Raw genomic sequence first — 72089 nt, forward strand, 5'->3', positions numbered from 1 at the left:
AGTTCAATCCCAAGCAGGTCAGGGCCAAACCTTGGGCAAGTTTCCTTACTCCACACAGAACCCTAATAATAATCCCTCCAAAACCCAAAACAATAATAAATTGGTCATTTTCAATCTACGACTGTTTGTGGGGCATTGCTGTGCGCAATTGGCTGCCGCGTTCGCCCAAAAATATACAGTCGATTCACTTTACAGTGTGTTCTGTGAAGCGCTTTGGGACGTCCTCCCGACGTGAAAAGCGCTATATCAAATGCAAGGATTATTATTATTATTATTACAAGGTTTGACAAAAACAAAACTATTTGTGTCCACAGGCCCTTGTTCCAAATTTAATGCATTTCTCTGTTCTTTGAATACTTTTCCTGCCACTCGGTGCAGACGCTTTGTTTCCACCCCCTGGCATGTTTACGTTCGATTCAGTACCATACAGCAAGTCATGTCAGATTGAAAACAGAAAGAATGGACATTGAATCCCTTCAGGATGACTCTGCTGGAGGGCATTTTCGTTTCAATTCAGATTGAATGCTGCAAGGAATTGTGGAGGATTGCAAACTGGCCTAAGGTACATCAGCTCTGCAGTGAAATACTCAGGCTTAGAAACCGGCGGAGACATGAAAGGTAATATTCTGCAGAGGCAAATATCCCACCTGGTATGCCCACTCACTGAACGTGTTGAGTAAATGCTAGCCTCAAGGTAAGCGAGTATGGTAACTGGTCAGGTCTTCTGTTTTTTTTATATATTAAAAAATAACGTGAACCCTTTTTCCCATCATTGTGTGTTGCTCTCAGAAAGGATAGTGTGCGTACTCACTGTTCCCATTTAGTTCCCCATCAAAATGGTTTAAGAAACCAATCTCTTTTGCAGTCTGATGTTACATTTTCCTTTAGGTGACTTTTGCTTATGCTGTTTTAAGTCACAGACAGTTGAAAGCATGGAATTCGATGCATTCTTTAATCAGCTTGTGCGTGAAAGCATGCATTTATGCCTGAGCGTCATGGTTTCTCTCATCCTGACAGATAATCCTATTGCTTCAACAAAGCTAATACCACAAGGTTCCGAAAGATTAATTATTGTTTGCCAGAGAAAATGTGGACCTTAGGCAGAATTTTAGATTAAGCTGGAAAAGTACTTTACTGGATTTGTTGCATACAGTAATTGTAAATATGGCCCTTATTGTTCCTTTATTTTCTTGCATTTCATGCTTTCAACTGCTTGTTTAAGAGACATCCTGAAAGAAGGCCCTTTGTATAGTTTGAACTCTCGTGCCACCACAAACAGGAGACAGAGCACTCTTTGGATGCAAGTACATACCGTCACAGAATATACCCCCACAAAATATACAGTCAATTCACTTTACAGTATATTCTGTGAAACTCTTTTGAGACGTCTCGAAGACGTGATGAGGCGCTATATCAAGAGCAAGGATTATTATTATTATAATAAGTAAATGTGATGCACTGTGTTGGTACTTAAAAGAATTCTTTATTCAAATCAAGAGTACAGACTGGAATGTAATTCCTGAATATGTTCATTATTATGCTTGAAACCCTTACGGCAGATGCTATCATTTAAAAAGAAATTGTAAGCATAGCACTTCCCTGATTTTCCCAACCAAATCGTGCGTTCATTCAACACGATTGCTCAGTGAGTTAGTTTTTGGTCAGTGTTGAGTAAGGCAAGGTGATGTTTAAGGAATTTGACGTCCTGATACTAATTAAGCTCAACATGACACACTTACTCATGTACGGTGAGCAAATCCGATGTTTTTTTCCTGTTTAGATCTTGAGAAGACAGTTGGGCACAGTCTGAGTGAACCGGGTAAATAATTCTGAAAATGCACTTCCAAATTAATTGTGCCGGTGACTGCGGAACGAAGTAAGCAGAATGGGTTCCTCCAGGGAGTGAACTTGCATGCCATTCAAACCATTTCTTGGGAATTTCCACCCTGTAGGTGGGCTGCGTGGAATTCTCAGTTTGGTTTGAATACTCTCAGACAATGGTGATGGGTTTCCGTGTGTGTTAGTCACCCGACTGACCTCCCGCCCCCCCCCAAAAAAAAATAAACGGATGGCACCTTAAAAGGCACTCAAGTCGTTCATTTTCTACAAAATGTTGTATTTGATCTGCAAGCAAAAAAAAATTGAATCCTCTGAATTGTCTCACAGTGAATTCAAAATACGATATTCAAGTACTTGGTGCTTGTCAAATGCTTTGTTTTTTTGCAAACTTGGCAGAGAAAACTAAAGATTATAAATAGCCATGGTGTGTGGGGAGAAAAGCTACTTTTAAAATGAAATACTGAGCAGTAGAAGATTTATTTCAACAAGGTTTTAAGGGTTTATGCATTTCGCTTAAACTTAACCAGTAATAAAATCGAGATTATATGTCAAAACACAAGATATGGGGCAGTATCTTATTTTCCTGCAAAATGCAGACCGATATTTATTGGAGCGCCTCCAATGAGGCATAATAAGATGCCGTGATCTGTGATTGGCACTTTATTGGCTTTGCGTTACACCATTTTAACAGAGCTGTGTGATTGTGGAGCCAGTTGGCTGTGAGCACACCTATTCTATTTCCATAATGATTCTGTCATAACACAGTTCCAGATACAGTTAAGTAGAAGGTGCGCATTCATCAAAAAAACTTTTATTTAAAAAAAATCGAACTCCTTATGACTGATTGCTGAGTACTAGAGAATTCAACAGAGGAGGATTCTCTGTGGGTTAAAGAACAAAATGCAGGCCCAATTATCATGGAGATTAAGCTGAAAATTTGCTTATCCCTCCGAATGTTTTACTTTGGTGCTCGTCAGACACAAAAGTAGTTTGCAGGATGCCAATCTATCACTTTCTGCCATGCCTTTCTTCTTCACTGCCTTCTGCAAGAGGTGTCTTTGCTTACTCGCTGACTGAAATTTATGTCACCTGTATCACCGATAAGAGAAGTCCAATGCTGCCTGACTAAGTGACTGCCAGCATATGCCATTATCCTCAACAATCGCCCGTGATGCCATGCTCTTGGGATTTCTTCGACAAATCTTGCTCGTAGGAAAGAGAAAATACAATTGTTCAACGGTGCATTGAAGGCCTGACATATGGGCCTGCTTGGGCTCAGGTTTGCGCCTGACATTTCTCTGCGCAGTGAGTTACTGAGCTATATACCCCCATGTTATTTTCTGTAGGAAAAGCACCAAGTGGAAGCTAAAAGCTTCTCCTCGGAGGGGGATTGGTAACTTGGACTCGTTTTCTCTTTGCCTGACAAATGAGTCGGCCACTGAAGGAATGAGTAAGCCTTTTAAGAAAATTGTCTGCCCTTTCCCTTTTGCGGCTCGTTCAGAATAAGTAGGGGAAGTGATTGATGCACATTTCCACCGCAGGCTAAATGATGCAGATGCGTACTGCGCAGGTGAATGTTCGTTTAACGTTGCCTTGATTTAAATGAGCACAAAAGGAGGGGATGTGAGTGGGGGAGGGGGATGACACCCCATTATCTTCATCTTTCAACGGCTTACACATTCGCAACAGGGCAATGAAACCGTTGTCTTGTAAACTGCTCATTGGCCATGTCTGTTGCTAAACTGGAGCTTCAGAATTTTTTTAAAAAAAAAGAATTAATAGATCAGAGCTCAATTTCAGCTGCTGGAGTTAATTATCTTGGTTTCGCAGTCACCTGGCGTGTAGGGCATTTTTTTTAAAAACACACGCTATTAATGATTTTATCAGGACATTGCAGATGAAAACCACATCACAGTGCACACGGCTTTCATGTTCTTTTCCCTTCAAACAATAAAATGCTCTTAAACGATTCTGACATGATCGACTCTCAGTTATCTTGGCTGAGTTTCCAGCCATTTTAATTCAGAATTTTCTCCCAGATATTACCAGTGCACAAAGCTCCTTCCTCTTTTGTGTCGATTGCAAGATATTACAAGTGAATTCCGCGTTCCTCACCAAATCAAAAACTATTATTTGCATTGTCTTGTTCGGTGACAAAACACTTAATATCTATCTCATTCTCTAATCTTCATTACTCTAATCTTTGGGTGTGTTTGTGTGTCACAAACTGTTATTCCTGCTGCTGTTATTCCTACAGCACAGATTTTAACTGGAAACGACTGATTTTGAAAGGTGAGAGACTGTAGGAAGTGCGCTTTCCCATGCTGAGTTCACACAGGACTTTGCCAACCACTGGAGCAAGCTTGAAACCGTGACCTGAAAAATTAGCACAGAAAAACATTAATAATGGATTATGGAGCTGCAATTCATTCTTAGTCTGTGTGTATTTCAAACCTAATGTGGTTGCTTATATGAGTTATCTTTGCTTTCACACGGTAGCTAATGAATCAAAGTAGCCACAGTGTACCTCCACTTATAATATATGTAAAACGCTGAAATATTGGCCCCGTTGGAACTGTAACTCATGTAAATTGGTAAACGTCTTTTTTCCAGAAAACTAAAATGCATGCCTGTGTAAGTACAAAATCCCAGATCATCTCACTTCAGCAAACGACAACCAAGGTGCACTTTGTTTTAATTGGCATAAAATTTGGTGTCATTTATTTGACGCAGGATTTGACCCATGGTTTGCTGACAATGAGTCATAAAGCCTCTCGTTGATACTTCGACCCGTTTCAGAGTTGTGCTAATGGCGAGCGGCTAACGACAGAGGATATTCCTGGAGCGCTCCACCTTTAATTAGTGTTAATTAACTACATCGGTAACTATGTCTTTAGAGCTCTGTGTACACACGAGTAATGAAGACCTCAATGAAGATAACTAAACAGAGATTAAGAGCAGAGACATCAAAGGTGTCTGCTGACTCGACTTGCAAAAGAGACCAAAAAAATGTACCATTGCACGAGTAGTGAAGACCTTCATTCCTCGGAAGCGCTGAAGTAATAATAATAATCCTTGCATTTGACATAGCACCTTATCACGTCTTCAAGACGTCTCAAAGTGCTTCACAGAATATACTATAAAGTGGATTGACCGGATATTTTCTGGGCGAAATGTAGACGGTAAGTGGGCTGTGGAGGTCCTTTGTTTCTCACAAGTGCTGGCTGTGTGCCTTGTGAATGGTTTCTGTGCAGGTGTGGAAAGCAATTGGAGCCAAGCGACATCCGACGATTTTTTTTTAATGCAATTTTTCACTGTGCATTTTTTTTACAATATTATTTATCTGTAGGCCAATGGTGATACGTGCACATTGTCAAGAAAAACAATTCTAGCCAAAATCAATAGACCTCCAAGGTAGCCTTTCAGCACAACTGTTTACAGTCTTAGAATTCTGATTGTTTTTAACTCTTAAGTTTAGGTTTACCCCCAAAGTATCAGACGTCAAGCTTGAAGGGGAGAATGGTGGTGATGTCAGAATTTATTGAATTTGTGGGCAAAACACAGCAGCCAATTGCGCACAAAGGTGTCCCACACACAGTTGTGAATTGAGTGATCGCATTTTTTTTTTGGAGGACTTTTTATCCCCGGAACGTAATCTGCCAATCGACTAACAACCAGGTTCCTACTTACTGCCAGGTAAACAGAGTCATGTGCAGTAAGGAAACCTGCCTAAGGTTTCGCTCTGCCCGGGAACCGAACCCAGGTCCTCTCGCTTGCGAGGCGAGCACGCTAACCACTACGCTTTGGGGTTCCACCATGTATTCTGGTAACCTACAAAACTCTTAGCTTAATGTTTTTAATTTCAAAAGGTGAAATAAATTCGAAAATAAACAAAGAAAAAAATATTAAAGGTTAGGGCGAAAGAGCGAGGAAATGGAAATGGCGAATGAGTGAGGAATGAGATTATTATAGATTTAGCAAGTCATCAAAACATCGGCTCCACAGAATTTACTGTACAATACAGTGACTGTGTATTTGTAAGGCAAATTCGAGTGGGGTAAATGAACACCAGTATAGACACCTCGGGCTGAATGGCATTTTTTGTTTCGCTCTTTTAAACATTCTCTAATTCTATGTCCTAATTCCGCAAGTAAAGCTCTCACTGTGTCCTGAATACATCTGCTGCCCTCGCTCCCAAAACAATACAGTACAGTAAAAGCCGACGACAATAAAACAAAGCAATGTCGAGTTTTAAATAATCCCCGCTGCCTTCTGCAGCCATAAATCAGTAGAAAGAGTGAAGATCGAACAGCCACATACAGGTCATATTGTTCCAAATTATATTGGTAATGTCTTACTGCGATGCAATTTACAACCTCTGCTATAAATGCCTATAAACATTGACAACGAGATGGTCACAATCTCTCCAGAAGTTATTTGTTATTTCCCAATGCAATTTACAAATCCATTAGCCACTTGGATGGTCAGCACCGGACAAAGCTACATTGTTATGTACGATGGCTGGGCAAGACTGGACCGGTGAAACCTTGACTGGCATAAAAGAAATAGCCTGGAAGGGGAAATCTTGAATCTAAAGTGGATTTTACATTCACAACGCTTTTACCTTTATTTAAATTATAAATTAGTTGCAGATTGGATTTGTAGCTCGGGGCTTATTCAGTGTTTCGACTGTCACCACAATATGGATGCTAGTAAATTAGAACTGAAATACAGAAACAACCAGTAAATTACAACACTGCGTTCACTTACTTAAATCTACCTTTGCTGATAAAAGGAGCATTTTGTACAACATTAAGGAGAAGTTATATAACGGGCCAAATCCTGTTCACTCCTTTATTAAGTTAATAACAAGCTGCTTTGATGACAAATGGCACTACGTTTAAATGCAGCATCCACCTGAGCAGAATACCGTGTGTTTACATTTCACCTGATGCTTTTTGAGATGTTTTATTTGTCCTCGTCTCGGGAGACTTTTGTTACTTCCTCGGCCCGGCCGAGAGACTAGAGGGATGAATTCTATTACAGTGCCACAAGGATGATAATAATAATAATCCTTACACTAGACAGAGCGCCTTATCACGTTGTCGAGACGTCTCAAGCAGCTTCACAGAATACACTGTAAAGTGAATTGACTGTATATTTTGTGGCCAATTGCACACAGCAACGTCCCACAAACAGTCGTGAGTGACCAAATTATTAGTACTTTTTTTGAAGGATTACTAACCCCCAGAAAGGGATCCACCAATCAACGAACACCCGGGTTCGTACTTACTGCTGGGTAAACGGAGGCATGTGGAGTAAGGAAACCTGCCTAAGATTTCGCCCCGCCCTAGAATCGAACCCGAGTCCTCTCGTTTGCGAGGCGAGCACTCTAACCACTAACCTACAGGACTCCTTGATTGCACCTCCTGTTAGTTAATCAGTGGGTGGTGGTGGGGGTGAGATCAATGAGCCAAACATTCCAGCTCTCCCAGTTGAGGTGTATAATCAGTCTGCTCCCCTGCGCTCTCTATTGATTTAACCAAAGTGCCTTTTAAGTGTATTCAACCTTGGAACCACAGGTGTTCCTGCTCTGCCAGGCAAATTGCCACACAGTGTGTTAGGTTAGTCGACATGCAGAAACCCATCACCAGGCCTGAAGAGTATTCAAACCAGCTTGAGTTCCACATATGTATGCCACCTAACACGTGGAAATTTCCCCGTGTCTGCAATGGAGTGCACCCTCTCTCTCCCCCGAGGGATGTCCCCCGTTTACCTAATTCCAGGCTTTGGGGGGACCCCGGATTGTGCGTGTGGGTAACTGCTGGAGTTTAAGCAGCTAAAACCGCACAGCTTGCCATTGAGAACACTGTCTGGCAAGCGTCCTACTGGATGTCCATTCCCTGTTAGGGCTTTGGCTTGCACGGTTAACGGGAGGTTAACCCTGTTAGCTCCTGTTAACCCCGTGAGTGGCAGGGGGCCTGACCTTTAGCGTTGTGCTGGATTTCCCACGTTAAGTTGTGCATATTCTTTTTGGTGCAAAGTGTACAGTCGTTTTGTCTTTCTTCAACACTAAGCCTGCAGCGCTTGAGCTGAGCAAGTGATAACTGTAAGTATTTTCCTCCTATTTATTTCTGCTCCCTTTTCACATCTCTGGTAGAGTTTCACTGTTCTCCAAAATATCTACAGCTCTAAGACACCGCAAGGCAAGAAATAGGGTTGTTCTGAGTGAATTGTATCTCCAGTTTTTGGTCTCTGTCCATTCACCCGCTATTGCTATCAACCCAGATTGACTTTAACAAACTGGCTGTTGGACGGGGCAGGACTTCAAGCTTTCCCTTCAGGCCTCATTTGTGATACCTTTGGAAATCATGAGTGCGTCCACCGGCCCCCACCCCCCCCACCCATGAGCTGACCTTTAATCAGTCACAGAGAATTAATCGTGCCATATGACGTTTATGGTATCCTAGTCACCAGGTGCGTCACAGCATCCAATACAGCATCAATACAATACAACACACAGGGCCTTTTCGCGTCAGGAGGACATCCCAAGAGGCTTAACAGTCCTGGCTTGGCACCTGAGTGGTGAGCAGGGAGCTGAGGGGGGGGGGTGAGGAAGGGAAAGACGACTGAAAGTGCGGTCAAGAAGTAGATCTTGAGACGGACTTTGAAAAAGGGGAAGCAGGGAGGAAAGGAGGGAGCAAGCGAGACGGAGGGATTCCTGGATGGGAAACAAAGCATCCAAAAAAAAACACCAACGCTGTGAATTGCAGCACCGTGAAGTAGCTCACACCGCCGAGCTTCATTATAAAGTACAATAGCAAGAACCTCTGTATGCCTCGCAATAGTTAATGGTAACTGTCTCCCTCACTTTGATTAAATGATTTGCCCTACGGCCTGTGTATTTAATTAGCATGAGCCACATTTGTTGCCATCTCCCCTCTTGGAGGATGAAAGTTATTATTTAAAGGACACACTGCCTTGCACATGATTCCTATTCAACACAAGAGACATTACCACATGACATAATCACTGCTATTAATTTGAAACCTTTCATTTTATCTTCAGACTGAGAACGTACTTCAAAAGGTAGAGTTTCGCTCTCTGGGTTACTGTGACTAACTATAAATAGAATTGCACACAATATAGATATTCTATTACAATCATACATTGAGGCTGGATGTACGCAGTCATGAGGCGTAAAGACGTCACAGAACATATTCATAAGGAGCAATTATACTCGTGATGGATAATTTCAAAACCTAGTGACAAGTTGCTCCTCGGCAGTGAATCACTTCGGTCAAATTCAGAATGTGTTGACAATGTGCTAAGCTGTATTTCATGCCCTTGGCCAATAGACAAAGCCTCAAGGGCTTGTCATTGAGAACCGTCTTTGGGATGGAGGAAGGGGTTCAATTAGGGGGTGTCTGTCTGACACATCCAAGAGATAAGTTCACGAACGTATGGTTAAATTGGCCCAAGTGATAATAATAATAATAATCCTTGCATTTGATACGGCGCCTTATCACGTCTTCGAGACGTCTCAAAGCGCTTCGCAGGATTTACTGTAAAGCGCAGTGGCTGTGTTTTTTGTGGGCGAGACGTTGCAGGCAATTTGCGCACAGCGACGTCCCCGTAAATCAACCGTGGAGCGAATGGCCAGGCTGTGTTGAGGAGAAAGGTTGGAGGACGTAGTTGAGAAAAAGATCATGAGAATCTTTATTTATATTCTGTCCAGGAGTGCGAGAGAAGTGAATAGTGGAGCCTTCCAGACACAGGCGCAACAAACAGGTTATGGATAGACGCGGGTCATTTCAGAAAGCAATGAGTTGCTGAGAGGGAACTAGACATATTTGGTTGGAAAAGGCAAATTGAACATTGTTAGTGGACTTAGATGAAAGGAGAGGGTGGAGAATAACAATGTTGATAGCTAAACAAAGATTAAGAGCAGAGGCATCAAAGGTGTCTGCTGATTCAACTTGCAAAAGAGACCAAGAAAATGTACCTTGGAAGAAGCCAAAGGCTCCATCAAAGGGCAGAGAAGAGATCAAGGTTTTTAGTGATTCAGTCACTGGTCTGATCTGAAGGAAGTAGCAGCGCAGGGAGTGTGATCATCAGCAAAAGAGCGGACAGAGACGGATCATGACTGGAGGAGGTCATTGATGTGGAGAAGGAACAAAGTGAGCGGAGCCCAGGAGAGCTGCTGAATGAAGCACTGTCCGCAAGCTCCAGCTCAGCCAAAATTGGGCTGTTCTCCCAGATTCACACACAGGAAAAGCTTCACATGTCCATCACCCAACCCCCCAGCCCCCACCCCAATCCTCGCCAGCACTGTCAAAGGCATAAGTGTTAACGTGGGAATTAAAATAATTAAAGACAGAAACCAAGTGTTGTTTCGAACACGAGGCTCAAGTATCACAAGCTGACTGACCTGAGAAGCCAGCTCCAATGATGATGTTACTATGCACTGGATGGCGATCGAGAATGAAATCTTCGTCTGGGGTTAACTGTGTGGAACAAACATGGGGAAAGTGAGTCTTTCAGCAGCTTGGCGTTTGCAGTAATTTTAAATAATAATAATAATCCTTGCATTTGATATAGAGCCATTTCACATCCTTGAGATGTCTCAAGCGCTTTGCAGTGAGTAATGTGAAATGGATTGACTGTTTATTTTGTGGGCGAAACGAGGCAGTCAACTGCGCACAGCAATGGCCCACAAACAGCTGCAGAGCAAGTGCTCAGCGCTTTGGGACATCCTCCCGACGTGAAAGACGCTCTATAAATGTAACGTTGTTGTTGTTGTTGATGACCACATTTTTTATTTGGGGGTAATTGTCGGCCAGGACACTGGGAGAGAGAAAGTCCCTTCTGTTTTCGAATAGCGCCACGGGACCTTTAATGTCCACTTGAACAGGCAGTTACGACCTCATGTCTCATCCGAAGGATGGCACCCCTGACAATGCAACAGCCCCCAAACCCCCCACCCCCCCAGCACTGCTCTCTGCGTTGATCTCAATGGGGAAAGGTCTCCAAACAAGCGACTTGATAAATATCAAGTTGTTTCCTGACACAAAAAGACAGCGATCTGTTAAGCCTTTTTCTCAAATCGTGGGGGGAAAGAAATTAGGCTTGAAAATGGCATAAAAACGCAGCCTTGCAAAACGATAAGTTAATCCTCTCAAGTGCTGTAAGTGCTTCTCTGAGTGGCTGTACGCTTTTTTTTTCCACAATCCCCGATTCAAATTAGCTTTCTTTGCTGGGAGAGGTCTGTGGAGTCGAGCGTTTTTATCGGAGACCAGACCTAAAAAAAGGAGACGTGATTCAGGTTTTTCAAAGGCTGAGGAGGCAAAGACGGTCGAAGTGGTTGTAAGAAACCGGTGCGTTACAGTGCATGGCCAGATTTCATAAGAGAGGACCTGGGTTCGATCCCCGGGCAGGGCGAAACGTTGGGCAAAGTTTCCTTACTCCGCACGCCTGTGTTTGCCTAGCAGCAAGTTAGTCGAAGATGTGATAAAGCCCTATATCAAATGCAAGTATTGTTATTATAATATGTTTTCAGGTAACTAGCCTCAAGCAGGTTTAGAGATTAATCAATTGTTGTTGCGGAGGGAAGGTGTGGGGGGTGGGGTTGGTGGGGGAGAAATTTGTTTTTGATAACAATTAATGGTGCTTTTCCCATTCATTGCTTTTTGATGTTCTTTTGATATCTGATACACTGCTGTGGTGACTGTGGGTGGGTGTTGGGGGGGTGGGGGGGAGAATGAATGGCTACCATTCTAAATAAGATCCACAAACGATCACTTGCTCAATCAAGCAATCAATCAATCCCACCAACGGTACCTGACGACCATAGATGTGTAGAAATATTAATAGATGGTTGGGAGTAAGTGGTAATGCTGTCATTTCATCAAGGGGGAATTTGAGCAGTAAAAAAAAATAACCCCATGAGAATATAGTGTGAATTGGTCTCACAATATCCTCCAAAGGTTGATACGATATCACAGAATTTTAAAATCTGCAGCGCAGAAGGAGGCCATTCAGCCCATCGAATCCCAACTCACAGTCCAGCCGGTCCTCAATCCATTACAACACGGAAAGGAGTGGGACTGAGCAGACAGCTCGTTCAGAGTGCAGGCGCAGACACATTGGGGCGAACGCCTATCCCTTGCTCTTTTAAAAAAAATTCCACGGTCGATGTAATACAGTCTCAATAAAATCACGACGATTTTAAGGGCAATTAATACTGATCCTGTTGACATTGACGAAGGTTTGCAGGAAGCAAATGGAAAGCCAGCACTTCACAGCTCCTACGAACGCAGGCGATTGATAAGTGAAACAAGAAAATGATCAAAGTGAATTAAGAGGCTGGTAAATGTATTACATAGCTTTTTTTAAAAAAAACACACACACACACTCACACACAATTGCAGGCAGCCTATGTCGCTGAATGATGAGCTCAAATTAATTCTCACTTATTTCCGCTGCATTAAAGAAAATGGATAAACGCTTCATCGGGTAACGGATTGTGTTAACTCTCTTTTTGAAACATTGGGATGTTAAACGCGAAGGGGGTTAAGGTACATTTTTGCAGAGGCAATAAGGCGAGAGACGAGTGCAATTTGTCTGAGCGACTCTCCATTGGAAATTCAATCACTTGGAGAGGTCAGATGACAATAATATTCCTCGCATTTGATATAGCGCCTTGTCACGTCGTTGGGATGTTTCAAAGCGCTTCACAGAATATCCCGTGAAGTGAATCCACTGTATATTTTGTGGGCAAAACACAGCAAAAAATTGCACACAAACGCTCGTGGATTGAGTCCCCAAATTATTATTTTTTTTTTTTGGAGGGATTATTACCCCCGGAAAGTGAACCCCACCAATTGACTAACAACCAGGTTGCTACTTACTCCTAGGTAAACGGAGGTGTGTGGAGTAAGGAAACGGCCCTAATATTTCGCCTTGCCGGGAATCAAACCCAGTTTCCTCTGGCTTGCGAGGCGAACGCTCTAAGCAATACGCTACGGGACTCCACAAACAATCCATGTGCTAATTTACATCCAAAGCCAAATTCAAATTTGGCTGAGGAACGCTTCAACGCAGATTTAAGACACTGGAAAGGCTCATTTCTGAAGAGAGATTAATATTTATAAAGGGATCATTCGTTATTCTAAAAAAATTCCAGTCAAAGAGATCATCAGAAGCCAAGACAAACAGATTTCTAATTTTTTTCTCTTTCCAAGGGCTTTTGTTTTTAAGCTGTTTTGGCAGTGAGAAAGAAGGATGATACTTTACTGTGTACATGCAGGATTCAACGATAGCAGGCGTGGGATCCAAACCAGGCAAATACTCAGACACAAAGTCAGCCAGGACTTTTATATCATGGAAATGTGTTTGAGATGTCACATCACGTTCATCTGGCTCGGCTTCTATGCCGTGGTGGTAACAGATCTAAAGTTTTTTAAAAAAAAATAGGCAATAAGTAAAGTCTTTTTTTCCATACTTGTAACAATAAATAATAATAATAATCCTTAAATCTTATATAGTGCCTTATCATGTCTTCGAGACGTCTCAAACTGCTTCACAGAACACACTGTAAAGTGGACTGACTGTATATTTTGTGGTCGGTACGTCCCAACTCGGTGACTGACTCTTTATTTTCGCGATTAAAGCAGGACTTTAAATTTTTACGATACAATATGTGTCGACGGGCACAAAGTCCTTCGCAGTAACTATCGTCGAGAGTAGTGATGGTTTGCCAGCCCTTTCGAGGCACTGACAAATTTAGTGCCCTATTAGAGACAGCCTCCTATCTGTCAAGTTGTCTGAATCCATTGGGAGAACATTGAGTGTTTTGTAGGATTTACTGTGAAGTGTAATGATTGTGTGTTTCTTGCAAACTTACAAACTTTACTCCAAGAAAACTATTTTCTATTCCTGTCAAAAACATCTTTACATAAAAAAAACAGTAAGAAAAGACATTGTTTTGCCAGCCACCGACACGCCTTGAAACATCTGAACAAAATAAACACCCAGACACAAAATGACACCGAAATCCTCCTGGAATCAGGAAACTCATCACAAAAACACAGTGCAGACCACAGACACGACTGAAGAGGTCAGTTTAAACTATTTGCTCCAAGTGTCTGCTTTGTGCAATGCCCATTTTGTGCACATTGTACATGAAACGCAGTGAGATGATATATTATACGGACGCATTCAAGTCTGCATTCAGCCACTCTGCCTATGCACTTACCTCTCTCCAGTCGCTGCACAAACTTTTCATTAACGTATGTTTGCAGAGGATATGTCAGCTCACTCAAACTCTGAGCTCTGCTGTAAAGTACTGTTGGTTCTATATCAAGTCATTATTCATGGCAGAATGAAGAACATGATCCTTGTGTACATACCTTCATAAGCCCTGGATATTCATTGGAAGGAAGTCCATATATATGGTGTCTGGCTTGGTTCAACACCAGAAAGCAAGGAAAGCTCTTGGAAATTCCATAGGTCCCAGGAACCTTTTCCTTCCAGTAGGGGACAGCGATCCTCAGTGTCTGACAGGTTTATTAAATCAAGAGGAAAAGGTGATTCAGATGATTCTTGTGTGAACTCGCTGCTATTGTGACTATAGCAATGTGTTATTGGCCCCTGTTTCATTACTGGTGAAAGATCCAGTAACTCGCAGCTCACCAAGAAAACAGTGCATTTGGAAAAGAAAAAAATTGGCCAACAATCCCAGATAAAATTGATTGTTTGCTGCTCCCCAGCTATCTGTGGGGAATGCAAAAATACACGGTCACTCCACCTTACAGTCTATCCCGTGAAGCGCTTTGGCATCCACCTGAACCGACACAGACGCACAGGAACGCAGTTTAATCATCTCGCCCGAAGCACGGCATCTCGAACAACGCAGCATTTCCTCCCCCCCCCCAACGTGAGGGCTTGAACTTTTTGACCTGGAGGCGAGAGCGTGACCGATCAAGTCAAGGCTGCCACCAAGTCGGGACTCATTTCCGCTGCTGACACCGTCATGTTTATATTGTTAATTACCGAACACTGCATATCTCATCCGTTCCATGTCTTGAAGCCCCTTTCGTGCGTGTGTTTTTTTAAGATCTGCGCTTTGATGATTTTTATTGCCTTCGGGTTCCTCTGCTGATGGTAGTAAAGTGCGCGAAGCATCAAGGGGGCCGAGGATTGCGAATGTGCTCACTCATTGCCGATTTGCCGAGTGATAATTCACAGTCCATTACCGGCATTATAACGCCGTCAGCAACTGTTACACACAAATAGCAAATATTTCCCCAGATCCGACCACTTTGCCGTAACGCACCTTTGATTACATTGACCCATTTGTGCGGCCTCCATCACTGGATGCTACCGACGCAGTTTGCATGTGAATGAGTTCCATTATAAGCCATGTACCTTCAGAGGAAGCTGTAGCCTCATAGGGTTCAGCAGTTTATTTGCCCAAGGTCCAGCGGTAATCACAAGGTTTTTTGCTCTGTACATTCCTGCAGTGGTTGTCACGGAAACCAGAGACCCGGGCTGTATATCAACCACTTTCTCCCCATCACGTATCATTCCTCCAAACCTCTGGAACAAATCCTGCCAAAAAAAAAGATTCAATTTTGCTATGTGAAACCACGTAGAACATGTCATTATTTCTAATAATTATTTCTCTCTGAGCCAGAAAATATATGTGTACGTATCAAAGGCGCTGAGCAGATCTATTCGCACGCGCACACACGCACAAAAAAAAATCTCCCTTTATCCCCCCCCGGCCCCCGTTTCCAATACCTTGTCTTTCTCCACTCTATGAGATTACTTTCCGGCTCCTTGCCTTTTACCTGGAGACGTGACAGGATTAAGGTGTCAGCCTGTCTCCCGCCTCTGAGTCAGGATATTGTGGGTTCGAGCCCCACATTGAGATTTTGAAATCACACAACCCAGTCTGACTGTCCGATGCCGCAGTGGGCGAGCGCTGTATTGTCGGAGGAGCTGTCCTTCGGGTGAGAAGCTGAACCCAGGTTCGACTGTCTGCAGATCTGTTTTCACGCACGCAGTAAATCCCGTGAAGAGCTTCGAGACATCCTCTTGACGTGAAAGGCATTGTATTGAATGCAACGATTATTATTATTATTATCATCATCATCAGGTTTTGATGATTAGGTGCATTTACCTCCAGGGAGAGAGTGCGCATTGCATTCAGAGTGATTCACGCACCCTGTTTACCTAATCCCAGAGAGTACTAGGCACAGGTTGGCAAGAGCCAAGGCTTGGGGGACTCTGGTGCTTGCATTTGGTTAACCACTGGAGTTTAACCAGCTAAAACCACGTAGTTTGCCGGTGACAGCAGCTCTTGGCAAGCTTCCCGCTGCTTGTCCAGTGGCTTAATATAAATTTAACGGAAGCAGAGTGGGAAGAATCCCAACTCCTCCAATAATAATTATAATAATAACATACAAAGCATTATTGCTGTAATTCAACAATGCAATAAATTGGTCCCAAATTACTCACTAAATAACACTAAAGGGTGAGCTACGGGCATTTATATTATATTGGTGATATTTGTACAGTAATTCCAAAGCTTTTCCAAGAATTGGGACACTTCCAAGACCGAAATTCTCCATTGGATTCTCTGTGTCTCTTTGTTTGGCGGCACAATCTAGTGTCTAAATCTTAGTCTCTAAACCTTAGTCTCTAAACCCACCTTGCGTTACCTGCCTTTGAGCTTCTCTGACCTGCCTATTACCTTTTACAATAGCAGGTTCATCTGTATTCATCAGAGGCTGCAAACCTCCCAGTGGCTTAGATGCATTTCAGGCTGCAACAGATACTTGTAGAGCCACACCATTGAGTGCACAGATACAGCTGCAGAGATACACCCAGCGTCTCTCACAATGACATCGGCGACATGACTGACAGAAGGGTCACCGCTCACAGTGTAAGGCCGGGTCGCACTCTTTTGTACATTAGTTTGACCTTTACATTGGTCAAAAAGCGTATCCTGAGAAGCCCTTCGGGGGGGCCGTCCTCCTGACGTGAAAGGTGCTGTACCAAATGTAAGGATTTTCATTATTATAATGTGGACACAGTGCGCCTAAACAGCGTGTTTTCATGTTAAGATACACACAGTAATATCCAACTGATAAGCGTCCGAATTCATTCATGAGCACACACTTGCGTGGGGAACAGTTGTCCTCTGCTCCTGTTTAAATATTGAGTAGGTTTACTGTGGATTAACGTGGGATGGGGGTCTGTCAGGATTCCGTCCGGCTGAAAGGAGAGTTCGGATCAGGAATAGGAAATTTGCTTTACAGTAGGGATTGGTTAATGAATCCGTGTAAAAAAAAAAGATGAAAGCTACCGATTAGCATCTGAGTCCAAACCCCAGCCACAGGGAATCTTAATTTCTTTTGCCTACAAAATACGGTCAGTGTGAAGCACTTTGAGACGTCTCGATGACGTGATAAGACCCTATATTAAATACAAGAATTATTATTATTACTATTATTATTTTTATCATTTACTTCCGTGACTGACTGTAGGACTCAGTGTATCCTTTGAGTGAAGCGCTTTGAGACGTCTCGACGACGTGATAAGGCGCTATATTAAACGCAAGGATTTATTATTATTATTATCATTTACTTCCGTGACTGATTGTTGTGAGTAAATTGACTGCTGCGCGCGCTGTGCTAGAAATGTTCAACCTAGACTTGGAGTCATGTCGTGGGGCTTGAACCCACGGCCTTCTGAGGCAGCGGCCACAAGCAGACTTCCAACCCAGGCAGCGGCTGTAACACAAAGGAATACTCGATTCCTCCTGATGAAATGCACTGCAGCGAGAGATGAATACTGCAGCTCGATTTCTGCAGAGTAAAATACCTATCGACCTTATTGACCAATACGCGGTTGAAATAAAACATTGGGGGAAGAGGAATGGGTTCTCTTTGGAAACCTTCCAATCACCACAGTTCTAAGCTGATTGAATCAATCACACGCTGATCGGTGAACAATGAAGACATGACAAAAACAAAACAGTTGGTAGCTTTAGCAATGAATGAACGGATAGATACACGCCATTAGTTTAATAACCGAACCAGAAGAGTGAGCAGGTTACCTGGACGGTCTTCAAAGCTCTGTCAGCATACAGGACTCCAGCTGTTTTGTCAATAATGGCCGAGCTTCCCAGTGGCAAGTTAACTGCGGGAAATCTCTTTGAAAAGTCTTCAGACGTCAGGCTCTCCATGGGCACCTGGTTTTGAACCAATGTCCTCACCCTGGCTTGGAAATCCAGGTTTCCTTCCACAGCCATTACTATTAGCCCCGTCTGCCTGCAGCGGAGAAGCCACATGTTACACTCACTGGAGTGCAAGCAACCGATCGAAATCACATTCCCTTATTAAAACATTCACCTCCGACAGACATCGAACATTCGAAAAGAGAAGGGAGTTTCTCTCACCCGGTATCCTGGCCAACAATTCCCTCCACTTACCCCCCCCCCACTCCCCAACCCATAAAAAATGGGTCCCTCACTCCGTGGCTGTTTGTGGGTTGTGACGTTGCTGGCCGCAACTGGCTGCCACTGGTTTCATTTCACCCAAAAAATACACACTTTACTGTATGTTCTGTGAAGCGCCTTGAGACATCTCAACGACGTGGTAAGGGTGCTCTATCGAACGCAAGGCTTATTATTATTCCTTGCATTCGATGTCTGGTCAGCCCGGACAAGAGGCAAACACAGTTCAAAATGAGCTCAAGTCCCCAACCCGGTGCTTGAACCCACTTTCTTCTGACCCAGAGGTGAGAGTGCTACCGGCAGAGCTGAAACGACTGCATAAAACAAGGGAACGGCCTTCGGGCACGAAAGAAGGTAACGCAATGGGGGAGAGCGAGTGGCAGGGCATGCAGGAAATTCACAGATGGAGAATCCTTATCCACGACCGGATTGCAAGTTCAAACTCTGGAACAATCTCCCTCTATCCCTCCGCCTCACTCCTTCCTTCCCCATCTTCAGGTCGCACCCTGAAGCCCTTCCTCTTGGACCGTGTCTACGCTCACCTCTACCCGTCCCCCCCCCCCACCCTGCCTCCCCGGTAGGGTGCTCCACCACTGTCAAGCGCTCTGGGATGCTAACTTACGTGAGAGGGCACTGTATAAATGCAAGTTGTTGTCGTCGTTCACTGAACGTGTCGCCATTACAGGGTCTAACAGCGACTGCTGATGTATTACAACGCAATTGGACCTGATAGAAAAATGGGCTTTGCACCTTTCGAATTTGCAATGATGAATGAATTATGCCATCGCGCCATTCTTTCGCTGGAAGAAATTCATCAATGGTGGACGTCCCACACTCCGGAACAAAATATACTTGCTATTGGTTCCTGTTTTGTCTTGGGAGCAGAGTGCTTTATTTTGGAGGGGGTGGGGGTGTTGTGGGTAGGAGTGTGTCCTGATTAGAAGGCATCTATCTCATTAACATTGCTTTCTCATAGTAATAGATAGAAAACCTGTGCTTTTCTTTTAACAGCAATGCCTTGCCCAGATAACAGAGCAACAGCAATTGACGTGTGAGAGTAGATAGCAGAATCAAAAATGCTTCCTGATTATTTTCATTTTCTCTCGCTCTCTCTCTCCCCAGCCCAGAAGCAATGAGGCTAATTATAGAACCCTTGTGATTTATCACACCAGCTGAGATCAACTAAGTTAACACAGACTGAATGTGGAACTGATCTGGCCTGCAGCAAATGGTTACGTTTCACACCAGGCACAGCCTGGCTAGGGTTTTAAGTAAGGTATTTATTTTTTTATTTTTTATACTGTAATTCCCCCCCCCCATTAAATAAAGGAGAATTGAGGGGCATTTCACAGCTAGTGATGTTCTTTGAGTACACAAAAATATGCTTGCCCAGAAACATCAGCTTGGCTGGGTTGCGAGCTCCTAGTGCAGACTGCCAGTGTGGTGCATAGACATTTGCAGCGCAGAACGAGGCCATTCGGCCCATCGAGTCTGCACCAGCTCTCCGAGCACGTCATCCATTCAACCCCCTGCTGGGCCCACCCCCATTATCCCAGCTGCAGAGTTGGGTGATACGTTAAACTTATGAGGTGGGGTGTGATGTGACACTGAGGGGGAGTTTCTCCCAGCCAACAATCTTCCAGATAAATTGATCGCTCGCTTTGTGCTGCTTTGTGGGACCTTTGCTGCCTGCTGGCCTACAAAATACACCAGCAAAAATTCCCTGTGCGCTCCTTTGACGTGTGTAGGCCTTATAGGCGATAGATATCAAGTGCGAAGGATGATTGTTCTTGGCTTGGGGGGGGGAAGCGATTTCCTCTTGCGTCCTTTGATACCAGACTTGCATTGCGGGAGTAAGACCTGTTATTGTTGTTTTTGGGGTGGGAGAGTGAATGAAACATTTTAATGTCGAGAGACTTTAAAGCCTCTGGGAACAAGTGCTCAAGTGCTACAGCGGTGTTGTTGAGATGTTGATTTCGCCTTCACCAGAAGCTGAGGTTCTATGAGATTTCCCTGCAGAATATGACTTTCATTTTCTTTGTGTGTGTGTGTGTGTATTAAAAAAACGATCAGGCTTGTCTCACCCAGATAGGTTCTGAGAGAAGTCAGTAACGCTGCCTGTTGTCTTTTCACTCAATCTTTTGCAGAGAAATACTATTCTGGGGGAATCTTCAATAGTGCTAAGAAACCGATGACTCATCCAACTGGGATAGTGAGTTACCCTGAATCTTATTGCAAATGAAAGGAACTGAGTGCATGTCAGGACCTTTGATATTGCCGACTCACTGGAATCTCCTCTGCTGCTCAAAGGTAAGTCCCAGCATATAACATGTCAGTGGGGAAATACGGTTAAACTCACACACAGAATAGAGGTAGCGGGTATGGATTATTAATACCTTTTTTTTTGTCTCTTTGTTAACTGGATCAGGTACCCACATGGCCACAGATTGCTCAGAAGGCATCGCTGAGCTCAATCAGTAGAAAGTAAATTTCTTTTGTGGTCAAAATCAGACAGTGATATGTTATAATAATCCTATTATCAAATAAGGCGCTGTATCACATCCTTCACGTCGGGAAGGATGTCTCAAAGTGCTTCCCGTGATTTGCTGCAGAGTGCAGTGGCCGTGTATTTTGTAGGGTTTTGGTTTTTTGGAGTCAGCCGGGTGTCTGACACATGATTCATGCAGAATCGCTCCAGTTTGCTTCCAACGCAACAAGGTGTGATTGCTGCTGTGGGAGATGGCCCCACAAGGGTTGGGCTGTTAGTTTACCTGTATAAGGTAACATTGGCTTCTGTTTCCAGCTGCTTCCAGAGCTGGTAGCACTCGATCATCATCTGGGTGTAGAAATTTTTGTCGTAGGTTTTCCGAATAATCCGGGTCTGTCCATGAGAACTTCCCCGAGAGTGGGGCAAGAGGAACTGCGGAGAGAAAATCCTAAAGTTGCGAACAGTATCAAGGATGGAACGTTCGACTGACGCAGCTCGACGCCTTTACCGCATCGCAAGGACGGGACGTCTCGAAGCGCTTCACGAGATTTCGCCATCGCGTGTCGTGACTGTGTGCTCGGCGGCAAAGTTATTCCGTGCCTAAAGTAGCGAAGCTCTTGCGGAATGAGAAGTTTTAAACGAATCCTGTTTTTACTTCTTCAGAATCCAAAAAGTTGGGGGGAAAAGGTGGAGGGGTTGGGGGGAACGGGATGGGGTGGGGGGGAGGAGGTGGAAGACAGATGGTTTTTACTGCCTCTAACAACACCTGTGGGGCACAAGTCAAATCAGTTGACGTCTCAGTCGATTCCTCGTTGGACATTGTTTCACAACAAGTGTATGGGGCAGATTTAGAGAACAAGTGGACTGTGTTTAGCCGCCTGTGAGCAGAACACAATCTTTCTGATAAGCAATGATAAAGGTAATTGATTGATTACGATCTTTATTCTCATTCGGTGTTGCTGAACGTGTCCAAATTCTTTCTGAGACGCAGAAAAAAAGTTGGGGGGGAACAAAGATTCCAAAAGTAGAGATGTGCTTTTTTGGGGGATCCGAGTCATTTAAATCCTGTGGCGTTATACTGATTCAAATCCAGGTTCAGCCGCTATTGACTTGTTCGGGAGTGTTTTCGTCCTGTTCAACAGGGTTATAATTTAACAGAGCTCGTCACTGATTTTCTAAACCCTCTGACCTCCTCTCCTGTAGGTAGTTTGGCTCTTTTATTTTAGAATCTTTTATTATCGCTGCCAATAAATCCTCTGAATAAAATTTGGGCACTCACTCCATAGCTGTTTGTGGGCTCCCTTCACACAAGATAGCATCTCGGAGCGCTGCACTAATTGCAGCTCTATTATCATCAAGGCTGACGCTGCTTTGTCAAAAACATTAATAATAATACATTTGTCACTTCAATCCAGGACTGTTTGTGGGACGCCGCTGAGCGCAATTGGCTGTCGTGTTTTGCCCACAAAAATATACAGTCAATTCACTTTGTGGTATATTCCGTGAAGCGCTTTGAAACGTCTCGAAGAAGCGATAAGCCCCTACATCAAATGCTATTATTATTATAATAATTCTCTGTCGCTATTTACCAGATTTGACTGAAAGTTAAGTCGTTTTTTTTAATATCTTTTTAAAGTGAATTTTTCCGGGTTGACGGTCAAATGAGAAAGGTGTTGAAATGCTATAATTGAAACTTGCCGGACACGTAAATCGGCTCTGGAGAAGAAAAGAATTGATTCGGCTTGGCAGCGACAGCGTATTTGCAGGAATTGTTCCACATCTCGTTGAATTGCATTCAGCAACCGAATATAATTACACGCCAACATGAGGTACTAAATGCTGAGGTGACAGGTGCCACTGCGTTCACATGAAATTAGGCAATTAATTGCTGCTATTAATATGTTGAGCATAGCAAGTATGAACAATCAGGAGAGACACTGTGTTCTTAGACCCGGATTAAATAATAATAGCCCTTGCATTGGTTACAGAACCTTTCACGTCAGGAGGACGTCTCAAAGAGCTTCACAGGGTTTAACGTGGAGTGACTGCGTGTTTTGCGAGGTGAAAGTGGCAGGAAATTTGTGCTCAGTAATTTATAATAATCCTTGCATTTGATATAACGCTTTTCACATCGGGAGGACGTCCCAAAGCGCTTCACAGAACACACTGTAAAGTGAATTGACTGTATATCTGTGGGCGAACGCGGCAGCCAATTGCACACAGCAATGTCCCACAAACAGTCGTAGATTGAAAATGACCAATTTATTATTGTTTTTGGTTTTTTGGAGGGATTATTATTAGGCTCTGTGTGGAGTAAGGAAACTTGCCCAAGATTTCGCCCTCTGCCTGAAATTGAACTCGGGTCTCTCGCTTGCAAAGCGAGTGCTCTAACCACTGAGCTACAGGACTCCACGCGAGTTTGGGTCCCGTGAACAGCCTCAAAATGAATGACCTATTTTATCCGGGCAATCTTCATTTCCCAGGTGTAATAATCCCTCCAAAATGTTTTTAAAAAATAATAATAATTTGGTCACTTCAATCTATGGCTGTTTGTGGGACGCAGTTGTGCGCAATTGGCTTCCTTCCGCCTTTCGCCCACAAGACATGCAATCAATTCACTTCACATTATATTCTGTGAAGCGCTTTGAGACGTCTAGAAGAGATAACCATTCACTTCAAAGGAATGTACTAATGGTCCCACATGGCAAGCCAAATGATTGATTAACCTGAGTATGTGGCAGTATCAGAAGTGGATAGAGGGGCCTTAGGAAAAGGACACTTGGAAAAGGGTATAACTAGCCCACCTCTAAGTGAGAACAGTTAGAAGAACAGGATGACTCGCGAAAGAGAGAGAGAGAGAGATCAGAGTGGAGAAGTGCTTTTAAGGAGAACAAGGAAAGTGCCCTGCGACTGTCTACAAAGACTGGTAGCATAATTTGTTAGACATTTATAGTATAGTTGTTAATGCCTGATGTGTTCACTCGGTTAAGAAACCTTGCGACATCATATTTGGATTGTCGAGTCATATTTCGAACCAAGTGATTGGAAATCCCAACAGAAGGTATTGAAGAAGAAGGTCCTAAGGGTGTAACCTTAAGCGCTCTGGGACACTACCCTGTGAGAGGGGGGTCACTATATAAACGCAAGTCGTTGTTGTTCCGAAGAAGGAGCTGCCAACTGGTGTCCTGTAGCTTTAATTGCAGAAGGGGGTAGTCAAGGAGGGCTATTTATCTGTGTTCTTAGAACCCGGATTAAATAATAATAACCCTTGCATTTATTACAGAGCCTTTCACGTCAGGAGGACGACGTCTCAAAGAGCTTCGCAGGGTTTAATGTGGAGTGTTTCAGTGAAAGGCGGCGTATTTCCGATGCAATCAAGGAAGTTGTACAATTTTCCTGCAGAGCTGCTTTGAAGCAGAGGGGTTGCTCTTCAGCAACATATGTCACTCTGCATCTCCCCCCCCACCACCCCCTCTTTGGTTCGGTTTCGTTCACGAACGTGCCCCCTCCTTACCTGCTCCAGTAAAAGCGTTCTCATGTTGTTCTTGGCCAGGTGGTAGGCTGTGAAAGAGCCCTGGATACCGGCTCCTATAACTAGAGCATCAAAGCAGCTGGACACATTCTGAGCAGCCATGTTGCTTTGCCAAGAGCAAGTTAATTATGCAACTGGAACTTGCGTCATGGTTTAGGGTGGAGTTGTCGTTTGGAAATTTTAAACCATTACTGTCCTGTCGTTAACAAAAAAAAATAATAATAATAATCCTTGCATTTGATATAAAGCTTTTCATATCAAATATCAAATATACTGTAAAGTGAATTGACTGCATATTTGTGGGCGAAACACGAGAGCCAATTGCGCACAGCAACGTCCCCACAAACAGTCGTGGATTGAAGTGACCAATTTATTATTGGGGGGGTTTTTTCTTGAGGGTTTATTATCAGGCTTGTGGAGTAAGGAAACTTGCCCAAGGTTTCGCCCTGCCGGGAATCGAACCCAGGTCTCTCGCTTGCAAAGTTCTATGCGACAGAACTATCTCTGCAACATAACCAGAGCTTTTGCCAGCAGTCAGAGTGCTTTTTGTGGATCTAATTTTGTTTAAAATCTGTCTTTCCAAAGCAACAGTACACCATTACACCATCAGAGTTTAACTATTTTTTTTGGGGGGGTGAGTGGTGGGGGTTGTAGTCAGCTGGGTGTCTGACGCATATGGAAACCCGTCACCGCGCTTAAGAGAATCCAATGCCTCCCACCTACGCATTTTTTAGATCTTAAATAAAACTTTGCAACGCTTCAGGAAGATGCGAGTCTCCAAGTGGGAAATACCAACAACAACTACAACAAAATTACATGTGTTTAGCGCCTTTCATGTCAGGAGGACGTCCCAAGGCGCTGGACAGTCAGTGTTTCGGAGCCGAGCTGGGGGTCGGGGTAGGAGAGGGGGGAGGGCAGTGGGGGGGGGGTGAAGCAGGGAGATCTAAAGCACGGTCGAAGAGGAGGGTCGTGAGACGTCTTGAACGTGGCGAGGGAGGAGGCAAGGCAGAGGGACTGCGGGATGGAGTTCCAGAGAGTGGGGGCAGAGTGGTGGGAGGCCTGCCCGCCAATGGTGGGGCTGGCGAGGCGTGGGACGCGAAGCAGGTCAGAGGCCGCTGAGCAGAGGGAGCGAGCAGGATGGTAGGAGGTTTGGAGGTCACAGAGATAGGGGGGAGCGAGGGCTTTGTTTCATAAGTTTCTTGTCGTTGCCAGTGCATGAATCCTCGGCTGTAATACATTAATACATTGTGCGTCTCCTCAATCAGTCTGCAGTGCTACGTGTGTCCTCTTGATGGCCTACCTCTTCAGACCAGCCTGATCTCAGGAAATTGTACTGTTGCTTTGCTCAACAAACCCAATGGCCCATGTTGCTCATTCAATAAAGCAGCTCATGCATTAAAATTAGGATCACTGAGTTGCAGAACAGAACATTTTGTGTAATGGCGCAAGGATTTCTGTCACACAGCAAGTGTTTGAAACCATCCTGTTGTTAACCCTTCGGGTTATCAATCTAAATGCAAATCAGGGGTCTCTTTCTCGCCCCACGACCACATCCGCCCCATCCCCTCCTCCCTCTCCTCATTCCCCCTCCCCTGTCTTACTCTGGGTCAGGGTTGAAGGCTGATTTTAAAAGATTATTAATGATTGCTGGAGAGAGTGGTGAGTACCACATGTTTTGGTTGTTGGGTCGCTCCCTCAATTGCAGGAAGCTTTTTGTTTGAAAGAATCTCCGAGGCGATGTGGTTCAGCTGAATTAGCTGCAATATTTCACTGACCAGTAAGTGTTGCTATTTTGGCACTTATAATGGGTGGGGCGGGAGAGAGAGAGAGAGGGATAGATAAAGAGAGAGAGAGAGAGAGAGAGAGGGGCGAGGAGGAAGGGAAGGGAGGTTTATTACTGTGTCAGCCTGGTGCAGTGGTAGCACTCTCGCCTCTGATTCAGAAGGTCGTGGCTTCAAATCCCACGTCGGGAACTCGGTATTATACAGTCTAAGCTGATGCTCCAATGGAGTGCTGGGGGAGTGTGTTGTGGCATTGTCAGAGGTGCCGTCCTTCGGATCAGACATCAAACCGATCTCCCCATCTCCCCGTTCAGGTGGACATTAAAGGTTCCGAGGCACTTCTTGAAAAGAGAAGGAAGTTTCCCTCTCTCCTGGTGTCTTGGCCAATAATCCTCCAAATAAAATTGGTCACTCGCTCCGCGGCTGTTTATGGGACATTGGTGAGCGCAAACTGGCTGTCACGTCTCTCCCATGGATATTTTGACCATGTGATAAGACGCTATATCAAATGCAAGGATTATTATCATTATTGTTATAATAAATTCACAGGGAGAAAGTCTGTAAACTCGGTAGAACAGTGAGGTTGAGAATTGCCCTTAGCGGATAAACTCTCAGTTAAAGAGCTCTGGGACACTGCCCTACTTGAGGAGCACAATATAAGTATGTTAAAATCCCTTGCCTCCTTCAAGACCCCTCTGTATAAAGTTGTTGTTATTGTTCCCTATGCTGTTATTCTCACGGGATGACCAGGGAGAGGTGAGCAGATTAAAATCACGCAGACAGAACTGCCTTGAAATAGATCTTCAGTACAGGCTGTGATTGTTGCCGGTGGGTTTGGCCAATGTATTATATCCACCGCCACCTCAGGTTAGCTCCAGGAAATATTTGTCCTGCAATTCCACCGAGCCTTCATTTCGAAGCTGTTTCTCGCTGCATTTCTTAAAGAACCGGCTTCCAAATTGTGAGCGGATTGAAGAATTTTTCTTAATTGTTGCCATCTCAACCTTTGAGACAAGATGGTTCCACAGGCTCAGACTAGGATGAATTTGGGGGATTCTTGACCCTGCACGGGCTCCATCTTGAGGCCATTCATTGCCTTAGATGCTAAGGTTGGGCCAAATTGTGGGCAATTCTCCATTTGTAGGTCGGTGGTGCCTGAAAAGAATATGGGAAAAGCGGTTCCCAAGTGGAATTCAATTGTTTTTCCAAGTTTCTTCAAGTTGTTAAATCCTAGGATGGATTTAGGGTCCGCGCTGAGGAAGCCTTGAGAGTAGAACAACAGCGTTCTCGTCTGTAGTTCCTCGTTCCCATCATTGTTGTGGATTTTCATCAGTGAACGTTTTAAACTGGTTGAATTGGTTATTGAGTCACATTTGGGGTGGCGAGTGAGGAGAAGGGGAGTGGGGAGTGGGAGCTAGGATTGAAAGGTGGTGGGGGCTGATTTGCATTGAGTCCACAACAGATCCCAAGGGATCATGTTTCACCCTCTTCTGGAAAACTCAAGCTCCCAGTGCAAAGCTCGGGACGGATTGATACGATTTAGGATTTTATTGAGCCTATCAGCCTGGGTTTCCGTAGGAAAAACAGGAATTGATTTGGAAACGTAGCTTCTCCCACGGGACGATTCCCCTCACGGGCAAAAAAAAATTGTTTTAAAAATGCGGTCACTCAATTTCCACCACTGTTTGTGGGGATGTCGCTGTGCAAATGGTCAGCCGCGTTTCGCCCGCAAAACGTACGTCAATTCACTCGACGGGTGCATTCTGCGAAGCGCTTTGAGACGTCTCGAAGACGTGATAAGGCGCCGTCTCGAAAAGAAAAAAGGGCGAGGATTATTTACGCTCGCAGCGGCAACTGAGGGCAGCGTGTTTCAATGAACAGCAGCAACGTTGTGTCTAGCGATGGAGCGTCTGATGCGATTGCGAGTCTGGTCAGGTTCCGTTATTTATTTCTTTGCCTTCTGCACAGCCGCACGCACGGGTCTGGGTCCGATTACTTGGAAATTACCTTGCAAATAGCACTGAAAAGCCGAGAGAGGTTACACGTGTGCCCTGATTGGCAAGCGTGTAGAGAAACGCAGTTCATCTGACAGTAGACAGACGCCGAAGACTCCTTTGGAGTCAATGGAGCAGAAGCCGTAAAAACGAACTGAAATGGGAGTTCGCTTAACTGGCAGCGCAGCTATAAAAGAAGTAATAATAATAATAATACTCCTTACATTTGATGTAACGCCTTTTGGGTCAGGAGGACGGACGTCTCAACCTGCCTCGCTGGAAAGTGCTGCGTTTGTAGGCGAACGAGCCACCACCACCATCAACAACAGCAACAGCTTGCCTTTATACAACGCCCCCCCCCTGCCACCCCCCCCTCCCCCGTCACGCAGGGTAGCATTCCAGAGCGCAACGGCGTGCTCAAGACTCGCCGCGATTGGAAAACCTCCGACACGCCTTCCCGCGTGACTTAAGCGCTCTACAAGTGCAAGCTGCTATCGTTATTCTCCAGACTAGGCGTCGAGCCCCACCCAGGCACCTTGCTCGGCCAGCGGAAACTACACCGTGGTCAACAGTAACGTTGCTTTTATTCGAGTCACGGGTGATAAGTAAGAGCTTGCATTGACACAACGCCTTTAATGCAAAATTAAATGCCCTGAAGCCTTCACCGCAGAGTATAATTGAACAGAAATGAAAGTGAACGTCGCACAGTTCTCAAGCTCTCTGCTGCTGGCTAGGGTCTCCCCTCGGAGCAGTAAACCTCTTGAAGCCAGTCTTCGCTCCGTAAGGGTAATAACTGCAGCGTGCCTGCTTGCAAATTGAGACCCTATTGAGGTCTCCCTTTTTTTTTTCTGGAAGCCTGTTCCTTTTTAAGAAATGCGGAAAAACAGCTTCCAAACCGGGCGCGGAATTGACCGATTTTCCACAATTCTGCTCCCTCCTCTACACCCCCACCCACCCCAGAGCCCAGCCCACAAAAAGCACTTTGAGACCGTCCTCCCGACATGAAAGGCGCTGTGTCAAATTGAAAGGATTGTTATGATTATGTGCTTAATAGTGACTCACTGAAACACTGTGTGTTTCAGAGACGGCGTGGGGGAAGGGAACGGGTACTTTGAAATGGTGCAAATGCAGTTCAGTGCTCATCATAGCAATATAGTAATAGTAGTAATAAGCTTTGCATTTGAGAAAGCGACTTATCATGCCGCTGAGCCATCTCTTAAGTGCTTCACAGAATGTACTGTAAAGTGAATTGACTCTGTATGTTGTGGGCGAAACATGGCTCAAGTGCATTCGTTATTCCAGCCTCCGTTAGCTGCTCGGAAGAGGGAGACGCCAACAGCTTTAAAGCATGGTACCTCGTTATTTTATCCTGTTAAGTCACCAGCACCCCCACAGAGGCCGTGCGAACAAAGCCACCTGATGCATCGCATTTCTCAGCTTGCGCTAAAACGCCCGAAAAGTCGCCGCGTCAGGCAATCGACCGCGACGTCCAAGGTCAAACAGCCTCCGGCCACGGTCACTCACGGAACCGAACAAGCGCTGTGACGGCAGCAATTTGTTGCGTGTTTCTTTTTCTTATTAAACTCACCATTTCCTGCCAGGGGTTTCACTCTCTGAAAGGTTCCGTTCTCGAGAGAAAAGCAATACATCGAAGGTGTATTATCCAGCTTTCTTGAACGGCTGATGTTTGAGCTCCGTGGTGGGGGGAAGGAGGGAAAGGCAGTGTGGATCCGTGACAGAGTATGGATTGCGACACACACTACATTTCTCCCTCTTACCCCTCCACCCTCACCCGCCACCTTAATATCTTTCAAGAACATCAAGAACATCTCCACTTACTTATATTGGATTTTTTTTTCACGCCACCAATGCATAGAGAGCAAATAAACTACTGTAGTCACTGAGAGCGAGCTGACAACCATACTCTCCTATTGCTACAGTGGACGCACTACATTGCAGCGCAGTTCTGTCGTGTATTGGTTAGAGCGCTCGCCTCGCAAGCGAGAGGACCCGGGTTCGATTCTCGGGCAGGACAAAACCTTAGGCAAAGTTTCCTTACTCCGCACGCCTCTGTTTAACTAGCGGTAAAGTAGGAACCCAACTGTTGGTTGATTGACAGATTGCTTTCCGGGGAGGAGGGGAATAATCCCTTCCAAAAAAACAAAATAACGATAATTTTTTTTAGCTGTAACAATGCGGCATTGACTTGGAAAGGATCGCAGTTTGGGACGATTCCAGTACACTGTGTGGCCGGCTATGCTGTCTATGACCGTTCAGTTCTGACCTCCACACTCGGCGAGACTTCGGCCTCTGTTGAAGACTTCAAGCGGGCCTGGGAGAAGCCCAGCACCAGCGGATTGATGAGCCAACGTGCGTGAGCCCCGGAGGTAACGAGCGCAAAACTCCGCAGCTCCCAGCGCGGAATCCCCTAGGCGAGGGGTGCGAGAACGGTCGTTTAAGCCTGAGGCGGAGTTCACACAAGACAAGAGTGGATGACCTTGCACAGGGAGCTGAATGAGAGCATTGGCAGCCATCCAGTCTCGCAGCATTCCCCTTTGAAGCTGCGTCTACGTTGAGCAACTGATATATTAATATAGTCACACACACATTGTTTTTGTTAACGTACCATTTAACAAACGTTTCCTGCACTCCCCTCTCGCCCGCAACCTTATTGACGGAAACTGCTGAGCTTTTGAAACAAATTGCCAATGCCTTTAATAATCTGTCGATTTACGCCAATATTTTGGCTCGATATTTCTTTATTGCCTGGCTGTTTATTGCAAAGGTTGCTCTTCGTAAGATTAGATTGAATGCTTCTCTGCCCTTTGCTTCGGATTGCCTGGTTTGTTCGGTCCTCCTTTGTAAAAAGAAAGAAAGAGAAACAGAGAGAGAGAGAGAAAAAAGGAGAATCAGAAGAAGAGAAAGAGAGACATGCAAATTCATTAATAAATAATAAATAATAGATTTGATAAATAATGAACCTGGTTGGCTTTGAGATCTGCTCCAAAAGCACGTTCGACTACAGACACTTTTTACTCTTAAGTTCATTCGGTGGTACATCTCCCCCGAGGTACATGAATCGCAGAGTTGGTTCATGAATTCATTCAAAAATAACACCCCCGCTTCCCATTTCTCTTTGATAACACACAAAAAAAAACAGAATAACGTGGCCGGGAAAAGTGTCTAGGAAAGAAATACCTGCAACAATAGTAGTAAGCCTGGCGTTTGACATAGCGCCTTATCACGTCATTGCGACGTCTCGCAGAATACATTGTAAAGTGCATTGGCTGTATATTTTGTGGGCGAATTCAAAAGAAATTAAAGCTAGAGCCGTGCCATTTAGGAGTGAAATCAGGAGGCGTTCTTTTTTCACTGCAAAAGGTAGTGGAAATCTGGAACTCTCTCTCTCTTTCCCTCCCCCTCCCAAAAGGCTATGTGGATACAGGGATCCACTCAAATTTCCAAGACTGAGCTGGATAGATTTTTGTTAGAAAAAAGGTATAGAGGGACATGGGGCAAAGGTGGGTATTTGGAGTTGAGGTACAGATCAGCCGTGATCTAATAGAATAGTGGAACAGACTGGAAGGACTGAATGGCCTACTCCTGTTCCTGTGTTCCTATGTAGGAGAAAGTGTTCTACCTACAGAAATGTGCAGTGGCCAATGTGGCAAAGCAGTTTTAAAGGGGACAGGTAAATGCTATGTAAGAAATAAATCCTTACGTTTGATCTAGCCCCGTCCACCTTGGGAGGATTATGGTGGGCGCATTAATTAAGTCTCAGTAAGGACACTGCACTGATTGCCTCTCTTGACTCCAGCTTCAGATTGAAAAGCTTTTGGGGCACAGCGTAGGCTGGAGGAAACTCTAGCGCTGTACGATGGAGGATGTGATTGGAGGGAGACTGGTTATAAGATCGTAAGACCCGGGGTCAGAGAGACAGAATATCCAAATGCTCTTCTGTGGTAGAGTCACGGAAGTAAATAATATAGAGGTAGCAATTTGTTCCGAATGGCTTGTTTCAACTGAAAAGGTCAGTTAATGGACAAGTGCCACTCAGGACTCCGAAAGCTTTGTGGTATCACAGGGAAAACATGAAGCCCTTCAGATTCTGAGCTTTTAGAACACAATGGTGCAGAATTTTTGATGATAATAATAATAATGATAATAATCCTTGCATTTGATGTAGCACCTTATCACGTTGTCGAGATGACTCAAAGTGCTTCACAGGATATACTGTAAAGTGCAGTGACTTTGTATTTTGTGGGCGACATGCGGCAGCCAGTTTGCGCCCAGCGACGTCCCACAAACAGCCACGGAGTGAGTGACCGATTTCATTTGGGGGATTGTTGGCCAGAACTCCGGGAGAGAGGGAGAAAGTCCCTCATTCCTCTTTTCAAATAGTGTTATGGGATCTTTATTAATTTAAAACAAGACGGAAGAGATCAGCATTAATGATTTACGGTTTTCTACGAAGGCATAACTTGAGATTCCCAGCTCCCGACCATGGTACAATTTCTCCAAAGGAACTGGAGAAATCCAATTATACTTAAATTATCACAGTAGTGCCCACACCCCACGCACAAACACACACACACATCTCGGCTGATGTCTTTGAAACCGACGTTAGTTTTAAACGCTCCGAGATATTATCCCGCACGAAGGAACGTTCTTGGAGTTTTGAGATTCCTGCGAGACAAATTGCTGGTGTTTTAATTGGTGTTTGCAGGAACAAAAAGGTGCGTCTCGCTATTTTGGGTCAGGTTTGGGGTTCCGGTTCCCCTCCCTTTCTTTCCTCCCCCTCCACCCCACCCACCAGCCCTCACCCCATCTCCTCCGCAGCACATTACCTCTCCTCCCTTTCTCCCTCAACCCCTCCTCACCGCACCCATCCCAACACGCTACAGAGAAAGAGAGACGGCGAGCGGGTAACTCTGTGGTTCGAGCTTCGCGCTTGAGTTAAAAAAAAATGGCAGGAACACTGAGAGGCTTTGTTTAGTCGGGAGGATACAGATGACATCTTCATTCAGCAGCAAAGTGTTTGGAAGTTTCTTCGATTACCATAAGAGGGAACGCCAACATTAATTAACAGTCGTATTAATATGTGGTTCACGAGAGCAGCTGCCTGAGTAAGTGAGTTATTTGTAACATTTCAGTAAGCAGAAGTGGATGAAGGCAATTTGATCTGTCAGCGTTGATTGGGAAAGTAATGAGTCTGGATTTGATAGGGCTGCTATTGATTCCAAATACACAGGCAAACAAATGGAAGAGCTTTAACACTGCGTGACTCTCACAACAGCTTGCGTCCGGGCTCCGTGTCTTTTCACTGCTTGTTCTCATTGTTTGTTCCTTTTCAATTTGTTTTCCTACTCCCAATTTTTTATTTTAAACCCTCTCCCCAGCCTCGTGCTGGGGTGCTGGCTTTTTCAGTTGACTTCTGGTAAATCCCACCCCCTCCCCTCCCTTCGAACTGCAGCCATCGTTATGTTCTCCTTCTCCTTCCCCCTCCCCAACCCCCAGCCCCCCCCCCCCACCCCAGAGTGACCTGAGACGTTACGCTACGCGAAGGGCGGTGTGATAAATGTAAGCTGCTGCTGTTGTCGTCGCAGTCGGTGTGCAGTTGCACGAGTGTGTGCACACGTCCAGTGCGTGTGTGGGTGTGTTTGTGTGCTTGTGTGCGCACACGTCCATGTGCGTGTGTGGGTGCGCGCACGCGTGTGCACGCGTCCGTGTGTGCGAGCGCGTGTTTGTGTGCGCGCATGCACACACGTCCATGTGTGCGCGGGCGCGCGTGCGGGCGTGTGCAATTGGGCGCGTACGCGCGGCTTTGGGCGAACGTGAGCGCGCGCGTTTTACGTGCGTGTGTGCGCACGTGCGTGGTGCGCGTACCTGGGCGAGCGTGCGCGCGCACGCGTGTGTGTCCGCAACTCATCTGCGCGTCCTGCTCATTAACAGGATGTAGATCCTTTGGGTATCATTGAGGACAATGAGCGCTTCACAGTGAATTAGCAAACAGTAATCCAATTGAGTGGCTCCAATGACATCACGGGCGGCTCGAGTGCTTTGTGTTAGTCAGCAGAACGCGGAGATTACATTACTGTCTGCAATTAATTGAGAGCGATCTGCGCTTTATCTGAGCTGAGTGACTGTTCCTCTACATTTGAAAGAAAAGCTTTATGCCACTCCATTTCCATTTCTCTCTGAATGGTGACACAAAACAAATAGTGCTATTGATTTTCTCCCAAGCACGGGCTGACGATATTTTGGATTTGTAACATAAGACATGCAGGCATTTTAGAGTTATGTCAAACGACCTGAATTCTTAACAGATTGATGTATACTCCTACCCCCCCCCCCACGCGCGCACACACTGTGCTGTGCACAATTGGCTGCCGCGTTTGCCCACAAATATAGTCAATTCACTTTAGTGTGTTCTGTGAAGCGCTTTGGGACGTCCTCCCGACGTGAAAAGCGCTATATCAAATGCAAAGATTATTATTATTATGTATACTCCTACCCCCCCCCACGCGCGCACACACTGTGCTGTGCACAATTGGCTGCCAAGTTTCGCTCACAAAAATGCAGTCAATTCAATTTACAGTACATTCTGTGAATTATTATTGTTCTGTGAAGCGCTTTGAGACGTCTCGAAGACATGATAAGTCACTATATCAAATACCAAGGATTATTATATATATATATATATTATATATCCCATGGCACTGGTCGAAAAGAGAAGGGAGTGTCACCCAGTGTCCTGGCCATCAATCCACTAAATAAAAAATTGGACTCTCACTTCACTTTAGCCTGTTTTGTGGGACATTGCTGGCTGTGGGCAAGTATAGTGCAGCGGCAGCCAATTAGGATTTAGTCCGCAGTCCAAATATAGTCGGTGGATTTGAGTGTCACGGCCGTAAATGTAAAATTAGATGCTAATGTTTTAAAAGACTTTTCTTTTTTAAAATGTGCATTATTTATCTTAGGCTGATTTTGACTTGCGCGTGTAAATTATGAATGATTTTATTTTCAATACAGGTGAACAAAATATCCCGAGATGCTCTTATCTCTCGCGCGCCACCTCAATTGAATTATTTGCCAAATGGGTATCTAATTCCCTCCTGCATTAGCTGACACAACATATTATCATTTATGTGTGTTGCGGCGATGTTGGGAAAGCCGAGGGATAAATCGTTTTGCTCCAGTGTCAGTTGCCATATTACTGTCGTTGACAGACAACACATGCTTCAGAGCGCCATCACTAAAAGGAGAGACTTGTCATTTCTCCTCCCCACCTCCCCCATCCTCCTTTCCCATTCCCCTCCCTCGATAGCCCAGTTGGAATAGAAGCACATTGCCAGGTCCACGTACGTACACACCAGAGCTTCGCAGGTCTGAGCCCCTGTTCAGAGAATGCTAATAATTAATCTCAGTGGAGGAAAAATAACAAATTGCGCCTTTCGCGTCGGGAGGACATCCCGAGCTATTGCATCGACCTTCGGGAAATCTTTTCGCTCCTTAGCTCCAGCCCGAGGCTCCCTGTTAATAATAATCGTCACGCTAATCCTTATGTTTGACGTGGGGCCTGTCACCTCGGGAGGACGGCTCGAAGCGCTTCACAGGATTCACTGTAAAGCGTAGTGACTGAATCGCGATGTGGGATCATGAACGCTCAAATGAAGGGGCGCAGATGGGACCTCGGTTTAATGTCTCGTCTAAAGGACGGCGCCTCTGACAATGCAGTGGTCTTTCCCTGCCTCCCCCGCTCCCCCCCCCAGCCACGCACCCCCCCCCCCCACAATGCCTTCGCGATCGTTTGCTCGTATTTTCTACCAGCGCTGATCAGAATGCAGCGAGCAGTTCCCAAGGGTCACGTATCCTACGATGAAGGTGAATTGCATTTTCCGGAGAGCGTTGCAGATATATTTGCCGTGCGCGCGTGTCTACGTCTGCGTGCGTGTGTGTGTGCGCGCGTGTGTGCGCGCGTGTGTGCGCACACGTGATGACAGTGCTTTGCCATGGATGGCACCAGTTCCATTACTATTAACGCTAATGATTGCTAAAGCTGCATTTTTGGAATACAAATGGAGATTAGATTAGGAAGGTGCAAGTTCAGTCGATTTCGGCACCGCAGCCAGTGCCTGGGTGTCTGTACATTACTCTCCCGGACAGCAGTCGCCACACTGCAGGCTATCTGCTCCTCCGAACTAACTAGCTCAGCCTGCGCACGGCATCTCGTCATTTATCATGTGCGAACCTGCTGAATCCTTCGTACCGCTGCACAAAACAAGTGGCACCACGGATACGCTGGGAAAGCTTCGTGGTGTGTGTGTGTTTGTGTGTCGCGCGTGTGAGTTGTGCGGTTGAACGCGTGAGTGTGCGCGTGCCTCTGTCTGTGTTTGTGTGTGTGTGTGTGCGCGCGCGTGTCCTTTTGACTGCTGCGTTTCGCCCACAAAATATACAGTCAATTCGCTTTACAGTATATTCCGTGAAGCGCTTTGAGACGTCTCGAAGACGTGATTCAGTCTGTCTGTGTCTGCGTCGTGTGCTTGTGTGCGCACGAGAGTTTGAATCCAGTTGTATCCAAGTAATAAATGCCTCTTGTCTCTCAGCTCTTCACTGTGCTGACGTCCTTTATTGCGAAACTCTTCCACTAATGATGTGACCGATTGAAATAAATAGAACACAAATAAATTTTAACAAAGGATTCACTGCAATTTGTGGGCAAACGCAGCCGCCAATTTGCCCACAGCTCTCACCTACTTCACATAACCCATCCTGTTCGCTCCACCATCGGCAGTCGGGCCTTCAGCTTTTCTGCCCCCACCCTCTGGAACTCCAGCCCTCCGCCTTGCCCCCTCCCTTGCCTCCTTCAAAGCTCGTCTCAAGACCTTCCTCTTCGACCGTGCGCCGCTACTCCTCTCCCATCCATCCACCATTGCAGGGTAAACTTTCAGCCATTCACTATTCCCACCCGACACTCTTAACCTGTGCCCCCAGCCCACCCGACCCTCTTCCCTTCAATGGTATTTCCCCCCCTCCCACACTAGTTCCATTCTGTACCCCCCTCCTCCTTCCCCCCACCCCCCACACCCCCACTCCGTCATCTCTCACTCCCTCCCTCTCTCCCTCCCCACCCATCCTCTTCAACATCTCCCCAGCTCGGGTTCCCAGCCAGCTGTGTGAAGCACTTTGAGGTATCCTCCCGACATGAAGAGTGCTGTCCTGAATAAATATTCCATCGCATTGTAAGATGGTCCCTTTAAAATATATGTGTGCGCGGTGTGTGTGTGTGTGTGTGTGTGTGCATGTGGCGTATTTGTATGCAGGTGTGCGTATGTGTACAGTGTGTGTGAGCAGTGTGTGTGGTGCGTATGTGTGTGTGGCATGCTTATGTGCAGGTGTGTGGTATGGTGTGTGTGTGTGTGTGTGCGAAGGGAAAACTGCGGACTTTTCATTACAGGTTTGCCGCGATATTTTTTGTGAAAAGAAAGATCGTCCTTCCTTTCCTTCCTGCCGTGGAAAGACCGAAGCTTGCGAAAGCCATGCGATTTGCAGGCGATGAAATTGCCCCAGCCTGAGTTTCAATCCATCGACTGACAAGCCAACTGACTGACAAGCTAATGTTTTTAAACACCCTGGGCACCCTCGCGTGATTGACACACAGTCACTGCGATCGAATTTCAGCAATGGCTTCTAACTCACCAGCAAGTAATAAAGAAACTAAAGGCAGATGAAACGTGACCCTGGGTTTCAGATTCAACTCCAACAGTAACGTACAGCCCGGCACAAGGCAGTATGTGTATCAGCGCTGTACAGCTAATTGCTTATTCTGTATTGCGTTCACTGCTTTGGATCTCTCTCTCTCTCCCCCTCTCTCTTTTTTTCCTCCGCATTTCCGTTCACTTCATCCGAGACGGCCTAATTTCCCCGAGGAAAAAAAAAAGGCACGGTCACTCCACTTGGGAGTGAAATCCTGCAAAGGGCTTTGAGATGTCCGTCCTACTGACGTGAAAGGCGCTGTGGAAAGATTATTATTGTTATTTGTATGACATTAGATGGTTCTCGATTCCTAGACGTACATTAATAAACATTGAATTTGACAGTGTTGCTTCTGAATTCCCCTGTGACGCTAATTCAAAGCTGTCAAATCTGCTAATATAAAATGAACTTTTAAAAAAATAATAATTTCGTCACTCAATGCACGACTGTTTGTGGGGACGCCGCTGTGCGCAATTGGCTGCCGCGTTTCGCCCACAAAATACACAGTCAACTCGCTTTACAGTATATTCTGTGAAGCGCTTTGAGACGTCTCGAAGATGTGATAAGGTGCGATATCAAATAGCAACGCTTATTATTATTATGATCATTCAGTCTGTAAGATAGTCAGTCTGAAAGCCTGTCAGTCTGTAAGTCAGTAAGTTTGCTTGTATGTCCGTCTGTGTGTAAGTCAGTTAGTCCGCAACTCGGTCTGTCTGTAAGTCACTCTAAGCCAAGGCCTTCCGTATCGATAACATTTAATGATGATACAGCCTTGCAGTCGGAGTCTGTGGTCTTACCAGTGGCTGAGCGACAGAATCGCTGCTTGATCATTGCCAGGCAGCACACTGTGTCTCATTACAGCTAATTCAACTTGCATTATTCCAATTCTACTCTCACAGTTGGATTTAATAAGCTGGTTGAAAGAGAGTTGTCTGCCCTCGCGCTACCTACACCATCCCTATCCCATCATGACCAACAATTGAGAAGGACAACCTTTGCTATTTCCCCCACTGCCCCCATTCCCGCCCCACCAAAAAGGACAGCGCGTCTGACAATACAACATTCCCCCCCCCTCACCCCCAGCTCAGCCTTGACGCTGTGAGTTCAAAGTCTTGACGTAGGGGATTTGAACCCACAATCTCTGGACTCGGAGGCGAGAGCTCTACTGACCGAGCCAGGCGAGGCTGATGGCTGGTGAAATCATTGACTTCACTGGCTTAGTTGCTTGACCTCCGAGCGAGTGCTAGAGCAGTAAGATTGAGCAAATTGCTCAAGCAGTTTCAGTACTGCTTTAAGCCTGGGCTATTGTTTGTATTCTTAAAGGACTGCGCTCACTCTCGCAAACTCCCATTATTATTCCTGGATACCGTGGTAGGAAAAGCGAGAGTCTTTAAAATGAGGAGAAAGGAACCGAATAGGTCCGTTAACAATAACTTGCGTTTATATTATTGCAATCGGCGTTTCACCCACAAAACACACAGTCAATCCACTTTGCAGTATATCCTGTGAAGCGCTTTGATACGTCTCAATGACATAATAAGGCGCTGTATCGAATGCAAGGATTATTATTATTATATAGAGCCCTTCAAACAGAGCAGTGTCTCAGAGCGACGGATTAAATAGTGCATAGTGCTGCTGGGTTTTTATTTGGCTCTCTTGTTTTTGGGAAAAACGTTGTCCCTTGTGATATCGTGCGCCTTCCCCTGTCAACCCGCCATCGCAGGTCACCTCAATCAGTTCCGGTCTCCTCGCTTAGATCCGCTGAACTCAGCGGGTATCGCTGGCAGGCCTGTGGATTTAATCCTAGCTCTGCCGATGTTTGCAATGGGCTTTGCAGAGTTCAGTGAATTAAATTTTTATTTGACCAGGCGAGCAAACAGCAGCGAGTCCCAGGGTATCTCAATGACACCGGGTCAAGATGCACGACAGTCATCTACGACAGCTTTCTGATTTCACGCCGCGGGAGGAATTGCGGTCTGCGCTCTCTCACTACTACTCTCAGGGCTCCTGATTACCCAGGTTTGCCTTTGGCAATCACCGCCGCAGGAATGTGTGTCTCTCTCTATCAAAGGTACGGCACGGCACAACTAGTCACTCTCCACTGCCGGCTGATCACTGCTTTATTATTCACAGCCGGAAGGAAGGAACTGACACCACTTCGATACCAAAATTCCACCTCGTCTTAATAACGATAACAATAATAATCCTCGCGTTTGATACAGCGCCTTATCGCGGCTTCGAGACGTCTCAAAGCGCTTCACGGAATGCGCCGTAAAGTGCTAGGAACTGTGTGTTTTGTGGGCGAAACGCGGCAGCCAATTGCGCTCAGCGAGGGAAGGGGGTTGCTGTCTCTCTCTCCTGTTGCTCTCGTGGCCAACAGTCCCCCAAATCGAAATGGGTCGTTCGCTTCACAGCTTTTCCCGGGTCATCGCTGCACGCGACTGACTTACCGCATTTCGCCCACGAAATACACAGTCACCATTCTTTACGGTAAAATCCTGCAAAGCGCTTTGAATGTCCTGCCGATGCGAAAGATATTGTACCAAATGTAAGGTTTAATATTAGAGAGATTGGGTCAATGCAAAATCGTGCGTCTATACGTGATAAGGTGCTATATCAAATGCAAGGATTATTATTATTATATTATTATTATAGTGGGACCAGTGCTCCGAGATGCTATCCTGCATGAAGGGCGCTATTTAAGTGCAAGTTGTCGTTGACCCACTGCCATTTTATCTTACGTTCATTTCGCATCAGGTAAAATGTTCGATGGATGATTGGAAAAGTGCAATACAAAGTAAACCACGGTTTAATTATGCTCCAAAGGTCCTTCCGCACTATCGGTCTCTGTTAATCCTTTTAAGCTGCCTCCCATTGATCCTCCAGTGGTCTCCTTATCTGAAATATGTTCTTCCTTCGCAGTATTAAATTAATGATTGTGGACGAGCTCCAAATTGACACTTGTTGCACCCAAGAGGGACTTGGTAGCTCCATTAATGAGATCGAAATAATTCTCTCCCTCTTTTCCCATCCTCATCGCCCCTCCATCTCTCGTCACCAGTTGAACGCAAATAATATAGTTAAGGATCAGCGAAAGTGACCAGTTTTTTGGGGGAAAAGAAAATGGCCTGGATTGACAGATGCATGTCAGATCCGAGCAGCAGGTCTGTATCGAATGTTCGGAGGCTATAAGTTGCCTGTGTCTATCGGGTCCTTCATTAGTCTAAGAGTGCAACTGCTGCGTTAATAAGCAAAAGTGAAACTGGAGCATAGCTGCTGAAATGGTGGAGAAACCAAAGCTCTCGATCTCCGGGATAAAAAAAGCAAAGCTCCTGGATTTACTGCAAAGGGTAGCCCTTTGCAAATGTGATTACTGTAGTTGTTAAACTAAGAAATGCAATAGACTGGGATGCTCGGAGACAATCGAAGGTTTCGTGGCCCTTTGGGGATTGTCATCCAAATAGAAACAGTGTTCACAGTGTAGAGATTCAGTAATCAGATTTACTGTGTAAAGCGGAGACAGGTCAAACAATGGCACTGAATTGGTTCCGACTGAGCAACAACAACTCGAATTTATATATCAGGCCTTCACAGGGGGTAGTGACTCAAAGCGCTTAATGCTGGCGGAGCTTGATGCTGAGCCAGTCCTATGGTGGAAAGCCTACTCTCTTTTAGGGTCACTTTCTTACGATTTCCATCCCACCAAAAAAATAACCATAGATTTACTTTCCCTTGTTTACAAAGTTTCCTTTTGTGGGATTAGCTGATTGATTTGACAGCCGCTGTGTATTAATGCCGGAGCAAATTGAGACAAAATAATTACAGAAATTGCAACCGGGCCCCTTGTGGGTCTCAGCTCTGACTATAGATTTAAATACGGACTTGCAAAATGGACTTGCGGTGCTTCTAAATCACTTATCCTGATATTGATTTATTCTTTAAGAAAAAATTGATCTCATTAACAATTAACCAACATTTTCAGCCTCTCCTTTGGTGCAAAATATTAAACGCATTGGATTTTCTCATTCTTTCTAATCACAAAACTGGCTTTCAAATCGCACAAATGTAGAACTCGTAATAACGTTCCTCAGGGCCAGTTTTTTTTTGCTAACTGAGTTGTTTGGGTTGTCCAACTTGGAGCTTGATTTATTTTCCAATCAATGGTTTGTTCTATAAGTGCAATGGCCTTGAGTCATGACTCTAAGAATTAATGAGCACTTGGGAAACCTAATTTCCTTCTAGAGGCCAAATGCCAAATGAATTAGAGTGACACTTGTATGTGCTGGACTTTGGTCTCAAGGGTGAAGATTCTAATCATCATAATAATAATAATTAATAATAACAACAACTTGAGTTGATGTAGCGTCCCTCACGCATTATTGAGTGCCTGATAATAATGTGAAACAAACATTGCTCCTATCATCATCGGCGCAACTGGGACTGTTAATAAGTCTATTCAAAGACGGCTTGCAAAGATACCTGGTGAACAATATGCCAACCTCCTGCGAAAGGTAGCTACGGTATTTTAGGAAGCTCAAATATATTAAGAAAAGTAACATCCATTCCCATGTAAAGTGGCAGCGTTATTGGGCCTACCTGACCCATCACTGAAAACCATTTAGAAATTACCTCTGCAGAGTGAATTAAACTGCAATAACAATAACACTTACATTTGGGTTACACTGTCTTTCAATCCGAAAGCGTCTCACAGGATATACGTTATTGCGAAGTGCAATGACTGTGTGTTTTATGGACGAACGTTAGCAGCCATTTTGTGCACAACAATGTCCCGACCAACAATTCCTCAGTTCAACTCGGTCCTTCGCTTCGTGGCTGTTTGTGGGACGTTGCTATTGCTGCAAATTGGTCGCCACGTTCGCCTATGAATTACACAGTCACTACACTTGATAGTAAATCCTGCGAAACACTGTGAATCGCTTTGCAACCTCCGCCTGACTTGAAAGGTAGACGGGGATCTCGGTTTAATGTCTCAACCACAAAGAACACATATTGCGTTATGTTTGTCTTTTTTGCTGGGGTGGGGGGTGGGAGGTGGGGGGAGGTCAGAGCGGGGGGTGGGGGGGTTGGGGGTGTGGGGTGGGTATTTACGGACGATGGAAAACGTACACACAGTATTGAGAAAACTCGAAATTAGCTTTTAAATATGATTTATGGCGTCGTTACTGGCCCCAGTGATACGACTAACTGCTGAAACAAATTAAAAAGCCTTGGGAAAAAAAAGATAAAACAGTTTCAATACCATAAAAGAAAAAAAATGTTATCTATAAAAAGCTGCCAGCAGTCTCTTAATCCTGGCAAAACAATTCATTTGTTTCTGCCCCTCCCGCCACCCCGTCCCCGTCCCCGCTAACATTTTAGCCACTGGTACTTTTGGAGCCATCATTGTAGCAATCCTGCGTGTTGAGATGCGATGACGTTGATGCAGTCTGCAGGTTTTTAAAAAGAAACTGTGCAGCAAGCCTTCCAAAGCATAAGTAAGCGGCGACGTGCTTAACAAGGCGATGTTCCAATGACGCAAAGGCACCCAGCAATTAAGCCAAATGAGGCATCTATTCGCTGCACTCAATTCGCTGCAAAGAGGCGATCTGTCCTCTCAAACCCCGCAAATAGGCAGCTCCGAGTAACGGAAGAAATCGTCAAAATTAATGCGATCTCCGATTTAGCCCCGCAAAACGTTCAGTCGATTCACTTTACGGCGTATTCCGTGAAGCGGTTTGAGATGTCTCGAAGACGTGATAAGGCGCTGTATCAAATGGATATCAAGGAGTATTATTATTATTAATCCGATGATAGCCCGACTCACCAGGTTGCAAGGTTGGTTCTAAGTGAGGAACGTCCTTTGGTGCATTGTACCCCTTCCATCCACGACACCTGGCCCACCCCCACCCCATCCATCCGGCACAGCATCCAGCTGTTTCTTAAACAAAACCAATGACCCTGACCTCAACCACCTGTCCTAGTAACTCCCTCCCCTCATCCCTGTCGTGAATCGCCCTCTCGGTTAACCATACGTTGGAGTCAAAACGCAAGATTTCTAATGGGATTCCTCAATGAGAAATCCGAGAAACTACTTCTACTAATAATAATTATAATACTTGCATTTGACTTAGTGCCTCATCACGTTGTCAAGACGTCTCAAAGCGCTTGGCAAAATATAATGTAAAAGGGGGATTGACTGTATATTTTGCGGGCGAAACGCGGCAGCCAGTTGCGCACAGCAGCGTCACCACAAACAGTCGTGGTTCTTATTTTAGACCTTGTTTATCCTTAACCCGCTTTAGCTCTATGTAAAAAAATTTTTTGCCAGTTTGAGAATGAGAAGCATTCCATTTAGCTCTTCACCAGTGAGCTAACCAAGGCCTGAGCTATCGGGTATATCCACATGAGAAAGCAGGGTATTGAGTGGATTCTGCAAATTAATTCACAGTCCGGTTGGATCTAGTGAATAATTGGCCCCTCTTTGAAAAGAAAACTCTGCCACTATTTGTTAGGCAAACTCAAAAAATAAGGCCAAGAGCTATGACCAATTTTCTTAAATGCAATTTGTTGAGCCTAACAATTTGTTAAATGCTGAAAGAAGTAAGGCTTCATTCTGTTTCTGCCACCCCCACACTAGTTTATCGCAGCAGAAGTCATTCTCTTTCTCTCCCTCTCTCACACTCTCTCTCACTTTCTCTCTCTCTCTCGCTCTCTCTCTCTTGAGTGATGAGATTATTACCCCCGGAAAAGCGATCCACCACATTGACTAAGAAACGAGTTCCTACATCCTGCTATTTAAACAGAGACGTGTCTAATAATCAAACTTGCCTAACGTTTCGCGCTGCCCGGAAATCGAGCCCAGGTCCTCTCGCTTGCGAGGCGGTTGCTTTAACAAATACGCTACAGGACTCCACAAAGTAAAGTGAAAGGATTTTGATGTGGCTTATTGATCATTCAATGAAGGTTCCCAATCAATGTGAAGCCATCATCAAAATAGCTAATCAAATCCTTGAGGGCATTTGGTTATAATTAAAGTATCCAATGCAAGGATGGTTATTAATATTATTATTGTTATAAGTCAAAAGGACGTCTTATCTTGTTTGCATCCTGGGCGAGGCAGGGTTTGGGATGTTATGTACAGTTTTGTACACCGTGCCTTCAAAGCGACATTGAAACATTAGTGAAGAGCAGCGGGAATGATATCGACACTTTAAGGGCTGAACGTTTTTTTTCCCCGATGGAAATAGATTGCGGGAGGATGTGCTACCAGGATGGAGAGGACTTTATTCTGGCAGAATGATGAATGTGGAGCTGAGAAGAAGCTTGTGGAAAATACCTCCTTTCTATTGGAATCTAACAAGAGTGCTTCCAACCCTTTTCCTTCGGTGTGTGGAGAGAGAGCACATTGATCCATATTCCACATGTTAATACTGTAGTATTCTTGGATGGCAGTGAAAGAAGGAGATGCAACAATAATAATAATTAATAATAATAATAATAATGATCCTTACATTTGATTTTGCGCCTTTCAAGTCAGGGGGACGTCTCACAGGATATACGTTAAAGTCTAATGACTGTATATTTTGTAGGGGAATGTGGCAGTCAGTTTGGACACAGCAATAATGCCCCACAATCAGACATGAAATGCACAACCAGTTTTTACTTGAGGACACAGGGAGAAAAAATGCAGCCCCCCCGCCCCCCAGCTTTGCACTGGAGCATCTTGAGGCGTTGTACAAACACAGAATACATTTTACAGCAAATCCAGTGAAGCGGTTTGAGTAGTGTCGAGCAAGTGATAGCCAACAATTACTTGCGTTTATAAAGTCCTCTTCACGTGATCTCAATTGCAAGGATTATTATTTCCCCCCACCCCCACATTCCTTGTTCGCCAAAGTACATCTCATCTGTGACCTTGTGAGCTCGTTCAGTCCTATTCTCATCTCTTTGTGCAGAGAAACCAGAATGAGATGTAATGCTCTAAGTATGCTCTGATTAATTCTCTATTGAACATCAATGTTCCTCTCCCGAACAGCCGTTTATACAACATGAGCTTCTTTATTTCCCTCTTGCTTTGGCTATTGCTGCCTCACACTGAAAGTAAGATGCTTTAATGATTAGTCACACGTCGTATTCAAGATCTCCTCCTGTTCATCACCCGCTCCCGGTTAGGCCCTCTCCCTGTTGAGTGATCACATGTATTATTCTTAGCACTAGACCCAGCTTCATGTTCATCAATATTGAATCAACTTTGCTGGTACTCACGTCCCCAAAATTGAAATCAAATCCCTTTGGATCACGAACCCCCTCCCTCAACACGTCTTGTTTTGTATTGATAAATGCACGCTTTCTTTTGCGCCGTCTCATATATATATCAAAAATAAATAGTAATAAATTGGTCACTTCACGACTGTTTGCGGGGACTTTGCTGTGTGCAATTGGCTGCTGCATTTCACCTACAAAATATACGGTCAGTTCACTTTACTGTATATTCTGTGAAGCGCTTTGAGACGTCTCAACGACGTGATAAGGCGCTGTATCAAATGCGAGGATTATTATTATATCCCTGTTGCAGTTATTAACAATACGTACATATTATGGCAGGAAAAATACCAGGGCTGATCATTACGGCTGATTTAAAGCTAACTTACCGCTTTCCGTCCTCAAGTTCAATTTGAAATCATTTCTGCGTAGAATTCCATGAAAAGGGAAAAGGGATTTTCTCTCTCGCTGTCCTGGTCACCGACAATCCCCCTGAATAGAATATCGGTCGTTCACTTCGTGGCTGTTTGCAGGGCACGTTGCCGTGCACAAATCATCTGCCTCGTTGGCTTACAAAAGACGCACTCAGTACACTTCGCAGTAAAGTCCAGTGAAACGTCTTGCGACGTCTTCCTGACGTGAGAGGCGCTATATCAAATGCGAGGCTTATTATTGATTATGATTGTTATTAATAAGAAAAAATTCTGTCTTGTTTGAACGGGACCTTTAAGTGATTCTCTTAATTCAAAAAAAATCAAGTCAAGCATCGTCAATCTGAAATTCAATTATCTCCTACAAAAGTCCCAGTAAATATTTAGGCGGGAGCTTGCTTTCATAAACCCATGCATCTGAGACGTATTACATTTAATCTTACCAGCTCATTCCAACTTGCTTCCTTAATAATGTACCCAATTATACGATTCTACTGCTAATGTCAAGTTAACAGGCTTCTAATTCCCAGGCACACATCTCTGTCCTTTCTCGAACATTGGAATCGCTTCAGTTCTTAATCCATCTAATGTTTGGCATCACCCCCAAAAATTTAATGAACTGCACAAAACATTTCGAGATTTCGGGGAAGAAAATGAACCTGCTCACGGCTTACAGCTGATGCTGCCAGTTATTTAGATTTTAGGCTGATGGACCAACGCTTTTTGTGGGATGAAAGAATCCAAGAATTGCAATGAATTGCACGGTTATCCGTGCCAGCGTTTAATACTCCTCACAAACCTCCAGCCTTCCTAAACTACCTCGCCTACTCCCCTCTCTCATTCCCTTCTATTCCCCTCTCCTACAACAACAACAACAAAATTACACTTATAGCGCGCCTTTCACGTCGGGAGGACGTCCCAAGGCTCTGGACAGTCAGGGGTCGGGACCCGAGCATGGGGGAGGGGTGGGGTAAGGGTGAGGGAAGGCAGAGAGGTGGGAGGGTGACCGAAGGCACGATCGAAGAGAAGGGTCTTGAGACCGGCCTTGAAGGAGGCAAGGGAGGAAGTGAGGCGAAGGGACTGTGGGATGGAGTTCCAGACTATGGGGGCAGAGAGGCTAAAAGCCCGGCCAACGATGGAGCAGACCGGAGCCCGCGGAACGGAGGTAGCGGGCAGTTTGGTATTCTATTCTCCTCTTCCCATTTTGCTCTATTCCCATCTCCTATTCCCTCTCCCATTTCCCTCCATTCCCCTTGGCTGCCGTATTTCGCCTACAAAATATACAGTCAATTCACTTTACAGTATATTCTGTGAAACGCTTTGGGATGTCTCAAAGATGTGATCAGGCTCTATATCAAATGCAAGAATTATTATTATTATTATCTCCCTCTCCCATAACTCCCTTATTCCTCTCTGCTATTCTCCTCTGTTCCTCTCTCCTTATTCTGCCTTATTCCTGTCTCCCTAGTGTATGGGTGGGTCGATTATTTAATCATTGCTATTCTGTGATCCAACAATGTAACACGCTCATTTGTTTGGAATGGCGTGACATTTTTATGATACAAATAATATCCTTGAGATATGAATGGCTTTGATGCACAATGAATTTCCAAACACTTTGCAAAGCAATGCCAAATGGTTCCCAGTGCTGAAAACGCCACTTCAAAGTAAAACCCACTGAAGAGGCCAGTGAAAGGTTGAAATATGTTTGTTTTAAGTGTTGTTTCCGCTCCCTTTAAAAATAAATATCTACCCCTTGGTTGAAAATTAAAATAACACATGCTCACAAACAACCATAAAATCTGCAGCTACATGATGCCTTTCATCTCCCAGTGTCTTGGCCAATAATTCCCCTTCCCCCCGCCACCCCCCAATAAAATAGGTCATTCACTTCACGGTTGGTAGTAGGACCTCGCTGAGAGCAAATTGGCTGGTGCTTTCACCTGCAAAACACAAAGTCAGTCCACTTCACAGTAAAATCCTGTGAAGTGCTTTGAGACATCAACTTGACGTGAAAGGCGTTATAGCTTGGACCACGGTTATTTATCTCTGGTGAGGCAAACTATGGGGAAAAAGGGGCCTCAGTATTGATCGCTCAACTCAATTTGTATTCGCAATGATTCTGCAACTCAAGTGGGGATGTGTGTGTGTGTGTGTGTGTGTGTATTTAACCTTTCTTTTATAAAAACAAAATGATTGGATTGTGCCACGGAGGAGCAGGTAAACAGAAATGATACAACGAGGGACAGAAAAATGGTTCTGCTGTATTCTTTTGGTGATGCGTGTGACATACAGTACTATTACGTACTATTATAATCTTGGCCCTGCACAGGGATCTGAGTGTTGTTTCTGCTTAAGAGTAAAGATGCTTTGAAGTCGCAAATCCTCAAGACACCTTCTCTTACCGACGCTGACAATGCGCTGATGGGCACTTCAAAAACTGGAATTTTTCCTTTCTTTGAACCTCGGCCATTTTTATTCCCCAACCCCACCCCCGAAAAACATCCTTGAAGATATCAGTGCAGTTTTTTTTAATACATTAACACACACACACACAATCAGACTTGCTGCTTCTAAAAATTGAACCCTGTGCAGTGTCTTTAGTATTTATACAGAGGCATTACACAGATAAACCCACATACAGCAAACGGGTCTTGTTAATGTCAGGCGCGTTGTGTAATAGCAGTTCACAACCTTAACAGCAACTTAATGCCTCAATTCCCGGGCGGGTCGAAACCTTAGGCAAAACTCCCTTACTCCGCACGCATGTTTACCCAGCGCGCCTTATCGCGCCGTTGAGACGTCTCAAAGCGCTTCACAAGATATACTGTGAAGTGAATTGTCCGTATAGTTTGCGGGCGAAACGCGGCGGCCAATTGCGCACAGAGATGTCCCACAAACAGTCATGGATCCACTGACCAAGTATTTTTGGAGGGATTATTACCCCCAGAAAGTGATCCTCCAATCGACAAACAACCTACTTATTGCTTGCTAAACAGAGGCGTGTGGAGTAAGGAAACTTGCTTCTAAAAATTGACAAGTGTACTAAAAATCCATCCAGTGTGTGTTGGTGGTGGGGGAGGGGGGGGTCTAAGCAGCTAAAACCGTGTCACCTGGCATCATCAAGCCAAGTTTCCCTGCTGTTTGTCCAGCTAGGACCGCCTTACTCTGCGCAGTTAGGGCTTTGGTTTGCAGAGTTAATAGCAATTGAGTTAACTAATTTGTTCTGAACAGTAGAACCAGAGGACACAGCCTGCAATTGGAGGGGGGGGGGAGTAAATTCGGAGCAAACCTGCGGAAACACTACTTCAGTGAGCGAGCAGTAAACCTACGGGACAGGTTCCCGGTGGAGACAGACGGCGGAAGCGGAAAATGCCGTTTGTTTCAAGAACAAATTGGACAAGATCCCTGCCAGAAAATGACAGCAGGACCGGCGGAAGGCGAACCGGATAAGACCTTGCTAAGTCGGACATCCCGCGCCGAGCAAATTCTTACGTCCCTAAGTGAGGGCTCCCCGGTCCCGGGGAGGATGGGAGGGGGGGGGAAGAGAATGGGGAGGAAAGGGAAGAAAGTAAGACGTAAGGAAAGAGCGCAGCACTGCAACTTTGAAGGCGGTGCTGAAGTGGTCCCAAGGCAGGTCAGTTTGAAGGGTTGGTTGGTTGGTGAACGTCATGCTACACGTGGTGGGTAGGTGACAGCAGCTGGAGCTGTTTGTGGTGCTAACCAGAGACACAGAGAGAGAGAGAGAGAGAGACAGACACACACACAGACAATCCTCTTAACACAGCAGACAGATTAAATCCCTCTGCAACGCAAAGGCAATTGCAGACACACGTTTTTGCAGCCACCCATTCAGGAGCTTTGGTTTGGACACATTGCTGTCTGGACAGCACTGCTGTGATATCAGCTATTTTTTTCTATTGGGGGTTGGAAAAACACAACCAGTTTACTTACTCTCTCGTCGTCTTATACACACAGAGGGAGAGAGAGAGTGTGTGTGTGTATGAGTGGGGGAGAGAGAAAGTGTGTGAGTGAGAATGAGAGTGGAAGATAAATAGATAGATAGAGAGAGTGTGTGTGTGAATGAGAGTGGAAGATAGAGAGAGAGAGATAGAGAGAGTGTGTGTGTGAATGAGAGTGGAAGATAGAGAGAGAGAGTGTGTATGTGAGTGGGAGATATATATATATATAGAGAGAGTGAGAGAGACAGAAGAAGAAAAGGAGGAGAAAGGTTTCTGCCTGAAGCTGCCAAAGAGGAAGTTTTTGGACAGACAGAGAGAGAGGGAGGGAGAGAGGGAGGGAGTAAAGGAGAGGAAAGAAACAGAGAGAGAGAGAGAGGGAGAGAAAGAAAGAGACTCTCTTTCGCGGATGTGCTCTGGCAATCTCCGGGATGAGTAAGAACAGCCTTTGCTGTGGCGAACGATTGGAAATGAAAGCGATTTGTTTTCTCCTGGTTTTGCTGGTGAAGGTTTGCAGTCAAGGTAAGACTTCAGGAGCCTGCAATATATATGTGTGTGTAGATAAATATATATATATATAGAGAGAGAGATATATAGAACACAGTATATATTATATATGATCAAGGATAAATTGTAGGATAAAAGATGCTATTAAAGGATAAAGGATAAATTGCACTATGTGATAAAGGATAAACTACATTATAGGATAGAGGACAAATCATGTTATAGGATGAAGGATGAATTGTACGGTGTGATAAAGGATCAACTATATTCTTGGATAGAGGACAAATCGTGTTGTAGGATGAGGGGATAGATTGTACTGTGTGAGGAAGGACTGGGCGTCTGTTTGTGGGGAACCGTTTCACAGTGAAACAAAGTGGTCCTCTGGTTAAGGCGGTTTGTGCGTGTGATGGTGTCGGGATGGAAACTGTGAACACTGTACAAGGGAAAGGGTTTAGGAAGATTCTTGCCATCTGTTCTCTCTCTCTCTCTCTCTCTCTATCTTTTTCTCTCTATCTCTCTTTCTCTCTCTCTCTCTCTCTCTCTCTCTATCTCTCTTTCCTCCCTCCCTCCCTCCCTCCCTTCCTCTCTCCATCCTCTCTCCATCTCATCAAATTCATTCCGAAAGCACATTGATGCAAGTTGTGCCTTTGGATTCTTATTTATTTATTTATTTTATTTGTTTTATTTATTTATTTATTTATTGAGGGGGGGAAAGAGAGGAAAAAACAAAAGGAGAGAGGATGTCGCTGTGTCTCTGGCAAAGTAATATGTGAAAGCAAAACCTTTTCTGTCCTCCCAACAGCTTTTAGTCAACAACAAAACGATGATTCTTCCATTTTCTTTTTCTTCTTCTCTCTCTCTCTCTCTCATTCCTTCTCTCTCTCTCCCCTTCCTCCTCTTTCTGTTTCCCCTTTCCTCCCTCTTTTTCTCTCCTTCCCCCCCTCTCTCTCTCTCTTTCTTTCCCCCTCTCTTTCTCACTCTTCCCATCCCTTTCTCTCTCTTCCCCCCTCTTTCTCTCCCTCCTTCCCCCCCCCTTGCTTTTCTCTCTCCTTTCCCCTTCCCCTCTTCCCACCCCTCGCTTTCTCTTCCTTTCTCTCTCTCTTTTTTCCCGTTCACCTCTTTCTTTTCCTTTTCCCCCTCTTTCCATCTCCTTTCCCCTCTTCCCAACTCAGGCTTTCTCTCCCTCTCTCTATTTTCCCCTTCACCTTCTCTTTCTCTCCATCTTTTCAACTTTCCCCTCTTTCCATCTCCTTTCCCCTCTTCCCAACTCTCACTTTCTCTCCCCCCATCTCTCTCTCTATTTTCCCCTTCCCCCTCTCTCTCTCTCTCTCTCTCTATTTCCCCCTTCCCCTCTCTTTCTCTCTCTCTCACTCTATGTTAAGCATTTGCATTGCAGTAGGAACTTTGGATGAGCCAAAGTACTTGGAAGGGTTAAAATTATTCATTTGGAGTCGAATAAGAATTGTCGCAAATTCATTCGTGTTAAATTGCGACGTTCGAATTCGTTGCCTAAGACATCCAGAGCAAGAAATTCTAATGCATGGGGTTAGTTCCTCGATTGAAGATGGTGCATTAGCTGTTTTGGGCACAGTATTCGTTGCGAACGATGTGCTAACATGCGCTACACGTTCCCTTTGGAGGATTCCCCCCAAAAAAAACACTGGACTTTTGTTTTATTCTTATTTCTTAAGAGTTTGTTCATGAAGCTGTCAATGCCATTGGTTGGGCGACAGCCATATCTAGTTTGAATTCATCCCTTACAGCTGTTCTAACCGTGTTTGTGGGGTGAAGGTTAAGTGAAATACGATGGAACTTATATATATATATATATGTAAGATAAATATATATATACATTTAAACATTTGTTTCTTTCCCATTCACTCCAGTTCAGAGCAAACTCTTATGTCACCCCAATTTCTCTCTCTTTATCCACACTTCTTTATGTATTTATTTGCATTCAATTGATGCAAAAATCTGAGCAGTTCAGAAGAAATTGTGCATTCTTGGCCAAGAAACAACCCCCCCCCCCCCAGATTTTTAAGTAGGAACCTTTGAACATATTGTTGATGGGATGAATGGGGACAGGGGGTGGGGAGGTGTGTGTGTGTGTGTGTGTGTGTGGAGTCCCAAAGTTCAGAAAGATGCTTTGTCTCAGTTCAAATAAGAATGGATTTTGCTTTTTGGAAATGGGGGAAATAGAGGGAATGGATGAGATCTTTACTGCAGCTGTTCAGAGTGAAGCGTTTGGGAGCCATCAGCAATTGCAATAGGGTAAATGTGATTTGGGTTTGGGTTCTTCCAATGTGTGTGTCTCTCTCTCTCTAACTACTGTCTAAAATAGCGCCCTCTGTTGCTTATATGAACCTCTCCAATCTCTGCACCACACCTACCCCGACTTTTACACTCACAGGCCCCCTGTTCGACTTCCAAGCCAATTCATGTTTGCACTTCCCCCTGGAGTGTTCTGTAACCCCAAGGCATCCACACCCTCAAACTATGTTAGACCGCAATTTTCTTTAGATGACTTTCCATCACCCCCGACACCCAAAATAATAATCCTTGCGTTTTGATGCAGTGCCTTGTCGAGTCTTCGAGGCGTTTCGAAAGGCTTTTACAGGATGTATCGTAAACTGAACTGACTGTGCGTTTTGTGGGCGAAAGGAATGAGCCGAAGGTGTTTGTTTAACTGCTATTTCTCATTAAAGGAAGACCGGTCCTGTTAACTTTAAAGTGCTCTTGAAACGCCTCACTTGAAATGAAACCGGGGGCAGAGCAGACCTGCGTTTTAGGCAGATACTCGCCTCCGCTGTGCTAACCTTGGCGAGTGTTTTTGCCGTGCGCAATTGACTCCTGCATTTCACCCACAAAATACAGTCACTCCACTTTACAATGTATTCTGTGAAGCGCTTTGAGACGTCTCAACGACGTGATAAGGCGCTGTATCAAATGCAAGGCTTATTATCATTGTTATTTTCAATGCACGGGAAAGGACAAAGTCAGAGGAATCGCGTCAGTCGATGCACACGTTCAGTACCGAAGCCGCAATGGTTGAACGTTTAGACGTTCCTGTCTGTATCTGACGCAAGTTTCCATCGAGGAGTTTGAAGCTGGAGCTACAGATGGAGAAATGCTTTGGAGAGCCCTGCAGAGAGACAGAGAGAGAGAGAGCGAGAGCTTGCTCTGACACATGTGCACGTTGCCTATGTTTATAAATAATATAAATGTTTTTTTTTTAAAATGAGCGAAACAAAAGATACAATCTTCTGCATTTTCAAATAAAACTAATCATTTGCTCCTGTCTCGGTCCTTGAACACCGAGAACCGGTTTGAAAATGCTCCCTGTGGAATAATTGGAAAGCGATTTATGGTTTGCCTATTGGGTTTGTTTGTTTGCGTTTGAACAGTTAAAGCTCGCTTTTAGCGATCCTTTGTGGCAAGGGGTCGATTCGAAGCATTTTGAGGCGTTAAACGTTAAATACGGCTGGGATTCTGAAAAGCGGTGCTTTGGATGCTTCGATTGCTTGTGACAGAATTAATAACGGACCCTCTCGCCGACGTTAAAGAGGAACGTAACGTTGGTTGTGGATAAACACCAGCTCGAGCAAGGCAGCGCTTCTATGGGCACTGTAATTTTTTTTTCGCTCGTGTGTCTCTGTGTGTGTGTGTGTGTGTGTCGCTTGTTATTTTAATTCTCTTCCAGTTACAAGGCTCCACTGGGGACCTGAGAGGCAATGTAGACGAGAGAGAGAGAGAGAGGGTGAGAGAGAGTGTTGGTCCTCTGTGTTAGAGTGATGAGCTATGAGAGATGATTGAATGAGCTAGGACTCCTGAGTCGGGGGGGGGGGGGGGGTGATGGGGAGGGAAGGGAGATATCAGAGGGAAGGTAGAGGCGTATAAGGTGCTAACTAGGAATATTTTCTCTGCCTAGAGAACGAGCGAAATGAGGTTCAGAATTGTGAAGGTCAATTTCAGCAAAGATGCCGGCACTTATTTCTTTACACAAATAGTAAATTATCAACAGGAATGGGCGACGAGGAGAGGGGGCGAGCAGCTGTGACATCGGGGCTCATTTCAGAAAGGCTGGATGCAATAACGGCGCCTTGTTTCTGAGCTCGTATAAATTGGTCTGTTCATAAGGAGAAGGGGATTGAAGGTGTGATCAGTTATGTGTGGGTGGTGCAGTCACAGTAGCTGGCGATACAGTAGTTTTGTTCTCTGCTGCATGCGAAGAACATTGTGAAGAGTTGCAAAATAAAGCAATTTATTACTCTATGACTCGTCCTTTGGATGAGACGTTTAAACCAAGGTCCCGTCCGGCTGTTCGAGTGAAGGCTAAAGATCCTGTGGCACTAACCGATAAGAGAAGGGGCTCTCTCTCTCCCACTATCCCGGGCAAGAAGCCCCCCCCCACCCCATATAGAATTGGTCGCTGGTTTCACAGCTGTTCGTGGGACGTTGCTGTGCGCAATTGTGGCCACAGATAAACAGTCACTCCATTGCACAGTAAATCTCGTGAAGTGCTTTGAGACGTCCTTCCGGGTGAGAAGTCCCTGCACCAAATTACCATTCATAATTAGTATAATCGGGCTTTGCATTTAGTGCAACACTTTTCAGATCGGAAGGATGTCTCCAAGCGCTTCGCAGGATTTACTGTGAAGTGGAGTGACTGTATGTTGTCCCCCAGCCTGTGGCTGTTCCTGAGGTTCCTAATTCTCGGGCTCGTCTCGAGTTGACTGCATGTCTGGGCTGCCATTTGACGAATGCTAAATTGACCGGACTACTGGCTGGAGACTCGGCTTATTGATTTTTGTTTCAAATTTAAAAGTGAAAGTAAATAAAATCCTGTCCAGTTGGTTCCTCGGCCTCTCGATGTCCAGCATCACAGCGCAGTGTGAAACTGTTGACCTTCATTTTAGGATTCATTTGTGATAATAATAATAATAATAATAATCCTTGGATTTGACATAGGGCCTTAACATGTCTTCGAGACGTCTCAAAGCGCTTCACAGAATCTACTGTAAAGTGTAGTGACTGTGTATTTTGTGGGGGATTTGGAAAATGAGAATTGCACACAATGTGGTTTGTTTGATATCCTCTCCCCCCCACAATGCAGCTGCGGCTAATGTTCTGCAACAAACTGAATGACTTCACATCAGAAAACTGCCCGGATTAAAGGAAAGGTACTTTAATGAAATTAGGTTTGGCCGAATGTTTTATCCCTTCCCCTCTGTCGCGAAATGATGCCGAATATTGCAGCAACGGCAACAAAAAAAGGGTTTGAACGATTATGCGGTAGTTCCCTTTCACAATTTGCCGTGAGTTGCGGAGCTCGGCACTGCATTGCCGTTTCAACCAGCGACGCATCAAGGTAGCAATTAATCTCTGTTTGTCCACTGTTAAATTCACAGTCGACGCTTTTTCTCAAATGGCGCTATATCAAACGTGAAGATTATTATTATTACTCGCTCTCCCTTCCTCTCTTTTCATCATTCAACGCTGTTGACGGGAGGAGGGTGGTGCGGGGGCTGCGGGTATATATTCAGCGCCTTGGGATGTCCTCCCGACGTGAGAGTTAAGCGCTCTGAGGCGCTACCCTGTTGTGCCTGTGTTTTTTTTTGCCCTCCGACTGGTCAATAAGTGCTGGAGGCCATTGAGCGAGACATGTTAGAGCAACAATAGAGCATTTACTTTGAGGAAAAGGATTAGCTTCTGTTGCACTAATATTGTCTCTTCTACGTTAAAATGCTGTCACGACAAAATAATAATTTCAATTTAATTTTTGTGTTAGTCGCGTGGTTGCCTGTCCGCCCCCCGCCCCCTGCACTTTGGGTGTCTTGGGGAAGAAAAAGACTTGAAGGTTACAAGTCAATCCCGCTGTTAAGATAATGCTTGTACTTAGGCTGCGGTGATGTGCACTTGTAACACCATCAGAAAGAACTACCTCTGTTATGTTACAACCTTGAGCCTTCCCTCCAGCAGCTTAATTCAATTGTAATCTATCTGCCAAGCTGTGAATGTCCCATGATATTGGATACCTGTGTCCTCCTTAATTTGTCTGGAAAGCTGAACTGCACTTGGCCACCACTACAGTCAAAATAGAGCAATTTATTGGACCACTGTAGCAGATTAATTATAAAAATAATTCGATAGATGTAGTGTAATATTTTCCTGTAGGGCTGACATCATTCACGGCTGACTTGCCCCCACTGACCAGTAAAAACCTTTTTGGCTCAGTGTTGACCGAGTTGGTTTCACCGCGCCTTGGCCAACTGATCCACCGAGCGCTCTCGCGTGTTGTTTAGCTCCCGTTTATCGCTTGACCCTAAATTAAAGCTGTTCTGGCCCCGGACTTGGCAACCGGTCTGCCCTCAGACGCAGCTCAGCAGGGAACACACAAACTAATTCTCATGCGGTGAGCGTTGACTTATGGCTCTTCCTAACACTGCTGTAAATATCAATGTGTTGTCTTTAAAGATGATGGGAGATGAGCTTAGACAGTTACCCCCAGGGAGTAAAATTAAACACTGGGAGGGCAAGTGAGCAAGATGGAAGAGGCTGCCAATCATTAGTTATCAGGATTGATTTTAGCTTCATGAATTGGGTTTTCCCAAGCGTATGTGCATTTACACTTGTCTCTGACAAGGAAGTGTAATAAATTGTCTGCGTGCCCCCCCCCCCCAAAAAAAAGCATTCTCTTGCACATTTCTATCTTGGCCGTAAAAAGACATCCAGCCTGGACCACATGGCTTGCTTGGCAAATCGGTGGCCTTCTTCTGGAGCTGTTTGACACGGTGTATTGATCTCCAAGTTTTGCAGGAGCCCATGTTTTATAAGCGACTGTCTGTCAGTCAAAGAGTCAAAGCCAGACGATCCTTTGAATAGCGTTTTGCTGAGGCTGTGTTTGGAGAAGCACGCTAAATCATTTCATCGACCCAAACCCATCCAGGGGTACGCAGAGCTGCGCGAGAGGACTTTTAAACTGCTTTGTGCCTCGGTGCTGCCAATGCGAAGCGATGTGCGCTCCCCGGCATTATTGGGGGAGGAAGTGCCTTGTTGACCTGTCAGCGTAAATTGTACCCTTTATCGTCTGAATCGGTAGTTACAATTTTTGCAACGAAACAAAAAGGTTTTGCTTCAAGGATCGCGTTCCTTTTTCAAGGGTAGCATATTTGGTTGCACGTGGAAATTCACCAGGCACTCGTGTTATAATAATAATATAATAATAATAATCCTCGCATTTGTTATAGTGCCTTATCACGTCATTGAGATGTCTCAAAGCGCTTCACAGAATATACTTTAAATTGGATTGACTGTATTCTTTGGGGGCAAAACACGGCAACCAATTGCGCACAGCAGCGTCCCACAAACATTCGTGGTTTGAGTGACCACATTTTTATTTTAATCAGTTTTTTTTCAAAGGGATTGTTGCCCTCTGATCAGCATTGGTGACTGTTCTGAATACAGAAGTCGCCGGAAACACACAGCCGGTCAGGCAGCATCCATGAAAATGAGTTCACGTTTCAGGTCAATTACCTTTCGTCGGAACCCCCGATGAAAGGTCATTGACCAGGAACGTTAACTCGTTTTCCTCTCTCCATGGATGCTGCCTGATCTGCTGCGTGTTCCCAGCGACTTCTGTGTGAACACCAGACTTCCAGCATCTGCAGTACTTTGCCGTCACAGTTGTGTTGTGTTGCTGTGGGAAACGTTCTTCCGGGAAATCTTTGTGTAGCTTTTGGCTTCCTCTCGCCCTTGTTGTTGAGTTAGTCTCTGGGGTTTCTGTTGTCAATATAGAACTAAAACGCTTCCCTTGAATTGCTGTTCTCTACCGAAACTGTGTTCCCATCAACCAGCAGCTTGCGTTTTATCGTTATCCTATTCCCACCTTCAGGTTTCTGAGTATCCCGCTGTGCGGAGAAGTGGAAGATCAGAACTTTTTTATTTGGTGATCGGTGTCAGCATTGGATTTCCTTCTTGTTCCTACCCAAACTTTGTGTGTTCCTTTTTTTTTTTACACGACTCTTAGACCCCTCGCAGCTCCGAAGAATTCAGATGTTCCTCTTCCCCAGCCATTGTTAAATTGCGTTTCACATCAGCCGGAGTTGACCTCAATCTTAACGAAGCATTACTTTATATTAGGACACTGACCTGGATTGAGTGATAATAATAATAATAATAAATAATAATCCATGACTGTTTTTAGGACCCTTTCCGCGCAATTGGCTACCGTGTTTCGCCACAAAATACACAGTCAATCCACTTTATCTTGCAATCTTTGAAGCGCTTTGAGACATCTCAACAACTTGATCAGGCGCTAGATCGAATGCAAGGATTATTATCATCATTATCTTGACGGTTTAATGTGTCAAATGTAAGGATTATGGTTATTGGTATTAATAATAAAAAGTCGTGCAAATAAGAACCCCTTTCGCATTCACGTTAGACACGCGATTCCAATCCCCAGGAACTCAGTCCGGAATATAGTTTATTCGGGTCAACAGGAATTTAATCCCCTTAAGAAATAACGCAAATTAGATCCTATCAGAGTTTGAGGCTTGTTTTCTTGTGGGTAAAGGATTACAATTGACTCCTGTTAATTAGCGAGAAGACTGATTTTAATGAGGCGATCCTTCAAAAAGAGACTTTCAATTGATAGATGGCGTTTTGTTAATGGTGATTGATCTTGCAAACGGTTTACGTTTTTCTCTCTCCATAACCCCATCCAACTCGTTCCCCCCCCCCCCCCACGCACCACCGTCCTTTGCCAGAGCAATTCCTTATAAACCTCCTCCTGAAAGTGAAATGTAACTAAACCTGTGCCTCTGCTGTGTCCCTCTGCATTAGAAAACCTTGCGTTTTTTTAAAAAAAATTGCTGAGAATGATTTTCTCAAGGTGAAATGGTGCGCAGGCGGAAGGCTTGACACTCCAAAGATTCATCGGAATGGTTTCTAGGTTTTTGCAAGTGTGTGTGTGTGAGCGAACCCGATTAGTCAAATGCCCACCGATGCAGTGAACTCCAATCATTTTGCACGCTGACCTTTCCTAGAGCTCCCAGTCCAGTCTGTATTCAAGCACCGAAGGGGGAGTGAGAGTGGGACTGAAAGAGTGGGTGGGTGGGTGGACATGGCAGTAAATCCGTTCCATGTATTCCAACCTCAGCTTTGGGTGGACGGACCGAGTAGCAACATTGAAGTTGGCCGGGGGTGGGGGGGAAATACAAGTCAGACGTCAAGAGCTATGGCTTGCGTGGAGTCCCGTGGAGTAGTGGTTAGCGGGCTCACCTCGCAAGCGGGGTTTGATTCTCGGGCGAAAGCTTAGGTAAGTTTCCTTACTCCACACTCCTCTGTTTACCTCACTGTTTACAGCGCTAAATGTGGTAAACGTGCACACTGACTGAGGAACCTTCCCGTTAGATCTCCATCTGCATTGATAGCTGCATTGTGGACTGTGGAGAGGGGGGGGGGAGAAAGAGTGGGGAGGAAAGCAAAATCCATTATGATTAAGCAATGTAAGCCACAGTTGGGTTGGTGCCGATCTGTTTCATTTGCAATGCCACATCCTATCTTGAAGGTAGTTCATCTAAAAATAGGGCAGCGAGTTATCTTCATTTGCTGCTCACAAAGACAGTAGGTAACGACCTGAATAATATGTGCAGTAAGGGTCTTGTATGTGGGCTGACGTGTATATAACTGGCTGGCTAACGGGCTGCCCTTCCTCTACCTGGGACATATACCTGGGCACTAGAGGATATTTGCAAACGTCAATAAGTACGCTTGCACTTGGCAAGGTGTCGGATTGCGCCGCAAACAGCAGGCACCTTTCAAACATAGCGACTGGTTGCCCAAGCTAATCACCGTCTTGCTCTTCCCTACCTCTGCGACCTGCTAAAACTTTACCAGCCCCTCCGCTCAGCAGGCACAGGTCTGCTCCATCCACATCTCGCGGAGCCCCTCTGCCTTGCCCCTCCCTTGCCTCCTTTAAGGCCAGACTCTACATCTTCCTCTTGGACTGTGTGTAACACTGTATAATTGTGTGAAAGTCACATTGCACCAGCCACGTAACACGGGACACAATTTCCAGACTTGCCTAACGACAAGATTGTTTGAGGCCATTTAAGAAAAGCTTTTAAGTCTGACGCGATTGTTGGGAGATGTTAGTTAATGATTCGTATTTACAAGCTTCCCATTGCTGTGTTACTTCCCCAATTTCTATCTGATTTGCTGAATAACAGAAACGCCATTAATTAAAAGGCCCCATAAGTTTAAAATTTATTTGATGCCAGGCAACGTGCTAGTATTTTCACAGTGAAAGGTTAAAAGCAATTTGCTGTACTGTATGTTCCTTACCAATAAAACCTTTAAGCCATTAGACTGTTAACAAGGGGATGTGCATATTTGCTGGAGATTTGTATTGCCACGCTTTACACATGGAGAGCTTCACAGGTTTAGTGTTGTGCGTTGTGGACACAGCCGATTTTTTTTTTCTCCTTTCTTCCCAGCGAGATAATTTACCCGTGGAGCATTTGAACCGTTCAACCAGCCCTTTGTCACAACACCAGTGTGTCCTGTAGTGTGCGATATTTGGTAACTTGTCAACTCCATTTATAATCAGCGGACTTTCGGGTGTCAGTCAGCCTGGCTCAGTTGGCAGCACTCTCGCCTCAGAGGCAGAAGGTTGTGTGCTCAAGTGTTGGGACTTTGAATCAATGCACTGCTTGGGATGAGCTGATTATCGGAGGCGCTGAATCTCGGATGAGGTGTTAAATCGAGGTCTCGTCTGTGCCTATTCAAGTTAATGTTCAAGATCGCACAGCTCTACTCACGGGTGGGGGAAGGGAGTTTCTCCTGGTGTCCTGGCCAACAATCCCCCTAAAATAAAATAGGTGGCTCACTTTTGTGGCTGTTTTGTGGGACGTTGCTGTATGCAAATTTGGCTGCCTGGTTCACGTACAAATACAGTCACTTCACTTTACAGCGTGCGGTGTGAAGTGTTTTGAGATGTCCTTCCGCTGTGAAAGGCCCGATATCAATTGTTGTTATCATTATGAGAGACGTTCCTCCTGCTATTGACAGCGGCTCAAGGTTTAATTCATTGTAATTTGATTAATTACATTTGATTAATTATATCATTAACAGCTGGTTTCTCAAAACATAGAATTGTGTAATACCTAATTCTGCCTCAGTTTGGGAATCAGCTTCTGAACTGAGCCATAATTTAAAGATTTTCCAAAATTCTACAAACCCTGAGTTGTAGGGAACAACAACAACAAATTACATTTGTGTAGCGCCTTTCACGTCAGGAGGACTAAAGGTCTAAAGACTGAGACCGTGGGAATTTCTGGTCCTCACTTATGAGCCCTGAGACGTAATTACATTTGGTATCGCGTCAATTACCTCAAAGTGCTTCACGGGAGGGAAGTTGCCATCAATTGTAGTGACTGCATTTGTAGGCAGACTGATGGATCCTTTTGCAAAGCGGACAGTTTAAAAATGCCCCTTTGCTATGTTTGCAGGGTTTTGTCTGTGTGTGTCTGTTATATATATATATATATATATAAAACCTCGTCCAGGAATATTTCATGAACTTGACTGACATAATCCAAAAGAAGTGATTTACATATATAATTCAAAAATTTGTAAGAATAGATGGCCCTTGTGTATAAAATCCTAATCCCCAAGAAACTAAATTGCCTGGGTTTGTGAGTGTGACTTGGCTGATATGAATCCTTTTTCCAGAGGGCATTAATGCGTGTACCATGAAACTACCACCACATCCTCCCTCTTCAGTGATTTCTACAGCGGCAGCTCTGACCTGAAGCATTTGCCAATGCTATCCAGTACTCTGTGATCCACACATCCCTATGTTAGTAATAATAATCCTTGCATTTGATATAGCGCCTTATCGCATCTTCGAGACGTCTCGCATTGCTTCACAGCATATACTGTAAAGTGAATTGACTGTATATCTGAGTCTGAGTCAAAACTGTATATCTTACTATTACACACAGCTGTGTCCCACAAACAGTCGAGGAGTGACCAAATGTTTATTTTCATTTCAAGGGGCTATTAGCCCGGATAAACAATCCGCCAATCCCCTAATCGTTCCTACTTACTGTAGGTAAACCAAGACATGTGGAGTAAGGAAACTTGCCCAACATTTCGCCCTGCCCGGGTATCAAACCCAGGTCCTCTCGCTTGTGAGGCGAGGGCTCTAACCACTATGCTACAGAACTCCATGCTCAATGCTTTGAGGCGTTATTCCTTCCTGAAAGGTCCTGCTTAACCACGAGATGCATTGGGGGAGGAGGGAGTTTCTCCTCCATGTTAGGAGGGTCGAGTTTAAAATCCTCGTCCTCACTTTTAAAGCCCTCCCATCAGAGGTCGGGCCTTCAGCTTTTCTGCCTCCAACCTTCTGAAACTCCATCCCGGGAACCCTTCAGCCTTGCCTCCTTCAAGGCCCGTTTCAAGACATTCCTCTTTGATCGTGCTTTCGGCCACCCTCTTTCGGAAGGACGTCCCAAGGCGCTGGACGGTAAAAGGATTTGCAACAAAACCCCTTTTGAGCAGAAATGAAGAATATTTTGCTGTTCTGTGTGACTCCAGAGAGTAGGAACCAAATGCTCGATTGCGTTCCCTACCCTTCCCCCACCATCACAGATTGTGAAACAAAGGCCGAAACACCTCTTTATAACCCAAAGTGAGTGAGGACTGACAGCTGCCACTCTTCTTTTCGTTCAATCCACCGAATGCAGCAATGAATATACAGTCAAACCTGTTCAAGCAACCACCCCGGAACAGCCCAGACACAACTCTACACCCACCAGCGAACCCTTATTCAGAGGTCAACCCTTTCAGATATTTAAATAAAGCCACTTTGGCTCAGTCCCCTGAGCGGTGATTGAAGACACGTTTGACTGTATTTTGGAGCATTTTAAAATTGTCTTTCTCTTGTTCTTTATTCCCACCGAGACTCCTTCTTTCAGTCAGAATGCCTCCCTTCAAAATGTGTCCCTTCAGGCTCCATACTTCACACGCCTGCTGCCAATGCATCTCTGTGATCAGTTGCCTGGATGCACTTTAATGGGACAGATGATGTCCACTGTGTTCCACTGCTGTCTCTCTTCCGTTTACGCACCGAGGCAGACATTGATATGGAACCGGACGGGGATAGATTTGTTCACAGAGTCTTTCTCTCTCTCATAAAAACTTTATTGCAAGGTCACTCATTGTTTCACTGCAAGCAGTTGTGGTCGCCAAGGTGCAAGGAGACTGCCCAAGAGAGCGACGAGGAAAGCGATCCTCCAATCGACTAACAAACGGATTCCTACTTACTCCTAGGTAAACAGAGGGGTGGGGCTGTGTGTGTGGAGAGTAAGGAAACATGCCCAATGTTTCGCCCTGCCCGGGAATCGAACCTACGTCTCTCGCTTACGAGGTGAGCGCTCTAACTACTGAGTTACAGGACTCCATTGATTCAATTAATTGAGTCCCAATCTCCCCGGCCTCGACTACTCTTCGTGAAACCTGTTGCGGTCATTGATTGTGTCTACCCTGAAATTGCCCTTTGTGCAGCCCTGACCTTGTGCCCTCTCGCATTGGCATCCATCCCAATCAGTGTGTAGCACTCCGAGACATGGCTCTGCTTCGTACTTGCTCTGCAAGTTGTGCAGAGTCCTATAGCGTAGTGGTTAGTGCACTTGCCTCGCAAGCGAGAATACCCTTGGCGATTCCCGGGCGGAACGAAACCTGAAGCAAGTTTCTTTACCTTACATTCTTCTGTTTACCTAGCGGCGAAAAGAGGAACCCGGTTGCTAGTCGATTGGCAGACCGCTTTCCGGGAGTAATAATCCCTCCAATACATAAATAATTCGAGAAAACGTGGTCACTCAATCCAGGACTATTTGTGGGGGCACTTCTGTAGGCAAACTGGCTGCCGCGTTTCACCCACAAAACGCGCAGTCAAACCCACTTCACAATATAATCTGTGAAGCGCTTTGAGACGTCTCAACGAAGAGGGAAGGCGCTGTATCAAATGCAAGCATTATTACAGAGGGAAATGCATAATAACAATAATAGTCCTTGCATTTGATACAGCGCCTTTTCGCGTCTTCGAGGCGTCTGAAAGCGCTTCACAGAATATGCTGTAAAGTGAATTGACTGTGTATTTTGTGGGCGTGTTAGCCAAGCGCAGTCCGTCTCCTCCCCTTCTCTGAGCTGAATCCGTGCCAGCAAATTATTGTCAAATGCATAACCCGGAGACTGGGCCTGCTGCTGGAACACAAAGAAATATAAATTGTGAAATCGTTGAAACGTGTTCCTCCGTCTGTGCTGCACAGCGAACGCGAGCAACACCTCAATATCACCAGACGTGGGGTGAATTTAAACGCGAACAATTCTACGTTAATTCACGGCTGGCTCGGGCAGAGAACTTTTTAATGTACTAAACCGCTTACTGACTCACCACACACCTCCCACTTCCAGATTGAAGTCGTTTGAATACAGCCCTACTCCCCTCCTTGAGTTCTGAAGCAGAATTTCCCCCCTCACATCACTCCAACCCCGAACCCCCACCCCCTCACTTCTCTCTGGGCCTTAAGCGCTCCGAGACTCCACCCTGCCTGAAGGCTGCTATATATACTCAAGTTGTTGTTGTTTGTTTTAACGCTGGTTCCGCTCAACGCAATGAATCCGTTGTCAAATATCATCTGGAAATAACGAGCACAAAACCTGCCCGTTGTTCCTAAAGAGAAAGGTGGGTCTGCGAAGCTCTCCTCTGATGAGGTTGAACCTCGCTGCCAACGATTTCAATCGACGTGTTTGGAAAGGATTTTTTTTTTACTTTTTTTTTTTGCAAAACAGCCCGTTTTGCTTATTTGTCGTGAGGTTTTGTGGGAATCCTGATCTCGTTTGTAATCCCGATCCCAGGAGAACACCAGTCGCTAAATCCGTATTTTGGGACTTCTCTGTGCACTGTACGTAGCCTCGCTTCTCAGGCAGGAGCAACGTGGGGTGAATTCTCTGGTAGCACAATCTGTATCGAATTGCCTAGACCGTAAAGAACCCAAACCCAGGACGTTTGGCCCAGCGAATCCGCGCTGGTGCTTTCGCCCATCTCCCCTTCCCAATCCACTGTCCTGAAGCCCCCTTCTCCCTCAAGGATGCAATGTAACCTTCAACCACATCCACCTGATCCGAGTCTGAAGGTTGACGTTGACTTACACATCAACAGAGTACTTGCTGTGGGCCGAGCGCTGGATTGATCACAGATGAGACGTCAAATCGAGATCCTGTTTCGGTGAGAAGAGAGTTTCTCCTGGTGTCTCCCAGATAAAACCGCTCTTCAATTAACGTCTGTTTGCAAGACATTGCTGCACTGTTGCGTACGCCTGCAGAAAATGCAGTCACTGCACTTTACAGAAGATCCTGCAAAGCCCTTTTAAGACTTTCTCCGGAGGTGAGCAATGCTGTATTGGATGCAGGGATTATTGTTATTATCATCATCATTATTTCTTCCATATAAAACTCTTCGGAAATAACAGGAGGCAAAATTTGCAATGCAGAAAATGTCACTCCATGACAATGGAGTCAATGTCTTGCAGTGCACTGTAAGATAGGCAGCTCCAGTTGAATGCTGTGGGGTTATCTCGGTTGAAGTAGGGTTTTGTTTTTTTTGGAGGGAGGGGGGGCTTTTAATAAAAAAAATCTTGGCTTGAATATTATTTTGCAAAACCTTAGCCATTGGAGCGCTGAAATGTTCAGGTTGGTCAGTGCAGGCGAGATGAGACGAGACCTGTCTGGCGGAATTGCAAAGCTCAAACCAAGCCTGACCAAAGTCAATGTCTCGCGTCTGACATGTGTGGAAACCCATCACCGTTGCTTAAGAGCATCCAAACCCAAATGAGAATTCCAGGCATCCCACTACACGTGAACATTTCAGAGATGCGCACTCTCCCTGGAGGGACACATCCTGCTTACTTAATTCCTGAAAGTATTAGGCACAGGTCGGCAACAGCCAAGGCTTGGGGGGGGGGGGACAGAGTGTGCGTTGGGTTAACCGCTGGAGTCTAACCAGCTAAAACTGCATAGCTTACCATTGATAGCACGAGATGGCAAGCTTTCCCGCTGCTTGTCCAGCTAGCGCCATCCTACCCATTAGGCTTGCGGGGTTAACAGGAGCGGAGTGGGATGACTCCCTACTTTCCCTTGATGCTCGAGGGATTGGAGGAGGGGGGAAACCTTTAGTAGGAAACCTCCTGAGAGGTTTGGACAAATGTGTTCCACATTTAGAGTGAAAACTGTTCCATTGACTGCCCTGGATCATTGCTCCCCAAGTTAGACCCTTAAAATCGGATGTTGGCAACCATATTTTCAGCCTCTGTGTCAGGGACTCGTATAGTTTAATTATGTGCCGATTAACTTGAATATAAAAGCCCCTCTGTGTGCCATCAATAAATAGCGTTGTGCTAATTACTCTGCTAACCATTGAAAAGCTGATAATTAACCCAGGGGAGATGGTCGCCAAAGACTTAAATAATTGCATTATCCTTCCTTTCAAACCGGTCTCCAAGAGATATCACTCACGAGGTATTGGTACGACGATATCGGCTGCAGAAGGTGAGAGCAAGTTGCCACTTGTCCTGTCACTCAGACACTGACGGCAGTCTTGGAGACCACGCGTTTACCTATTGCTGATCCCTTGGTGAGGGATTGATCATAAAAATAATATGAATAATTTGTGTCAATAATAATCATTAATGTTAATAATTTCCTTTCTTTTGATCGTGCCTATGGTCACCTCCCCACTGCCTCTCCCCCTGGCTCAGGGTCAGACTCCTCCACCGTCAAGCACCCCGGGACACTACCCCACGTGAAGGGCCCTATATAAATGCAAGTTATTGTTAAGAATAATCTTTGCCTCATAGGGCTTATGCCACATGTCTCATTTACATTACACAAGGTGCAACCCTTGCCCGTCCAACACCTTGGGACGTCCTCCTGCTGCGAAAGGCACTATAATCAATGTAAAAGTCGCTGTTGTTTTCTCAACGCACTTCAGAATGTTTCTGTAGTGCAGTGACTGTGCATTTCGTGACCCAAACCAACAGCCGATTTGCAGTTTCCCAGAAACAGCCATGAAGTGAACGACCAATTTCAGGGACGCAATATAATGCGATTTGTTTTTCTTTGTTTAAAAAATACGTAAATAAAAGTTATTTCAGAAGAGAGGAGAGAAGATAGCGGAGAGGTGGTTTTGGGAGGGTGGGGGGAGGGGGAGTAGCAATGAAATTGCTGGAGCACAGATAGCAAATCTTTGTGCCAAATATCTGAGGGTTATTTACCACACACTGCTAGTAACAAATTCACACTGCGCGTAGACGTCTGATGGTTCCTCGCATACGTTGTGTTTGGGGCGAGTACTGCTGGGGATACAAGGTCTATTGACCCACTGAGCGCTGTGATTACGCTTGAGCCTCTGTCGGTACATTACTGCTTGGAAATGATATCCGAATGTCTGAGAGGGAAAATAGAGGCATCAACCTGCGATTATAGAAACCAAATCGTTAAAAGCTCTGAACCGCTTCACATCCGTAATGTCACTTCCCCCCCCCCCCCCCCCTCCCAAGTATGGAATAATATTTGGTGGGGAGGGAAGAAAGGAAACTCTCCTGCGCTTTTTACGCTTTGATTTCCCGTAGCAGTGGGGCTACGCAATAAGGCACGCGTTAATTTATCTCCATGGCAACGAATCTATAATAATATTCCAGAGCAAAATAGTTTGTTTGCTGATGTGTAACTCTGTTGAAATAGCTGAAAGCCCTCTCCCAGCGAACGCGCCCACAATCATATTAAAAACATAGCCTTTTAATTCCGTAGCCCTAATGAGTGTTTTTTTATAGCTTGCTTAATGGTGTCGGACTCAACTGGGGCATTTAAAAAAACATTCTCCTTTAATCTTAGGGCAGATCCTGTGTTTCCATATTTCAAAGCCTCGGCTTTTACGTTCATGTGTTACACACTGGAGATGCTGCTTCTGATTGCTGTTCATCTTGAACGGCTTTGATTTGTATTGAATTTTAAATAGCATGTTAATCCTATAAGCCCTCTCTCTCTCTCTCTCTCTCTCTCCCCCCCTCTCCTCTCCTGCAGAACATCACCGCGCTTTCATTAAAAGATACCCCATAGGACTGGTAAGAAACCTGGAGTAATGATATTCTGCTACAAAGCTTCTTTTTTTTCATTTTCAACAATATTGGATTTTAAGTAAAGATTGGAAGTAGAAATGGTACCTTCAGTCTCCCTCATCACCTTGTTCAACATCCGTCGCTATCTTGTTGACCGCGCTTTCGGTCATCTTTCCCCTCCTGACCCCCCCCCCCCTCCCCGCCCGCCTCCCAGCTCGGGTGCCAAACCAGCTTTGGGATAATAATAATACTAATTCTCGCATTTGACATAGTAGCAATTTGGTCGCTCAGTCCACGGCTGTTTGTGGGACCCTGCTGCCGGGTTTCGCCCACAAATATACAGTCAATTCACCTTACAGTATATCATGTGAAGCGCTTTGAGATGTCTCGAAGACGTGAAAAGCGCTATATCAAACGCAAGGATCATTATTATTAGCGCCTTATCTTCGAGATGTCTCAAAGCGCTTCACAGAATATACTGTAAAGTGAATTGACTGCGTATTTTGTGGGCGAAACGCGGCAGCCAATTGCGCACAGCGGCGTCCCACAAACAGTCGTGGGTTGAAGACACATTTATTATTTTTTTTGAAGGAATTATTACTCCCGGAAAAGCGATCCGCCGATCGACTAACAACCGGGTTGCTACTTACTGCTGGGCAAACAGAGGCGTGTGTGTGGAGTAAGGAAACTTGCCCAACTTTTTCCCCCGTCCAGGAATCGAACCCAGCCTCCCGATGTGAAAGGCGTTGTATAAATGTAAACTTGTTGTTGTTGTCGCTACATTCGGTGGGGGTGTGCTTTGAAGACTTGTTGAAGCGTTGTCAACGTTCATACCGTCTCAAACTTGTCCACGGGTTGGAAATGGAATGGAGGGGGGGTATTAGGCTGCTGGCTGGTGGGATCCGAGGGTTGGGGATCCCAGAGTGTGCGCTGAATACACAAAAAAAATAAAATTTACGCTTTTGGAGTCCAACCAGCTAAAACTGCATAGCTTGCCATCGAGAGCCCTGTCTGGCAAGCTTCACGCTGCCTGTCCAGGTAAGACCACCTCACCCATCAGGGCTTTGGAGGGCAGGGTTAACGGGAGCCGAGCGCAGAAGAATCCCCGTACGTAGTTTGCGAAGCATTTGATTTACACAAAAGCGTAAATTTTTTTTTTTTTGTGTGTGCGTACAGCGCACGTACAATTTAGAGTCGTCTTTATCTGCTGTGATTGACAGCACCCAACATTCACAGCGGCACATTGCTGCTCGATTGCTGGAAGGTTATTGCGACTGTTTGTAACATAATCCCTGATGGGTTACAGAGCCACGTGAGCGACAGATGGCTTTTTGCAAAGGTACTTTAGTGGTAAATTGCATTAAATACCACGCCGTGTATTCTGGCTGTCAATAGCGATGTTGGACTCTAATTAATAAATATTTAGTGGCATTTTTTCACTCGATAGCTCAACAGTAATAAATATTCTTCAGCGAATTTTTTGTTCTGGTCGGTGGGGGTGTGTGGGTGTGGGGGTGGGCTGTGTTCATAGAATTGTAGAAATTACAGCACAGAAGGAGGTTGCTAGGCCCATCGAGTCCTTGTTTGGCCTTGGCTTCTCCAGTGAGTCTTTAGGGTGACGTTTGCAAAGTTCCGTGTGTTAATCAGCATGATGAACGCCAAGTCCTGTAGCTCAGTGGTTAGAGCACTCGCTTTGCAAGCGAGACGCCTGAGTTCGATTCCAGGCAGGGCGAAACCTTGGGCAAGTTTCCTCACTCCACAACCCTGATAATAATCCCTCCAAAACAAAAACAATAATAAATTGGTCATTTTCAATCCATGATTGTTTGTGGGGCACTGCTGTGCGCGATTGGCTGCTGCGTTTCGCCCACAAATATACGGTCAATTCACTTTACAGCGTATTCTGTGAAGCGCTTTGAGACGTCGAGAAGACGGGAAAAGCGCTCTATCAAAATGCAAGGATTATTATTATTATTGTGAAGCATCAAATTCCAATCCATCTGCTCTGTTAATCCAGCACAGCGTTGGTAGTGGGGGGTTGGTGGGAGCTGCTCCTGTGGCAAAGGAGTATTTGCCGGTCTCCTGGTCAACAGATAAAATTGTTCATTCACTTCATGACTTTATCCAGGACGATGCTATGCACAAACCGGCTGCTGAGTTCATCTGCGGTCGCTGAACTCAACAGTAAATCCTGTGAAGCTCTTTGAGACGTCTCGCCATTTATTGATGACTCTTTCCCGTTACCCATTCCTGTTTACCGCTCTTAAAATACGTGTCCAATTCCCTTTAAAGTGTTGGCAATGTCTCGCAGTGACTTTGTTACTCTCTCCTCTGTTCCTCTTATAGGGAATCGTATTCTGCCTCTTTGTCGTGGAGTGTTTTAAGCAATTTTTAAGCAACTGACCTCTTGTGGCATCGGATAATTTCCAATGATTAGTACGTTTGCAAGCATCTGCTGCCAATACTTTCAATTAATTGAAATAGAATATTGTACAGAATGGCTCTGATCTGGTCCACTGCTCTTGCCATCGGGTAATAATAATCCTTGCATTTATCATCGCGCTTTATCATATCGTCAAAAGGTCTCAAAGTGCTTCGCAACAGCCACCGTAAAGCGTAGCGACTGTTGTATTTGTGGCAGCCAATTTGCACAGCAATATCAATCTCCCACCACCACCACCAACAACAACTCGCATTTATATAATGCCCTCCATGCAAGATAGCGACTCAGAGCACTGACCAGCTGTAAAGTGAATTTTATCTTGAGGTTTAATGGAAAAAAAACTTGCTCTGTGTGTGTGTATGAGACTGTGACTCCATGTACATAAGTCTCTAA

The 72089-nt window shown here is 45.1% G+C and overlaps 2 protein-coding genes and 1 long non-coding RNA gene across 3 annotated transcripts in view; 2 read left to right on the plus strand and 1 right to left on the minus strand.

Moving 5' to 3' along the window:
• Positions 1–1463: 1463 nt before the first annotated feature.
• Positions 1464–24510, minus strand: pipox (pipecolic acid oxidase). Its single transcript, XM_007900789.2, has 8 exons — positions 24367–24510; positions 21136–21284; positions 17966–18179; positions 15268–15450; positions 14250–14396; positions 13135–13290; positions 10271–10346; positions 1464–4215 (listed from the first exon to the last, which is right to left on the minus strand). Exons 1-8 carry the CDS (start codon positions 24484–24486, stop codon positions 4091–4093), a joined length of 1170 nt encoding a protein of 389 aa, XP_007898980.1. The 5' UTR covers positions 24487–24510; the 3' UTR covers positions 1464–4090.
• Positions 24511–26036: 1526 nt separating this feature from the next.
• On the plus strand, positions 26037–38080 carry LOC103183350. Its single transcript, XR_006085340.1, has 3 exons — positions 26037–26161; positions 30345–30546; positions 37617–38080. It is a non-coding gene; the product is annotated as an uncharacterized LOC103183350 (long non-coding RNA).
• Positions 38081–50788: 12708 nt separating this feature from the next.
• Positions 50789–72089, plus strand: part of sez6b (seizure related 6 homolog b) — a 154397-nt gene continuing 133096 nt past the window's right edge. The window contains exon 1 of the mRNA XM_042338562.1: positions 50789–51089. Within this exon, the coding sequence (XP_042194496.1) occupies positions 50999–51089 (91 nt within the window). The 5' untranslated portion in view covers positions 50789–50998. The remainder of the gene's footprint in view (positions 51090–72089) is intronic.

This window comes from Callorhinchus milii, unplaced genomic scaffold, assembly GCF_018977255.1.
Source record: "Callorhinchus milii isolate IMCB2004 unplaced genomic scaffold, IMCB_Cmil_1.0 Scaffold10, whole genome shotgun sequence".
Classification (NCBI taxonomy): Eukaryota; Metazoa; Chordata; class Chondrichthyes; order Chimaeriformes; family Callorhinchidae; genus Callorhinchus; species Callorhinchus milii.

Bases quoted from the DNA above. Each gene is read 5' to 3' on its own strand.
- pipox (XM_007900789.2), bottom strand. From the start codon at position 24,486: ATGGCTGCTCAGAATGTGTCCAGCTGCTTTGATGCTCTAGTTATAGGA. The intron at 14,397-15,267 runs GTACATGGCTTA...TAAACCTGTCAG, and splicing joins GGCTACAGCTTCCTCTGAAG to ACACTGAGGATCGCTGTCCC. The intron at 10,347-13,134 runs GTAAAGTATCAT...TGTTCCACACAG, and splicing joins TTGAATCCTGCATGTACACA to TTAACCCCAGACGAAGATTT.